At 46.3% G+C, this 72,089-nt stretch overlaps 1 protein-coding gene across 4 annotated transcripts; it reads right to left on the bottom strand.

The window, feature by feature from the left end:
- Nucleotides 1-2,820: 2,820 nt before the first annotated feature.
- On the bottom strand, nucleotides 2,821-34,564 carry stk16 (serine/threonine kinase 16). 4 transcript variants are annotated; one of them, XM_078227823.1, is made up of 8 exons: nucleotides 34,488-34,564; nucleotides 27,318-27,428; nucleotides 25,276-25,495; nucleotides 19,819-19,952; nucleotides 18,988-19,108; nucleotides 15,037-15,132; nucleotides 12,342-12,463; nucleotides 2,821-5,050 (listed from the first exon to the last, which is right to left on the bottom strand). In XM_078227823.1, the coding sequence occupies exons 2-8, from the start codon at nucleotides 27,401-27,403 to the stop codon at nucleotides 5,029-5,031; spliced, it is 801 nt and encodes a 266-aa protein (XP_078083949.1). In that variant the 5' UTR covers nucleotides 27,404-27,428; nucleotides 34,488-34,564; the 3' UTR covers nucleotides 2,821-5,028. The 4 variants fall into 4 exon arrangements, with proteins under 4 accessions (XP_078083949.1, XP_078083946.1, XP_078083948.1 ...); XM_078227820.1 differs by lacking the exon at nucleotides 2,821-5,050 and adding an exon at nucleotides 5,085-10,480; XM_078227822.1 differs by lacking the exons at nucleotides 2,821-5,050; nucleotides 34,488-34,564 and adding exons at nucleotides 5,085-10,480; nucleotides 34,155-34,449.
- Between the last annotated feature and the right edge of the window lie 37,525 nt (nucleotides 34,565-72,089).

A 72,089-nucleotide genomic window follows, 5' to 3' on the forward strand; every position in this document is an offset into this window, starting at 1 on the left:
GGCACTTGGGATTAGCTTAGTGGTTCAAAACTTGGCGGCATGGACAAGTTGGGCTGAAGGGCCTGTTTCCATGCTGTAAACCTCTCCGACTCTATGACCTAATGGCAAGAGTCTTTCCACTTTTTCCCCTTGGCACCTGAGAACTAAACAACCCTCAGGGAACTTCAGCCTCCTAGTGCCACCTGCTGCCTTCAATAGGCTCCACATTACAAATGTAGTTCCAGGCTGAAGGAAATGTCGAAACGCCATAAGAGAAGACAACAGGTGCATCCTACACATTTCTGACACATCATCACCAGTGTTCAACTGTACCCCAATGTACAATCAGATGCTCACAAAATGGAGATTATACTGCAGTGTGTAACCCAACCTTTGGCTTTGATGATCTCCAGTTTCACCCTCGCAGCTCAAGTACGAGTTAATTGGGGGAGTTTGTGGGAAGGCAAAGGGATGTCTGGTAAGTGGCAGTCTTTCAAAAGTGTGTTAACCAGGGTTCAGGGTAAACACATTCCTCTTAGAGTGAAGGGCAAGGCTGGCAGAAGTAGGGAACCCTGGATGACTCGGGATATTGAGACCCTGGTCAAGAAGAAGAAAGAGGCACCTGACATGCAGGGATCAAGTGAATCCCTTGAAGAGTATAGGGGGTATAGGAGTAGAGTTAAGAGAGAAATCAGGAGGGCAAAAAGGGGACATGAGATTGTTTTGGCAGATAAGGCAAAGGAGAATCCAAAGAGCTTCTACAAATACATAAAGGGCAAAAGAGTAACAAGGGAGAGCGTAGGGCCTCTTAAGGATCAACAGGGTCATCTACAAGATGGGTGAGATCCTAAATGAAGGAAAGCATGGATGTTAAGGAACTTGGGGAAATAAATAGTGATGTCTTGAGGAGTGTGCATATTACAGATAAGGAGGTGCTGGAAGTCTTAAAGCACATCAAGGTAGATAAATCCCGGGACCTGAAGAAGTTTATCCCAGGACATTGTGGGAGGCTAGGGAGGAAATTGCGTGTCCTCTCGCAGAGATATTTGAATCATTGATAGTCACGGGTGAAGTGCCTGAGGATTGGAGAGTGGCAAATGTTGTGCCTTTGTTTAAAAAGGGCTGCAGGGAAAAGCCTGGGAACTACAGGCCAGTGAGCCTCACATCGGTGGTGGGTAACTTGTTGGAAGGTATTTTGAGAGACAGGATCTACAGGCATTTAGAATCACAAGGACTGATTAGGGACAGTCAGCATGGCTTTGTGAGTGGAAAATCATGTCTCACAAATTTAATTGAGTTTTTTGAAGGGGTAACCAAGAAGGTAGATGAGGGCAGTGCAGTTGATGTTGTCTACATGGACTTTAGCAAGGCCTTTGACAAGGTACCGCATGGTAGGTTGTTGCAGAAGGTTAAATCTCACGGGATCCAGGGTGAGGTGGCTAAATGGATACAAAATTGGCTTCTTGATAGAAGCCAGAGGGTGGTTGTAGAGGGTTGTTTTTCAAACTGGAGGCCTGTGACCAGCGGTGTGCCTCAGGGATCAGTGCTGGGTCCACTGTTATTTGTCATTTATACTAATGATTTGGATGAGTATATAGGAGGCATGGTTAGTAAATTTGCACATGACACTAAGATTGGTGGCATAGTGGACAGTGAAGAAAGTTATCTCCAATTGCAACGGGATCTTGATCAATTGAGCCAGTGGGCTGACAAATGGCAGATGGAGTTTAATTTAGACAAATGCGAGGTGATGCATTTTGGTAGATTGAACCATGGCAGGACTTACTCAGTTAATGGTAGGACGTTGGGGAGAGTTACAGAACAAAGAGATCTAGGGGTACTTGTTCATAGCTCCTTGAAAGTGGTGTCGCAGGTGGACAGAGTGGTGAAGAAGGCATTCAGCATGCTTGGTTTCATCAGTCAGAACATTGAATACAGGAGTTGGAATGTCTTGTTGAAGTTGTACAAGACATTGGTAAGGCCACACTTGGAATACTGTGTGCAATTCTGGTCACCCTATTATAGAAAGGATATTATTAAACTAGAAAAAATGCAGAAAAAATTTACTAGATGCTACCAGGACTTGATGGATTGAGTTATAAGGAGAGGCTGGATAGACTGGGACTTTTTTCTCTGGAGCATAGGAGGCTGAGGGGTGATCTTATAGAGGTCTATAAAATAATGAGGGGCACAGATCAGCTATCTTTTCCCAAAGATAGGGGAGTCTAAAACTAGAGGGCACAGGTTTAAGGTGAGGGGAGAGATACAAATGTGTCCAGAGGGGCAATTTGTTCACACAGAGGGTGGTGAGTGTCTGGAACAAGCTGCCAGAGGTAGTAGTAGAGCGGGTACAATTTTGTATTTTAAAAAGCATTTAGATAGTTACATGGGTACGATGGTTATAGAGGGATATGGGCCAAATGTGGGCAATTGGGATTAGTTTAGGGGTTTTTAAAAAAAAGGGCAGCATGGACAAGTTGGGCCGAAGGGCCTGTTTCCATGCTGTAAACCTCTATGACATCAAGAAATTAGATTGCGGGCCCCTGTTGCATCTCCATCAGTTCCTTTTCCCCAAATTGCCCCGTTTCCTTCAGTTGCCTAGGCCCTAAAAGGTAGAATTCACTCCCTACATCACTATTTTGGTCTCCTTATTTGAGGAAAGATGTGGTGGCATTGAAGGCAGTTCAGAGGCGATTCACCAGATTGATTCCAGGGATGAAAGGGTTGACTTATGAGGAGAGATTAAACAGTTTGGGCTTGTACTGGCTGGAGTTTAGAAGAAGGATGAGAGGGGATCTGATCGAGGTATATAACATTTTAAAAGGGATTGATAAAGGAAATGGTTTGATTTGATTTATTGTCACATGTATTAGTATACAGTGAAAAGCATTGTTTCTTGTGCTGTACAAAGCATACCGTACATGGAGAAGGAGAGAGTGCAGAATGTAGTGTTACAGTCATAGCTGGGGTATAAAGATCAACTTAATATGATAGGTCCATTCAAAAGTCTGATGGCAGCAGGGAAGAAGCAGCTCTCGAGTCATTTGGTACGTGTCCTCAGGCTTTTGTATCTTTTTCCCGACGGAAGGAGAGAGTACGTCCGGGGTGCGTAAGGTCCTTAATTATGCTGGCTGCTTTTCCGAGGCAGCGGGAAGTGTAGACAGTGTCAATGGGTGGGAAGCTGGTTTGAGTGATGCACTGGGCTTCGTTCACAACCCTTTGTGGTTTCTTGTGGTCTTGGGCAGAGCAGGAGCCATACCAAGCTGTGATACAGCCAGAAAAAATATTTTCTGTGGTGCATCTGTAAAAGTTGGTGAGAGTCGTAGCGGACATGCACATCACAGTGTGGCATCGAGGAGCACTAGCAAAACTGGAGTTAATGGGAATCAGGGGAAAACCCTCTGCTGGTTGGAGTCATACCTGGCACAGAGGATAATGGTTGTAGCAGTTGGAGGTCAGTCATCGCAGTACCAGGACATCACTGCAGGAGTTTCTCAGGGTTCAACCATCTTCAGCTGCTTCATCAATGACCTTCCTACCATCATAAGGTCAGACGTGGGGATGTTCGCTGATGATTACACAATGTTCCACATCATTTGCAACTCCTCTGATACTGAAGCAGTCCATGTCCAAATGCAGCAAGACCTGGACAGTACCCAGTCTTGGGCTAACCAGTCAGTGACAAGTAACATTCATGCCACACAAATGCCAGAGAATGACTATTTCCAACAAGAGAGAATCTTACCACTACCCCGTGACACGCAGTTGCATTATCATAATTAAATCCCCCATTATTAATATCCTGCAGCCAGACTAGCCATAGAAATACTGTGGGGGCTGCAAGACCAGGTCAGAGGCTGGGAGTCCAGCGGCGAGTAACTCACCTCTGACTCCCCGAAGCCTGTCCACCATCCACAAAGCATAGGTCAGGAGTGTGATGGAATACTCTCCACTTGCTGAGTGCAGCTCCAACAACACTCAAGAAGCTTGACACCATCCAGGACAAAGCAGCCCCGCTTGATTGTTCGTGGAAAGGGTGCCATTCACTCTCTCCACCACCAAAGAACAGTAGCTCAGTGTGTACCATCTACAAGGTGCACTGCAGGAACTCACCAAGGCTCCTTCAGCAGCAGCTTCCAAATCCACGACCACTACAATCCAGAGGGACGAGAGCAGCAGGTACTTAGGAACACCACCACCTGGAATTTATCGTCCAAGTTACAAACCATCCTTCACTGCCTCTGGGTCAAAAACAGCACAGAGCGTACCGACAGCACAGAGCGTACCGACAGCACAGAGCGTACCGACAGCACAGAGCGTACCGACAGCACAGAGCGTACCGACAGCACAAGGACTGCAGCATTTCGGGACGATGGCTCACCACCACCTCCTCGAGGGCAATTAGGGACATCCCGTAAAAATGAATTTTTAAAAAGTGTAGGCCATTCAGCCCTTCAAGCTTGATCTGCAATTTAATTAGATCATGGCTGTTTTGCATCTCAACTCCATCTACTGCTTTACTTCTGTAACCCTTAAGTTACAAAATTTTCAATTGACTTTCTAGGTGGGGGGAAAAGTTCCAGATCTTTAGGACTGCGTGTGAAGAAGTTGCTTCCTGACATCACTCCTGGAAGGCTTGGTTTTAATTTTAAAGTTATGAACCTTGCTGTCCCGTCACCTGAAGTAATATTTTCTCTCTAGCTACCCTATTAATTTCCCTAATCATTATTTTTCTTTAGTCGCTTCTGGGATGTGGGTGTCACTGACAAGGCCGGCATTTGTTGCACATTGTTCTTGAACGGAGTGTCTTGCTCATCCATTACAGAGAGTAGTTTGGAGTCAACCACATTGCTGTGGCTCTGGAATCATATGTAGGTCAGATCAGGTAAGGACGGCAGGTTTCCTTCCCTAAAGGAACCAGCTGGGTTTCTGCAACAATTTAATCTTCAACATCTCGACAATGCCAGCTTACCGGGGCTTTCCGTATAGTTTCTCACTCTACAACAGGGAAGGTTAATCCAGAAGGACGTAAACAAGTGCTTTCTCTTCTTAGTAATGACATCTGCTTTCTCTGGATAAAAAAGACACATAGGACTGAATAAAGTGCAAAGTCAATACTTTATTTTAAATTCTCCATATCTCTAAAATAAAATACAGGAACTATGATTAAAATAAACTTTAAAGGACTAAAACAAGACTTGACCAAAAACAAAATCATATGTCTTTCAGGAATGCAATCCCCAACAGTCCTATGAGTTGAGTTAAATCCATACTAAACCCACTCCCATTGCTCACGAATGCAGTGTGGTTTCAGGGATGCAGAGAATTTCTCGAGTTATTGCACTAAACATACACACTGTCAAAAGGAAACAGAAGTTTAACCCGTCCTGCTCAACAGCAAGGATTACATAATTGGTCAACTGTGCAATGAGGGAAGGTAATGATATGGTTACCATAAAAGGAAGGGAGAGGATAAAGGGATTGGATTGGACGTCACAGTCACGTCCTTATTCCACGATCCGGTCACTTTCAAACTACCAAAAGACACAGAGCTCCGATTCAGCAAAGGCCCCTTTGTAGCATCAACCTATCACATGTGAGATTTGTAATCTCAGCTCCAGAAGATTGTGTGCTAAGTCACGATATATCCATTTAAGCTTCTGACACAGCAGGTTAAAAGAAAATCACTCTTTGTAACAGAAAGTACATCAATGAATTCAAAATCTACATGTTAAACCTTGGATTTTCCCAACAATGCAGCTTTAATTTCCTAAATTGAGGTAAAACATATATGCTTAGCAATTCACAAAAAAAAGCACAACAGCCGTCAACTAATGGGATGCCGATGTACAAATGTTTATCGCATTCTATTTCTCTTCTTTTTACATGAGTTGATACCTGAGAGGAATGTAATTCTGGAACTTCAGTGCCTCCGTTCAATAAACCACATGGCAATTCCAGCGAGCATGTAAAAGGAGAAGTGTTTTGGTCAGAATATTCCATAAACGCTTGACCAACTTGCTGCCTACGCCAATTGTAATCCTACTTTTCAGTGTGGATTCATTTTCAATATGTCACCTTGCTTCACCTGCAGTTATCGGACAACTCAGTTTGACACTTCAAAACATGATGAGGGTGGGGGAGAAAATAAACCAAATCTCAAATATGAGGGAAGAAGAGAGATCCCATACTAAGTTTGACGAAAGACACAGAGAAAACATCACGCTAATCAATTTAAAACTATTCTAGTTACATCTTAAAAACGTGCACATTAACCCAATACCTGGATTGCAGTGATTAAGTCACACATAACACAGATGGAACTGCGCAAAAAAGCACAAAGCATTTGTGGGTTGGATGGGAGCTTAAGCTACAGAATGAGACTGAAGCCCATACAGACAGACGTTCATCAATGTTGCATCAAGTTAATCAGTTTAAGGAAAGTCAAGGTCGTGACTATAGAGTGGAATTAGATGCAAACTAATATGGTTAACTTACGATGATCCACGCTGGGTATGCCTTAACGCCAGAGAATTTATCTTAAACCTCAAGTGTTTTCTACAATGAATTAGAGGCGATGTTACATAGGCAAATACGGTGGTCGTTTTGTGCAGAGCAAAATGCAGCAAACAAATGTGATAAGACTGTTGGGTTGTACTTTGCTAGATGTATGGCAGCATTTTAAAAAAATCTTGATAAATTACTTAAAGCTGTAATATTGGCTGGAAGGTCCAAATGGCCTCCTCCTGCTCCTATCTTCTCTATTGGACAGGCTATTTTTGAAAGGTCTGATTCTAATCTCAGAAGAGGAAAAACAGAAAGTGAAAATATAAAGCAACTTAACAATGGCTATACCCTTGCTCTCGCTGGATCTTTCACCGTACGATATTCTTTTACCCTATTCACGGGTGTTTTTGATTTATGAAAAGGGTTTCTAAAAATGTTCGATTGTAATGTTGCTAAATAAACCTTGAATGGTTTGAATAAACCTTCCTCATTCAACAGCACTTCACAGAGGAGGCCATTCGGCCCACTGCGCCTGAGAGCCATCTCTTTGGTAGACTTATCCAATTAATTCCACAGCCTGCTCCTGCCTCCTACCCAAACCTACAGGATAGACTGAGAGAAAGTCTAATAAAACGGCTGGGGCTCTTGGGTCAAATTGACCTGCTTTTCCATTTAGGCACTGACAGGTTTCACTGTGCGTCTGGGCATCCTCTTTTAACCTTAGCAATCAAGGCTTCCCTTTTCATATCTACACAATATTCTGGACTTCTTGTCCTTCTTAAGAGCAGGTGGTTGATAGAGATGTTCAATATTGTGAAGGGTTTAGGTGGCATAACTAAAGAAAAACTGTTTCTAATAATTGAAGGGTTGACTACCAGAAGGCAGAGATTTAAAGTGATTGGTGAACAGATTCAAATAGTAGCTTTCAAAACTAAACTGGATAGATACCTAAATTGAGAACTAAATTACAAGGTTATGGGTGAAGAGCAGGAATGTGAGACTAACTGGGCTGCTCTTTGAAAGGGCTAAGAGGGATTCAATGGGCTGAATGGTCTTCTTTTGTGCTGTACTATTTTATAATGTAAGTTACAAGTAATATCCACCACATCGCAGCTCTTTTAATAGAATCATAGAATCCCTACAGTGCAGAAGGAGGCCATTCGGCCCATCAAGTCTGCACCGACCACAATCCCACCTAGGCCCTATCCCCATAACCTGACTAGTCCTCCTGACACTAAGGGGCAATTTAGCATGGCCAATCCACCTAACCTGCACATCTTTGGACTGTAGGAGGAAACTGGAGCACCCGGAGGAAACCCACGCAGACACGGGGAGAATGTGCAAAATCCACACAGACAGTGACCCAAGCCAGGAATTGAACCCGGGTCCCTGGCGCTGTGAGGCAGCAGTGCTAACCACTGTGCCACCCCTTTTATTCTTGACCTGTCCCTCTACTGTCTGTCTCAATAGATGTTTAACTGCTGTTCATCTCTAATAGCTTTGAGTCCTGGTGAATGGTGATCAAACTGAAAAGCTAACTCTTGTTTCTAAATTCCAGCTTTTCCATCATTGTCGTACACTGTTTTGTGCTGTTGTTAATAATAGAGAATACAAGTCATCATTGTCTGAACAAAACTCTTATCTGACAAACACTGCTAATTCTGTTTTGTAGTACTGGGGATGACGACAAATTAATGATCCAATTCTAGCTTTACGAGTTAGAAAATAAAATAAAGCCCAGAAATCAATCCAGGCCTTTTGTCCCTTTTAAAATAATCTCTGATGCCATTTTCTATAGACTCACCACGAATGTTGTGGCTTAGAGTTGCTGCAGCTGCGAGGGTTAGAGATGTGGAAGGAAGACACTTGTGGTCTCACACTGGTCATGTGTAAGACCAGCATTCTGATCAGGAAGTGAGACATTCACCACGAAAAAATTGGAGAGATCTCACGGATTCATGTTTTCACTTGCGGAAGTGAGCAGGAAGCGAGCAGGAAGCGTCACGTGGCGAGCTGGTGTTTGGACAGTTTGATTTTACTTTTAAAAAAAAAAGATTGTCCATTTTGAGGAGGCACACTCAGGGGTTTGGAAAACAGTTGGTAAAAGGTCTATATATAAGCTGGCACAGAAAGGAATGACCACAGAGATGGAATGGGAATCGATAATTCCCTCAAGGGCAACAAGACACTGAGGAAAACATCAATGGTTTGTTTCTGATCTGGTGTTTTTACTGTGTTTGTCTGATTTGAGGGGTGGGTGAACAAGGAGGGAAACAGTCTGAGGCCATTTTAGCAGCTCGGGAAGCCTGGCTGATTTCAACTTGATCGGTTAACAAACATACTCACACTACTTTGGTCCCCAATGGAAGCAAGTTACTCTCTTTCCTTGGGGTAAAGAGGAAGGTAACCAGTCCCTATTTGGAACTGCCAGATGCTCCTTAGCAGGTGCCACTGCACAATTCCATAGGAATAACGGTGGGAAGGATGGGCAGGGCAAACCCATTTCCCTGATGATGCAAAGGAAGGACAGGTGAGTTACAAAGCTCTAATTACAAACAATCCACTGCCCAACATGGCAACGTTAGCTGCATGTTGTAGAATCATTGCAAACTGCGGTGGGGCAGGTTAAAAAGCTTTCCGCGCACACTGCTGGAATTTAAGATTATCAAGATAGTCCTTTCAGTTACACACAGCTGGCTGCATGTGATTTTTCCCTCAAGTCCAATGCCCTTTCTGTGATCAATGTGCAGGATTAGCAGTGCAAGGTCACCTCTTGAACCTGCACTTTCTTGTCAATTTGGCAACATGGCTGGAGTTGATGCAAATCAAAAGAACATGTAGAGTGAATATAGTACCACAGTGTCAATCAACGAATTGGAGTAGGAGGTGGGACTTCAGAGTCTGAGCTCCTGACTAACGCTCCAGAAAACTGAGTCATCCGAATATAATGGGATTATTTGTCCAGCAAAATGCAGAGAGTGGAGGATAGTTACACAAGATGAATTATTTGCGTAAAATCAATCTCAGCCACTTACAGCAGTGATTAATGGGGATGAAGGCAGCTCAACTACCTTCCCAGGGGCAGCTAAGGATGGGCAATAAATACTGGCTTAGCTAGCCAACGCCCACATCCTGTAATGGCTTTTTGAAAATTACTCAACAATCTCCATTCTTGCCGGTCACCACATGCAGTTAAGTTCATGCCATACAACGCTGGATGTCCAGCATAAACTAGAATAACATGAGTGGTGAATCATGGCTAGCCACTGCCACCTGGTTACCGAGATTTAAATTAGTCTTCCTCACAGCGGAGATAGATAGACCAGACATTTCCTATCGGACTGAAGGCAGAAGGTGAACACTGGTCACTTCAGGCACTAGCAATCACTACTCTCATTAAAATTCACTCAAGACATAGCCGAGGAACAGCAGACCCCCCACCTTCTTTGCCTCAAACTAGTAAAACTATCCAGGATTTTCCAAAGTTCTTCAAAGAGCACAAGATAAGAAAGAAGATACCTCTGGGTTTGGTGGGTGAACAGCGATTCAAATGAACAAACATGAGAAAGCACGGGAAGAGATAACGGAGTAAAATGAGCAGCTGATTGCCTTTGGAAAGAAGAAAAATGTGCAATTCTTTCTCCCCCTCCTCCAACTTAAAATCTTAAAAGTCAAGCAGATATGATTCAGGAAGGAAATAAACACGAGAGGTCCCATCCTGTCCCGTTGCCAGAGTTGCTGACGGTAGGATACTATTATATGTTTCTTTTTGTGCAGCAGTGTCAAAGGTCCGACAGCCGATAAACTTGAGGTGTTCCCGAGGATGGACGAGCTCTCCAATTCAGGTTGCTGAGATCAGGTTAATTTAGTCTCCTGGATGGCTCCTACAGGCAGCAGCTGTTCAGTCTGATTCAGCACCCAGGTAATATTTGGTCTCTCTTGGGGATTAGTAACCATTGTAGAGGTTAGCAGATGTTGCAGGGCCTGCGTGTACCTATAATATAAAGGAGCAGTGGAGCATTCAGTTCACAACAGCAATGACACACAATCACACCCGTGGGCCATAACTTCCTGGTTCCCCAGCTTCGCATTTGGGGGTTACCAGTAATTCTGTGGTATAAATAACTACGGCGGCATGGTGGCACAGTGGTTAGCACTGTTGCCTCATAGCTCCAGAGTCCCGGGTTCGATTCCTGGCTTGGGTCACTGTCTGTGCAGAGTTCTCCCCATGTGTTTCCTCCGGTTTCCTCCCACAGTCTGAAAGACGTGCTGGTTAGGTGCATTGACCCGAACAGGTGCTAGAGTGTGGCGACTAGGGGAATTTCACAGTAACTTCATTGCAGTGCTAATGTCAGCCTTACTTGTGACTAATAAATAAAACTTTAACTTGTCTGTGTGGAGTCTGCATGTTCTCCCCATGTCTGCGTGGGTTTCCTCCTGATGCTCCGGTTTCCTCCCACAGTCTGAAAGACGTGCAGGTTAGGTGGATTGGCCATGCTAAATTCTCCCTCAGTGTACCAGAATAGGTGCCGGAGTGTGGCGACTGGGGGATTTTCACAGTAACTTCACTGCAGTGTTAATGTAAGCCTACTTGTGACAAATAAATAAACTTAACGTACTTACATGTGGGTAACTATTCTCAACTGCAATTGGCTCACTTGCCTCTGGAAACCTGGGAGAGGTTTGCTAGAGCTTTGTTGAAATTTATTCCTCCACCATTTCAGTCTCCCCTCCAGGAGTTAGTATTACAGCTGAATGGGGAGGGCGAGTCTGCTCAGTTTATAGAAAGAAGTTGCATTTATGTTATGCCCTTTGTGGCTTCTCGATGTTCCAAAGGAAATGTGTGAGGCAAGTTGTTTCTTTGTTTTACACAGAGGATGGTGAATGTCTGGAACGCGCTGCCTGGGGGGCGGGTGCGATAGCAGCATCTAAGGGGCATCTAGATGAATACATGAATAGGATGGGAATGGAAGGATACGGACTCCGTAAGTGCGTACGGTTTTAGTTTAGTTCGGGCATCATGATCGGCGCAGGCTTGGAGGGCCGAAGGGCCTGTTCCTGTGCTGTACTGTTCTTCACAGCCAATTACCATTTACCAGTTACCATTGTAATGGAGGAAACATGGCTGCCAATTTGTGGACAGCAAGCTCCCATAAACATCAATAAGATCATCTCCTCTTTAAAGTTATGTCGTTGCTTCAAAATAGTGAGCATGGAATCTTTACCTGAGGGGGCAGATGGTGCCTTAGTTTAATACCTCTCCACTGACAGTGCTGCACTGGACAAGGTGAGAGCACTACCCACCGAGTCACAGATGGGATATTTTAACTGTGCAAGGTCAGTTCCCACCTTTCTTTTTGGCTGTTTGCTTGCGCTTTACTCTGGTGTTAATGCTCACTCTTGACACAACTCACATTTGGAAGCAGAAAATCTATTCACTATCTATGTTGTCAGTGCATGGATATCCCACAAGTTTATGGACATCCCACACTTTTTCCATAACATTTTTGCTGAAATCCAAGTGATCATACCGAAATGGCAGCTGCATAATGCAGTCAGGCTTTGATAATGTGCACTGGCACGTTAAGTTAGTACTACACGGTGATAAGACAGTAGGTGGGTGCATGTGTTGGTCCAATCTTCAACAGAAGATGCCCAAAACAACTATTGTACTAAGAATCTATGGTGCCCTTTACACAAGCTTCAGCAGAAATGTGGAAGAAAGCTGATGAGGGGGGGAATTCAAAGCAGTTAAGCGTTCAGCTTGCAAATCTCTACGAGTGGAACCATTTCTGTCACCATTCTCCCTACAAAAGTAAATGCTCACAACAAAATGATTTCCAAATGGTCCTTACCTGCAGTTTTCTGGAATGGTTATTGCATTCTGTACAGCCAAGGCAACACAGTCGCCCTTGTGAAAAATGCCATCGTACGGCCCTTCCAGGAACATCATAGCATACACCACGCAGCCTAGGGACTGAAAATAAATCAGTCACTGTAACACAGTGCAAGAGACCAGGAACTGAAACCGACATATAAACATCATGGCAGTCGCACAACTCAATGATTGAAAGCAAATCAGTCAATAGCAGTAACTCAGGACTGAATCCAGCCTAAAAGGAATCACAGAATAGGATAGCACAAGAGGCCGTTCAGCCCATCAAGTCTGCAGCAACTCTTTCGAAGAGTAATCCAGTTAGTCTCACTCCCCCATTCCTTCCTCATATCCCTGCAATATTTTTCTCCTTCAAGCATTTTTCCAATTCCTTTTGGAAGGGTAACAATTGAATCTGCTCCCACCACCCCATCAGGCAGCGTATTCAAAAACCTAATCACTCACTGCATTAAAAGGTTTCTCTTCATGTTATCGCTGGTTCCTTTGCCAATGATGTGGAGATGCCGGCGTTGGACTGGGGTAAGCACAGTAAGAAGACTCACAACAGCAGGTTAAACCTGTTGGACTTTAACCTGGTGTTGAGAGACTTCTTACTGTCCTTTGCCAATCACCTTAAATCTGTGCCCTCTGGTTATCAACCCTTATTCTGTAAATTCATTATTCTGTAAATTGAGTTTGTGTCTCTGTATGCCCTGTTTGTGAGCACATCTCCCACTCCACCTGACGAAAGAGCAGCACGCTCCGAAAGCTAGTGGCATTTGCTTCCAAATAAACCTGTTGGACTTTAACTTGTTAGACTTCTTACTGTGATTACCCCAGTCCAACGCCGGCATCTCCACATCATCAACCCTTCAGCCAGCGGAAACAGTTTCTCTTTATTTACTCTATCTAAACCCTTCCTAATTTTGAACACCTCTATAAAGTTTAATCTTAGCCTTTTCTGCTCTAAGGAGGACAACCACAACTTTTCCACTTAACTGTATTCCCTCATCCCTGGAGCAGTTCTATAGGCATTGTAAATATGGACCAGCAATCTCATATTTCCATATTGTGGTTTTAGAGAACTGTGGAATATGGGTCATGCATTCGCGGAGGCAAAATGTGCCATGGAGATGAAATGGAGATAATGGCATGAGATCAGTCACGTACTTCATATTAGCTACTTTTATCGTTCTCGCCACAGCATCTTTCACTTGCAGTGTGGAGAGGACGGTAAAAGTAGCCCAGTGCCTTCCTGATACCTTATGCAAACAAATATTAGCTTAGGTTGTTAACCAACTCTGACACCACCTGCACGTCAGTGGGAGTTGCATAGAACGATGAACATTTGGGACTGCATGCTCTGTCACCCTGTCTTCTACTCATTTCAGCTCAGATGTCACCAGTTCCTACATCATTGTGCATTAACATTACTGTGCCAGCCAATGGGTTTTGGGTCAGGGAAGGACATATGGCCTTACTCGCAGCAAAGAATCAACTTTACAAAACAATCTATACCGACAGATACTCGATCAACTGGAGCAAACGAGCAGATAATAGATTATCATCGTGTGTGCTCTGCCCAAAAGCAGGACCTTGTCACATAGTAGTCTCTCCATATTTATCGATCCTGTATTACATAATTCAAATTAGGTGCACAAACCCAACCCTCGTCACTTACAGCTATGCGGTCTCCAGCCATAGTTGCAGGAGGAGCCCATTTACAGCTAATCTGGAACCAAACTCCACATATCTACCTCTGCCCCCTTTGTACCTTTTAGTTAACAAAATCTACCATCATAGAATTGAAAAGTAGGGAAGTTATGCTAAATCTATAATCGGAACCCTTGGTTAGACAACACTTCCAGTACAGTGTGCATATTGCCATATTATAACCAAGGATACAAAGGCACTGGATGGAGGGTGGAAAGAAGATTTAGGATACCAGAAACGTGTGGGTATACGTGTGAGTATATATCAGGAAAGAATATCTTCACACTTCTTTTCCCTTTTTGGGAAATGGTGGAGAAGGATTCCCGAGTTGAGTATCAGCCCATCGAACTGCGTTATGAACGCTCCTTCCAGAGCCAACAAGTCCTGGTGTTAGACTTGTAACCAGAGCTGGGGTTGCTACCAGCAGACCTCCTCGGAAAGAATTGACAGATTGGACCTCTCTTCTCTTGAAAATAGGGGGCTGAAAGGTGACCTAATAGAGGCTTTTAAAATTATGAAAAATTTCTATAGAGTGGATAGAGAAAGTTTCCGTGTAATACCCGTGTAATCTCAGATTTAAATTTTACAATTGATCTAGCATCAATTGCCATTTGTGAAAGAGAGTTCCAAACTTCCATCACCATTTGTAGATAGAAATGGTTCCTAATTTCACTCCTGAAAGGTTGATGAAAAAATTACCCAATCCTCCCATTCTCAGTGGGGCTTGTATAATGACTATTTGCAAACATCTTATATAGGACAGACTTTCACATCACTAATTGATAACCAGTTTTCAATTGGTCTAGCAAAGAACCAGCACAACTGAGCAAACGGGGCCTTGTTTTGTGCTGTAAGCCTTACGGTTTGGATCCATCCAGAATGGAACACAGTGCTGATTGTGTTCTGGTATATCTGTTTCCAATCAAGTACTTGAACACAAGCGCGACACTTTTGCTACGTACCCAAATGTCCGTACGCTCGTCTATGATGCAGTGACTCGAAACGCTGAAGAGTTCAGGAGCTCGGTAAGATATGGTGCACCGCTGAGCGGCCCAGTCCTGGAAAGTGACAGAGCAGTGAGTCGCATGGAATATACAGCACAGAAATAGGCTATTCAGCCATACAGCACCATGCCAATGCTTTGCGCTCCACACCGATCTCCCCTCCCATCTTTCGTCATCTCGTTCCATCAGCATATCCTTCTACTCCTTTTTCCTACGTGTTTATCTAGTTTCCCTTTTATTCCTCTCTGCTACAACCACTCCTTTACTGAGGTCATTCATTAATAGTGCCACAGTGTGCACTATAAGCTCTAGAATAGCCTGCTCTCCAGTTGGCTACAGAACGTGCTGCTCCAAGAAATTGCCCAAAAAACACTGAACTTCCAGGATACTTTATACCGATCTAATTCATCCGATCTAAATGTGGATTCAAATCACCCTTGATTATTACAGTGCTTTGTTTACAAGCTCCATTAATTCTTCCTGCATGCCCCGTCCTACAGTGTCAGTACTACTGCTGGCTATTTCTAAACCTACCCAAACTGATTCTACACGGATTTGTGAAGGGCAAATCGTGCCTCACAAATTTGATAGAATTTTTTGAGGAGGTAACTAGGTGTGTTGATGAAGGTAGGGCGGTTGATGTCATATACATGGATTTTAGTAAGGCGTTTGATAAGGTCCCCCATGGTCGGCTTATGATGAAAGTAAGGAGGTGTGGGATAGAGGGAAAGTTGGCCGATTGGATAGGTAACTGGCTATCTGATCGAAGACAGAGGGTGGTGGTGGATGGAAAATTTTCGGACTGGAGGCAGGTTGCTAGCGGAGTGCCGCAGGGATCGGTGCTTGGTCCTCTGCTCTTTGTGATTTTTATTAATGACTTAGAGGAGGGGGCTGAAGGGTGGATCAGTAAATTTGCTGATGACACCAAGATTGGTGGAGTAGTGGATGAGGTGGAGGGGTGTTGTAGGCTGCAAAGAGACATAGATAGGATGCAAAGCTGGGCTGAAAAATGGCAAATGGAGTTTAACCCTGATAAATGTGAGGTGATTCATTTTGGTCGGACTAATTTAAATGTGGATTACAGGGTCAAAGGTAGGGTTCTGAAGACTGTGGAGGAACAGAGAGATCTTGGGGTCCATATCCACAGATCTCTAAAGGTTGCCACTCAAGTGGATAGAGCTGTGAAGAAGGCATATAGTGTGTTAGCTTTTATTAACAGGGGGTTGGAGTTTAAGAGCCGTGGGGTTATGCTGCAACTGTACAGGACCTTGGTGAGACCGCATTTGGAATATTGCGTGCAGTTCTGGTCACCTCACTATAAGAAGGATGTGGAAGCGCTGGAGAGAGTGCAGAGGAGATGTACCAGGATGCTGCCTGGTTTGGAGTGTCGGTCTTATGAGGAAAGGTTGAGGGAGCTGGGGCTGTTCTCTCTGGAGCGGAGGAGATTGAGGGGAGACTTAATAGAGGTTTATAAAATGATGAAGGGGATAGATCGAGTGAACGTTCAAAGACTATTTCCTCGGGTGGATGGAGCTATTACAAGGGGGCATAACTATAGGGTTCATGGTGGGAGATATAGGAAGGATATCAGAGGTAGGTTCTTCACGCAGAGAGTGATTGGGGTGTGGAATGGACTGCCTGCAGTGATAGTGGAGTCAGACACTTTAGGAACATTTAAGCGGTTATTGGATAGGCACATGGAGCACACCAGGATGGTAGGGAGTGGGATAGCTTGATCTTGGTTTCAGATGAAGGTCGGCACAACATCGTGGGCCGAAGGGCCTGTTCTGTGCTGTACTGTTCTATGTTCTACATCTTGATCTTTAGAACTAGGGTCATCCCTCACTCTTGTACGAATGTCATCCTTAATTAACAGAGCAGCCGTTTCTTAGCTTCCTTTCCTTCCGAAATGTCAAGTACCCTTCAATATTCAGGTCCCAGCATTGGTCACCTTGCAGCCATCTGGGTAATGCTATCAGGTCATACATTTTATTTCTATTTGAGCTGATGTGTTTTGTATGTTCAGGCATTCTCATACAGAGCCTTTAACTCTATTTTTACTAATTTTGTAAACGCTGGCCTTACATAGAAATCATTGAAGAAATCATAGAATCCCTACAGTGCAGAAGGAGGCCATTCGGCCCATCGAGTCTGCACCGACCACAATCCCACCCAGGCCCTACCCGCTAATCCCTTACCTGCTGACAGTTGCTACACTCTGTCCTTTCCTGCCAACTGATTATCATTTCCCTTATTGCTATCTTGCTCTCGCCTTGTCCATTCTCTCTAATTTAACACATCTTCCCTCATGTGATCCCTTGCCCCGCTCCTCCGATTTCTCACTTTCCCTCACTAATTAATGGCCCCACTCTCTGCTCCTCCGAATTATCGCTTTGTTTCCTTTTTAGGACCTTATTAATCTGCAGTGCTGTTTTTAGTGATTTGTCTACGTAACCCCAGCACTGTCTGCTATATCAAATTTAAACTTCTCTTTCCCAAGTAGTATATGACCTCCTTACTCTTCCTACCTCAATGCACCATCTCACACTTATTTATATTGAAAATAATTATCTAGTTACACACCGGGTCATGGTCTGTGCCGAATCTGCATGTTCTTCCTATGTTTGTGTGGGTTTCCTCCGGGTGCTCCGGTTTCCACCCACAGTCCGAAAGACGTGCATTGGCCGTGCTAAATTCTCCCTCAGTGGACCCGAACAGGTGCCGGAGTGTGGCGACCAGGGGATTTTCACAGTAACTTCATTGCAGTGTTAATGTAATTCTACTTGTAACACTAATAAATAAACGTTGAACCAGTTCTGCAAGTTTACTGTTTACTTGTGTTCTGTTGCAGTCATCTAATTTGAGAAGGTACAGTGGCTGTGTCAGCAAAGTGCCTAGTGCGAGAGATCGTCTAAATTCCTCAAAAGGTTCATTGATCTGTTTCTGCTCTGAGTAGCAAAGGTGAGACAGTGAGGTGGTTCAAATCCTCGCAATCGTTTATCCATCGTCAGCGACTAAAATTATTTCACCTGCGAGGATGCGTGGGGACCACAATGTCTTGTGCACAAATGCTTCTGCACTGTCAGTCTAGGCTTTGGCCATACAAAGATTCTGACAATGGAAAAGGGAGATCGGCAATGCCTCATGCTACTATTTAGTGGGGATGAGATTCCGCTCACATCTAATCAACTAGAATGCTAATGCTACACAACACACTTTAGAAATCTCACTGCATTTTGCTCTGAACTGCTTGACTTCAAAATTTGATCATTTTGGCTCCAAAGAATAAAGAAAATTACAGCACAGGAACAGGCCCTTCAGCCCTCCCAACCTGCACTGACGATGCTGCCCGTTTGAACTATCTGTCCCCGACCCTTCCGGGGACCATATCCCTCTATCCCCATCCTATTCATGTATTTGTCCAGATGCCCCTTAAAAGTCACTATCGTATCTGCTTCCACTACCTCCCCCGGCAGCAAGTTCCAGGCACCCACCACCCTCTGAGTAAAAAACTTGCCTCGTACATCTCCTTTAAACCTTGCCCCTCACACCTGTGCCCCCTAGTAATTGACTCTTCCACCCTGGGAAAAAGCTTCTTACTATCCACTCTGTCCATGCCCCTCACAATCTTATAAACTTCTATCAGGTCACCCCTCAACCTCCGTCGTTCCAGCTTAGAGAAATGGCACAATTTTCAGAGATTGGGAAAGAGTGAGTGTGAGAGAGAGAGAGAGAAAGAGCAGGGGAGTGGGACTAACCGCAAGAACCATGGCAGTGGCATAATGGTCCAAATGGCCTGTAAAACTGGATTACACCACAAGATGCAAAATAAACAATTAACATTGGGAGAGGCAGAAAAACAAATCAAATACATTTACAAAAAATTCCCTTCATCCCTAGAACTTTTACCTGGATTGTCATGGCTTCTCGTGATCCTTTCACTTCAATCCGTGCCTTGTTCATTGATCCCAGGTCCATCAGCACAGGTTGTTCATTGTCATCTAAAAGAACATTGGTGGGTTTCAAATCCCTGAAAGTAAATAATGGGATGAAAGAATGTGCGTTTCTGTGGTGCCTTTCACAACCCCAGGATGCCTGCAAGCAATTTACAGCCATTTGAAGTGCTTTATGTTTGAAGAGTTTTATGTTTGAAGAGTTTTCACTGCTGTACTGGAGGCAACGCGGTAGCTGATTTGCACGCAGCAAACTTCCACAAACAGAAATGTGATAATGACCAGAAATTATTTTTTGCGATGTTGGTTGAAGGATAATTATTGATCGGGACACCGGGCATAACTCCCCCACTCACTTCAAAACAATGCCACGAGATATTTACATCTACCACAAAGAAATGGACAGAGTCTTGGTTTAACATTTTGGATGAAGAATTTAACATGGCCAATGCATCTAACCAGCAAGTCTTCCGGATTGTGGGAGGAAACCGGAGCGCCCAGAGGAAACCCATGCAGGCATGGGGAGAATGTGCAGACTCTGCACAGACAGTGACCCAAGCCGGGAATCGCTGTGAGTCGGCAGTGCTAACCACTGTGCCTCTAAGTACAGAATGTATTTGTTACTGCACTGGATGTTTCAGACTGGATTGTGGGCTCTCTGCTCTGGAGTGGGACCAGAATCCATGATCTCGTGAAGCAAAAATGTGACTTGCTGTAAAATGTCTGAGACGTGCACACATATCCCCCAACGTATACAGGCCACAAACAAGAGGAGGAAGAGATTTACCTGTGAGCGTAGCCCTTGTCATGGATGGCTTTGAGTCCTCCACAAAGTCCATGGAAGATTTTCAGTATCTTTTCCTCAGGCATGAAACTGTTGGTATCCCTGAGCTTTTCCAGCTTTGCCCACAGTGAACCATTCTGTGAAGAGAAAACCAGAAATTGCGTTCCACTCGTTATAAACAACACTGATAATTAGGTGCACAAACCTGGCTGAATGTCTAAAGTTTATTTTATTAGTCACAAGTAAGGCTTACATTAACACTGCAATGAAGTTACTGTGAAATTCCCCTTATCGCCACATTTTAGCGCCTATTCGGGTCAATGCAGCTAACCAGCACACCTTTCATACTGTGGGAGGAAACCAGAGCACCCGGAGGAAACCCACGTAGACACGGAGAAAATGTGCAAACTCCACACAGACAGTGACCTAAGCCGGGAATCGAACCCGGGTCCCTGGAGCTGAGGGGCAGCAGTGCTAACCACTGTGCCGCCCAATGCAATGTTTCTTCAGCCACTGCTCAGTGGATTGCACACTTTCTTCCATGGCTGAAGATCAAGGGCGAAGTCCCACTCTAGAAAGCTGAGCACATTCTCATGGTTGACAGTCCCAATGCAGTTCTGAGGGAGTGCTGCAGCGTTGAGTGGCGTCGTCTTTCAGACGAGAAGTCAAACAGATGCCCTGTTTGGCCTTCCAAGTGTACTTAGAAGATTCCATGTCACCATTTTAAAGTAAAGTTTATCCATTAATCACAAGTCGGCTTACATTAACACTGCAATGAAGCAAATCCCCTCATTGCCATACTCCAGCGCCTGTTCGGGTACACTGAGGGAGAATTTAGCATGGCCAATGCACCTAACCAGCACATCTTTCGGACTGTGGGAGGAAACCGGAGCATCCGGAGGAATCCCACGCAGACACGGGGAGATTGTGCAGACTCTGCACAGACAGCGACCCAAGCTGGGAATTGAATCTGGGTCCCTGGCGCTGTGAGGCGACAGTGCTAACCACTGTGTCACCGTGCCACCCTTTGAGAAGAGTAGGGGAGCTGACAAATATTTACCATTCAATCAACATCACTAAAGATGATCAGGTGACCGTCGCATTGCCGTTGTTGGAGCGTGTTGTGCACAAACAGGACACAATACAATACTGGCTACACTTCGAAAAGTACTGAGCTGGTTGTAAAGCACATTGAAATGTCTGAGTTCATGAGAGGTGCTATATAAATGCAAGTTCTTTCTTTTGACAGGAAGCTATGCTTCAGATGAGACATTAAAGTAAGGCCGTGCCTGCATTTTTTGCTGGATAGAAAAGATCTAATTGCACTACCTTAACTAGAGGAGGGAGTTCTCCCTATTAGCCTTAACCAACACTAATCAATTAGATCCCCATTCAACCCCTGCTGGGATCTTGCAAATGGTGGCCCCATTTGCCTGCATGCAGTCAAGGTAAATCATTGATGTGAATCGCTTTGGGGTGCGCTGGGGGCATGATCAGGCATTGTAGAAATCCCAAGTCCTTTAGGTATTACATAGAAATTACAACACAAACAGACGCCTGTACATCAGGCTAACCAGTGCTGATGTTTATACTCCAAATGTGTCTTCTCTCATTCTAACTAATTTACCAGCCTTTCAGCATATCATTCCATTCCTCTCATGTACTTAGTTTCTTTAACAACTGTGCCAATGAGCTGCCAAGTCCCTAAGCTATTGCCTCTCTCAACCCCTTTCTTCCTTTCATAAGTTCATAATTAGGCCATTCGGCCCATCGAGTCCGCTCTGCCATTTGATCATGGTTGATACTCTCCTCATCCCCATTTTCCTGCCTTCTCCACATAACCCTTCAACCCATTACCAATTAAAAATCTGTCTAACTCCTCCTTAAATTTACTCACTGTCCCAGCATCCACTGCACTCTGGGGCAGCGAATTCCACAGATTCACAACCTTTTGGGAGAAGTAGTTTCTCCCCAACTCTGTTTTAAATTTGTTACCCCTTATCCTAAGACTATGATCTCTCGCCCAAGAATGCCCCACAAGAGGAAGCACCTGCTCCATATCTACTTTATCCATACCTTTCATCATCTTGAATTGGATTCCTCAATTTGATCTCCCCTCATTCTTCTAAATTCCAGAAAGTATAGGCCTAAACTGTTCAATCTCACTTCCTTTAAGACACTCCTAAAAACCTACCTTTTGACCAAGCTTTTGTCTTCTCTTAGTATCTCCTTAATTTCCTACTCTCTCTTTTGGCTGTGTTGAATTTTATTTTATAATGCTCCCGTGAAGTACCCCGTAATGTTCTATGACATTAATGGTGCTATTTAATTCAAGTTGCTGCTCTGGATTTGAAAGCATCTAAATTATCTGCCTCTTTGTATTTTTTCCCTTTTCAAGTGTTTATTTTTCAATCTCTTTCTATTTGTATTAATTTTCTTCAAATAAAAACCTCCATCTCTTAGTTAAAGCTGTTACAATTGCAAACACGTTTTACAGCAGTGCTGTTTTGGGTACTAGACGGCACTGTGTAAGGACAGCTGCACAGTAACATCAAGTGTTTGAAGCCAGACTCTTCCAAAGTGGAACGGATGGGATGATTCAAGGGAGAAACCTTTGGGTAACTGGAAATCTTAAATAAAGCTAAATAAAGGCTGGCAATAATATGCAGCGGGTCTGTAATAGAGTCATAGAGGTTTATAGCATGGAAACAGGCTCTTCAGCCCAACTTGTCCATGTCACCCAGTTTGTACCATTAGTGTCTGCCCAATTCTCAAGAAGATACTCGTTCGAGGCCAACTGAGATATTAACCTGTCTTTTCTTGGATTCCAATTGAGAAATCATTACTAAAGGAAAGAACGTGTCTCAGTGTTCAAAATACAGGGGCAGTGAATAAATTTTCCCTCAAAACCTCAGCCAAAAGCAAAGACAAGTGGCTAAAAGCTCAAGAAAGGTCACCTCCGTGCACATTAGCTGACATTATGGCTCCTCTGTAGTCAAAATGGGGCAAAATAATTTCAGGAGCAGGAAAACAATAGAGTTTGATTAGAGGAGCAGCAGGACAGAGCTCAGATTTTGGTCTCCCATGCTCGCTATTCCTACTCCTGCCCCGCTCCTCTCCTCCCCAACCCCCCTCCTCCTCCCCACCCTCTGGTTAGGCCCCAACTTGATTTGATTTATTATTGTCACATGTATTAACATACAGTGAAAGTATTGTGTCTTGCGCACAGACAAAGCATACCGTTCATAGAGGAGAGGAGAGGCTGCAGAATGTAATGTTACAGTCATAGCTAGGGTGTAGAGAAAGGTCAACTTAATGCAAGGTAGGTCTATTCAAAAGTCTGACGGCAGCAGGGAAGAAGCTGTTCTTGAGTCGGTTGGTACGTGACCTCAGACTTTTGTATCTTTTTCCCGACGGAAGAAGGTGGAAGAGAGAATGTCCGGGGTGCGTGGAGTCCTTAATTATGCTGGCTGCTTTGCTGAGGCAGCGGGAAGTGTAGACAGAGTCAATGGGTGGGAGGCTGGTTTGTGTGATGGATTGGGCTACAATTTCTTGCGGTCTTGGGCAGAGCAGGAGCCATACCAAGCTGTGATAAGGCGGCACGGTAGCACAGTGGTTAGCATTGCTGCTTCACAGCTCCAGGGACCTGGGTTCGATTCCCGGCTTGGGTCACTGTCTGTGTGGAGTTTGCACATTCTCCTCGTGTCTGCGTGGGTTTCCTCCGGGTGCTCCGGTTTCCTCCCACAGTCCAAAGATGTGCGGGTTAGGTTGATTGGCCAAGCTAGAAATTGCCCTTAGAGTCCTGGGATGCGTAGGTTAGAGGGATTAGTGGGTAAATATGTAGGGATATGGGGGTAGGGCCTGGGTGGGGATTGTGGTCGGTGCAGACTCGATGGGCCGAATGGCCTCTTTCTGTGCTGTAGGGATTCTAAGATAAAACCAGAAAGAATGCTTTCTATGGTGCATCTGTAAAAGTTAGTAAGAGTCGTAGCTAATATGCCAAATTTCCTTAGTCTTCTGAGAAAGTAGAGGTGTTGGTGGGCTTTCTTAGCTATAGTGTCGGCATGGGGGGGACCAGGACGGGTTGTTGGTGATCTGGACACCTAAAAAATTGAAGCTCTTGACCCTTTCTACTTCATCCCCATTGATGTAGACTGGGGCATGTTCTCCTCCACGCTTCCTGAAGTCGATGACTGTCTCCCTCGTTTTGTTGACACTGAGGGAGAGATTATTGTTGCCGCACCAGTTCACCAGATTCTCTATCTACCTATGTAAAGCTCTAGTTAGGCCCCAACTAGAGTACTGCATCCACATTTGCAAAGGAGAGTGGGGTGTACGAGATTATGACAGGAAAAAATTCTTCTCATTACCTGACAGTACAAGGACTAGGGGACACAGATTTAAGATGTTGGGCAAGAGATGCAAGGGGACTGGCATTGAGTGGTACTAACCTGGAACTTGCTGTCCTTGAGGGTGGTAAATGCAGAAACAATGACTGCAAAAGGAAATCTATTGGTCCTACTCTTCCCTTAATTATCCTCTTACTCACAACACACTGGTATGTTACAAAGCATCTTTATAAATTATCTTTGGGCTTTTAATGATTTTACTTGTCAATATTTTATTGTGCCCTCTTTTTGCTTTCTTAATTTCCTTTTTAATTTCACCCCTGCACTTTCTCTACTCCTCTAGGCTTTCTGCGGTATTGAGCTCTTGACATCTGACATAAGTTTGCATTTTTTTAACCTTGTACTATTCTGTATGCTTTTTGCCATCAAGGGTGGTTCTGGATATATGAGTCAGACCCTTTCTCTTTAAGGTAATGTATTTCTTCGTAACTTTCTTTAGCTGCATCCTATTACCTTCAAGTATCTGTTCCCAGTTCACGTATAGTAAAATTGCCCAGTGTAAAACTGTTACTCCTGGTCTGTCTGTATCCTTTTTACTAACTGCTCCAGATGTAACTAAATTATGATCACTACTACTACTATGCTCCCTCACTGACAGCCCATACACCTGCCCAGGTTAGTATTATATATCCAGTAATGTTGGATGAGGGACACGTGTTGATCAAGAAACCAAGGAGGATCTCCTTACTGTTCTTCATAGTCTTCTATGGATCTTTTACACACGGTTTGGGGTTAAACAAGGCATCAGTTTCAGGGCCTCATCTGAAAGATGGCACCTGTAACAGTGCAGCATTGAATTGTTAGTTGAGGTTATTTGCACAGGTGACTGATGTGGGAATCAAACTAATAAGCTTTGACTCAGAGGCAAGAGTTAGCAACTAAGCGGAGGCTGGCACATGTTAAGGGTTAATTCCATGATGTACTGAAAATCCATGCTTGTTGGCTGGAGAATTTAAGTCGATATTTTTGTAGCTTTTGCTCCCTGAGCCCCATGCTGGCGTGCAGAGTTTGTAAATAGAATACTTTCTTGAACAGAGACAGCCAGACCCACCTGAATGTAAGGCAGCAGCAGCCAGCCCTCACACTTTGGACCTTTGTCCATGATGCAGTACGCTTCCAAATGCAGGATGTTCGGGTGGTTGAACATCTGATGCATCTCCACCTCGTTCAGAGCATTCTTACGGTCTTCCTTGTCATGGCAGATGATCCGCTTCAGGGCATAGAAACGGCCACTTTGAACACTCTCCACTAGATCTACATAGCTGAAACCCCTGAAACAGAAAGGGAGAACGGAGCTCCGAGTGTGTTGACACATAATTCAAAATAACATTCTCCATTCTCCTGCACACCTCCCCAACAGAGCAAGCAGGTAGAAGGCGGAGATCTGGGCTAAACCTAGAGAGATAACCAATCAAGAGAACATCCTAGGATTAACACATCGCAAATAACTCTCACTATACTTTTTAAATCACTACTTAAACATAGCTAAATGTCCCAAGGCGTTTCACAGGAGCATAATCAGACAAACTTTTAAACAGAGTCATATAAAGTAGAATTAGACAAATGATGAGAAGAAGTTCCCTATCTCAGTGACCTCCTCCAGCCCTACCACCCTCAGATCTCTGTGTGCCTCCCAATTCTGCCTTCTTGCGCATTGCCGGCCATGCCTTCAGTTGCCTGGGCCCTAATTTCTGGAATTCCCTCCCTAAACCTCTCCACCCTCTCAGTGCAGCTAAAATGCTCCTTAAAATCTAGATCTTTGACAAGGTTTTGGGTCACCCGTTGTCCTACGTCATTATGTGGCTTGGGGGTCAAATGTTGTTTCCTGTAAAACCTGTTGGGATGTTTCACCACACTAAAAGGTGCCGTTTAAATGCAAATTGTTGTTTTAAGGATTTGATTCTCATCAGCAGCATCAGAGGGCTCTGACTGCCCAATCCACTGTGCTATTTACTGCACCACGTGTATTTCACACAGTACTGCCAAAGGCTTCTGCAAGTCTTGACCATTTCTTTCATTCATCATGTTTGAGATCTGGAGGTGGGGTGTCTCACAGCGGAACTGATCCTAGCCTGACCAGATACTGTCCAATAGGCGCCACCAGACGGAGGGCAGAACTGCAACCACGACACATGTAATGCTCCAAATGCTGCTCTACGCGATTCGTTGCAGCCTGGAAATAAACCTCACAACCCACTGATCTGTATGGCTGAATTATGCCAAGTTTCAAGCAACACTGGAGGGAGGGAGTACAACAACTGAGAGGCAATTTGAAAAAAGGTTAGGATGACATATGGAATCTGTGATTTTGTGAATGGCACATAATTTTTAAAAGTCATGATAAACTTTTACAAATCACTAGTGAGGCCTCAGCTGGAGTACTGTTTACTTATTAGTCACAAGTAGGCTTACGTTAACACTGCAATTAAGTTACTGTGAAAATCCCCGAGTCGCCTCACTCCGGCACCTGTTCGGGTACACTGAGGGAGAATTTAGCACGGCCAATCCACCTAACCAGCACGTCTTTCAGACTGTGGGAGGAAACTGCATTCACAGACACGGGGAGAATATACAAACTCCACACAGACAGTGACCCAAGCCGGGTATCAAACCCGAGTCCCTGGCGCAGTGAGGCAGCAGTGCTAAGCCAGAGGGAGGTATTGGTAAAGGCCGAAGAAAGGTATTGAAAATTACGAGGGGATTTCATACAGCAATTAGGAAGAAACTGCTTCTTCTGGTCATGGATTTAAAATAATTGGCTGGAGGGGATGGAGGAAACATTTCTTCATGCAGGGGGCTGTAAAGGTCTGGAACTCACTAGCTGAAAGTGTGATAGAATCAGGCTTCATTTGGAACTTTGAAAAGGCTATCGGACGTGTACTTGAAGAGGACTAATTTGCAACGTTATTGTTGAGAGGCTCAGGTGTGAGACTAAACCGGACAGCTTTTTCAAAGAACCAGCACAGGCAGAAGGATTTGCATATAGCCCACTTTAGTACAGTAAGAGGGCATTCTATAATTCTAATATTTTTGCACAGTGAGCTATAAGCCATACACACGAAGCAAGATCTAACAGTGGTTGTGATTACGTACCCCTCGTCGAGCTTCTGGATAAAGAAATAGCGCTTATTATCGATGGTGATTGTCCCACGAGAGCAGATGCAAGCAGTTTGGCCCATGGTCCAAGGGACATCCTTTAGGCCGCTGAAGAAATAAAACAAAATAATCAATTTCAAGATATACTGAAATCTAAAAGTTTGCAGATTTGCTTTCCATCCGCCCAACCCTAAAACAACTCTCAGTCATCTCAGTGAGCTCCAAGTGTCACAGAAAACCTGACTGAGGATGAGGAGCACTGCTGGTATTAGCATCGGGAATTGGTACAGAGGCGGGGATGGATCCAGATCTTCCTGGATAGATCAGGTATGAAACAGGGAAGCGGAGGCCCCTTGAGCCTGTTACACCATTCAGGTGGATTAAAGCAGCCTGAATTCTAACTCCACTTACCTGTCGATGCTCCATATCCCTTGATAGCTTTGATATGATTGAGTCAGGAACAACAACTTTTTGTTTCAAGTGGACAAAATTTAAAATCCCAGATACTTATTAGGAAAATAAAGCATAAAGTTCCACTACTTTGAACAAGCAAGATAAACTTTACAGATGCATAATTGTACAGTACTTGTTTTTTTTCTATATTATCCGCTAATATTCATGAGGTAAGTATTAATGAACAAACTGTGGTTGAACACAGTACACTGCACATTCAATGGCAGACGTGACTAAGACATATCCAATGGATAGTTTCAGCAACCCATCCAAAGGTCAGTGGCCACAGAGTCACAAACTTATGTTTTACTCAGTCCTCCTCCCGAGGGATTTCAACTCTTCATTTTTGAAGATCTAGCCTCCGAATTCCCTTGACAGCTGCTCGGACTGGGACTGTCTCAATGGCTGCCCACCGTCTGATGGTTCAGTCTCTTCTCGAGATTGCATTCCATGGGATTCATAAAGTCGTACTCCCAGCACACTTCTCACAGGCCACTAGCTTTACTAAACTGGCAACCTCTTCCCCCGGGTTTCTTTGAACTTTAGTCTCCAGGCTGCACTGAGCTATAAATGGCTGCCAGGACTTCGTGCAGCCCTCGCCCTCTTCAGCATGGACCCAGCAAGCTTCTGACATTATCTCAGCTTCCCAGAGATTTTCCTCAGCCCTAACTGCACTGAATAGCTGCTAGGTTTTCTCTCGAGTCTTAAATGCCTGGAGCTTGCCAACAGCAGCATTTTTTCACCATTGGGCCACTTTTCTTACTGCAGAGTACTCAGATAAGCTGAAAGCAGAGAACCTTAAGTTCCAGTTCCAAAGATGTGTAGGTCAGGTGGATTGGCCATGGTAAATGCCAGATTACAGGGGCCTGGGTAAGATGCTCTTTCGGAGAGTCAATGCAGACTCGATGGGTCTCCTTCTGCACTGTAGGTATTCTATGGATTCGTTCTCCATGATGTGGGGCGACACGGTGGCACAGTGGTTAGCATTGTTGCATCAAAGCGCCAGGGACCCGGGTTCAATTGCAGCCTTGGGTCACTGTCTGTGTGGAGTTTGCACATTCTCCCCATGTCTGCCTGAGTTTCCTCCGGGTGCTCCGGTTTCCTCGCACAGTCCAAAGAATGTGGGTTAGGTTGATTGGCCATGCTAAATCGACCCTAGTGTCAGGTGTGGTGTTCCCATGTGTCTGATGCCCTTGTCCTTTGAGATGGTAGTAGGTTGAGAAGGTGCTGTCGAAGGAGCCATGATGCGTTCTAACATTGCGGTGGAGCCTGATTGCAGATCAGCATAGCTTTTCACAGTGTGGGCAAGGTGCTTCCACATCTCCTTGTGATGATTCAATTACATTCTCATTTGCAAAGTTGAACACCAATGTGCGACCTTGTTAAATAGAATCATAGATGAACTTCAATGCAATTGAAATTATTCATTAGTCAGTTAAAATAAACAATCCAAAAGGAAAACAACATGATCAGAGTATAGTTAATAACTCTGGGTGTGTCACAAAGTACTGACAAGAATACAAGACCTAGCAAGCCATAGAATCCAACAGTGCAGAAGGCAGCCATTCGGCCCATCGAGTCTGCAGCAACCACAATCCCACCCAAGCCCTATCCCATAACCCCATGCATTTACCCTAGCTAGTCCTCCTGACACTAAGGGGCAATTTAGCATGGCCAATCGACTTAACCTGCGCATCTCTGGACTGTGGAAGGAAACCCATGCAGACACGGGGAGAACACGTACACTCCACACAGACAGTGACCCAAGTCGGGAATCGAACCCGGGTCCCTGACGCTGTGAAGCAGCACTGCTAACCACTGTGTCACCATGCCGCCCAAACCATGGTAATGGTCAGTATGGTTTGTGTCCTAGCGTGTAACAAGACTCATGTTATCAGAATCGGCTAGAAGTAAAGGGTCATCCAGACTCGAAACCTCGGGCTGGGTTTTACGATCTCGCTCAGGCGAGACCAGAAATTCCCGCCCAAGGTCGACAGAGATTTCCGTTGTCGGATTCTCACCCACGCCGATTCCGTGGTAGAGTTCCGGCCGTTGGCTCTATTCTCTCTCCACAGATGCTGTCAGACCTGCTGAAATTTTCCAGCATTTTCTGTTTTTGTCCCAAATGCACCCATTTCTTTTGAGGTGATCCTTTTGATAGGATTTCCACCCAGGTGATTACAATGGAATATAATTAAAGTTTCATTCATTTCATAGTTTTGCATGGCACCCTGAAAGTCACAAACATTTCTGCTTTCGCTGACAAATATCACAGAAGGTGCATTTAATGCTGTTTATATAAACTTGCCTTCCTGTTAGAACAAAGAACAATACAGCACAGGAACAGGCCCTTCGGCCCTCCAAGCTCGCGCCGCTCCCTGGTCCAAACTAGACCATTCTTTTGTATCCTTCCATTCCCACTCCGTTCATGTGGCTATCTAGATAAGTCTTAAACGTTCCCAGTGTGTCCGCCTCCACCACCTTGCCCGCCTCCACCACCTTGCCTGGCAGCGCATTCCAGGCCCCCACCACCCTCTATTATGAGGTTGCTGGAGGATTAAATAAAGCTTGTCTGTTTTAAGGAATTTGAATTTTGATCTTCCTTTTCACGTTATTTTATGCCAGTGTTGTGAAAGTACTCGTACAGATGATGCAGATCAACTTCTCAGTCACAAAAAATACATGAAATAGATGAAAGAAATTGTATTTATAAAGCACCTGTCCCAGTGGCAGGATGGCCCAAAGTGCTTTACGACCAATTAAATACTTCTGAAATGTAGTAATAGTTGTGATTCAAGAAATGCAGCAACCAGTTTGCACACAGCAAGCTCCCATAATGAGCAAAGTCATAAGGACCAGATAATCAGCTTTAGTGATGTTGATGGGGGACCAATATTGGCGCACGACACCAGGGAGAACTCCCTTACAGTTTTCAAAAATTGTACTATAGGATCTTGAAAATCCAGCTGAGATAGTAGATGGGGGCCTATGTTTAATGTCTGATCAGACAATGCAGCACTCAAAACAAGATAAGGGAGAGCGCTGGACAGGTGGATATTTTCAAACATCTTCCTCTTCTAAAGCAAAGTCAACATCCTGGGGAAATAGCTGGACAAATCACCCCCATACAAGTCATTACAATTTCTGTAAACCACTATGGGAAGCAGCAAAGCACAAAATAAATTATATTAGTACAAACCCAATAAGATCTTGCGCAAATGATTCCGTGACATAGAATGATACAAATTCATGGTACTGTGAGGGGTCATTCGCATAACCATGTCCATGCCTGTCGAAAAAGCTCTCTCAAAGAACTTCCCTGTCTTGGTCCATAGCCCTGTAGTTACAGTGCTTCAAGAGCAGATCCCAGTAATTTTTTTACACAGTGAGGATTTCTGCCTCTACCAACCAGTCATACAGCGAGTTCCAAACTCCAACCACCCTGTGGGTGAGCTGTTCCCTCAACTCTATCTAATCCTTCCATCACTTACTTTAAATCTCTGACCCCTCTGCTTCGGGAAATAGGTCCTTCCTATCCACTCTATTTCAGCCCCTTATCATTTTATATACTTCAATTAAATCCCCCACTCAGCCACCTCTGTTCCAAAGACAAACAAACTCAGCTTATCCAGTCTTTCCTCATGGTTAAAAACTCTCCAGTCATGGCAACATTCCTGTAAATCTCCTCTACACCCTCACTACCACTCACATCCTCCCTATAATGCAGTGACAAGAATTGTAAGCAGTACTCTACTGTGGCCTAACTATATTTGACATATCTAATGTAGAAAAATGTCCCTACAGCACTTCACAAGTATGTAACCAGGAAAGAAAATAGGGCACTATGCCAAAGATAGAAATGCAAGAAAAGATGATGGTTATTCAGCTCCTCAAGCTTGTTTCAGTAATTCAACGAGGTCACAGTTGATCTGTGACTTAACTCCGTACCCACCTTTCCCTTAATACCTTCTTCACTTTGAATAATAAAACCTTTCTTAGTTTTAAAATGAACAATTTTGGAAGAGTGGTTCCAACTTTTGAAATTCTTTCACAGGTCACGGGTAATATTGGCTAGGTCAGCATTTGTTATCCATCTCTAATTGCCCTTGTAAGAAGTCTCACAACATCAGGTTAAAGTCCAACAGGTTTATTTAGTAGCACGAGCTTTTGGAGCGTTGCCCCTTCATCAGATGCCTCACCAGATGAAGAAGCAGCGCTCTGAAAGTCCATGCTACCAAATAAACCTGCTGGACTTTAACCTGGTGTTGCGAGACTACTTACAGTGCCCACCCCAGTCCAACGCCGGCAACTCCACATCATAATTGGCCTTGAGAAGGGCTGATAGGTCTGGGGCAAATCCCATAGACTTAGCAGATGGGCTAAAAAGGTGTGTTTTTAAATGCAGATAAAGACTTGTATCGGTATTTCATTACATAAGGAACACATGAGTAGGCCACTTGGCCCCTCAAACTTGCTCCACCATTCAATAAGATTAAAAGATAAAGTTGCCATAGTCCCGGATGACCATAGGCTGCACTCTCTTTGAAGGGTAGAGCTGACTGGTGGTGATTTAACCTGTGGGTCACCACACCTCCGGCAAGGGGCAAGGTTGAGAAGGCAGGGCCTTCATGAATAACCTCAGCCAGTACAGGTCATCTGCCTTAAATTTACTTTCCTCCCTGTGCCCCATACCTCTTGTGGAATTTTAAAAATTCATTCGTGGAACTTGGGAGTTGCTGGCTGGCCAGAATTTATTGCCCATCCCTATTTGCCCTTATTGAGAAGGTAGTTGACAGTCAACCACGTTGCTGCGGCTCTGGAGTCACATGTAGACCAGCCCAGGTAAGAACGACTGATTTCCTTCTCTAAAGGACATTAGTGAACCAGATGGGCTTTTCCAACAATGGTTTCATGGTCATCAGTAGATTCTTAATTCCAGATTTTTTTATTGAATTCAAATTCCACCACCTGCTGTGGCGGGATTCGAACTCGGTCCCCAGAACACTAATGACCCTCAGAAGAAACTGTTCCTCATCTGCATCTTAATTTCAGCCTCCATTTATGTCATAAGAACATAAGAACTAGGAGAAGGAGTAGGCCATTTGGCCCCTCGAGCTTCTCCACCATTCAATAAGATCGTGGCTGTCTTATTATCATTCAGTGAGGTAGTCTCAACTGCTTCACTGGGCAGGGAATTCCAGATTCACAACCCTTTGGGTAAAGAAGTTCCTCCTCAACTTAGTCCTAAATCTGCTCCGTAGTTCAGGTTTCACCCACCAGTGGAAATAACCTCCCTGCTTCTATCTTACCTATCCCTTCATAATTTTATATGTTTCTATAAGGTTCGCCCCTCATTCTTCTAAATTTCAATGAGTATAGTCCCAGTCTACTCAGTCTCTCCTCATAGGCTAACCCTCTCAACTCCAGAATCAACCTAGTGAATCTCCTCTGCACCCCCTCCAGTGCCAGTATATCCTTTCTCAAGCAAGGAGACCAAAACTGTACACAGTACTCCAGGTGAGGCCTCACCAGCACTTTATACAGCTGCAACATAATATTGCTGTTTTTAAACTCCATCCCTCTAGCAATGAAGGACAAAATTCCATTTGCCTTCTTAATTACCTTCTGCACCTTCAAACCAACTCCTTGTGATTCCTGCACAAGGACACCCAGGTCCCTCTGCACAGCAGCATGCTGCAATTTTTTACCATTTAAATAGTCCATTTTGCGGTTATTCTGACCAAAATGGATGACCTCATGTTTACCAACAGCGTACTCCATCAGCCAGAACCTTGCCCTCTCACTTAGACTATCTATATCCCTTTGCAGACTTTCAGCGTCCTCTGCACACTTTGCTCTACCACTCAACCTAGTGTCATCTGTGAATTTTGACACACACTTGATCCTTAACTCCATAAAAGCAAATTACTGCAGATGCTGGAATCTGAAACTCTTCTGGGTCCTTAACTCCAAATCATCTATGTAAATTATAGACAATTGCAGTCACTTGTAAACAATTGCTGTTATCGAATCCCTACAATGCAGAATGAGGCTATTCGGCCCATCAAGCCTGCACCGACAACAATCCCACCCAGGCACTATTCCCGTAACTCCACATATTTACCCTGCTAAACCCCCTGACACTAAGGGGCAATTTACCTAACCTGCACATCTTTGGAGTGGTTCCAGGTTTCTCCATGAGAGGAAACATTGTCTCAGCGTCTACCCTGTCAAGGCCCCCTTGGAATCTGACATGCTGTAATAATTGTGTGAATGTAGAACTGAGCCCCATTACCTCTGAGCCTGAATGAGAATCAAAGGCAGTCAACACTTCCCTCCCCTGGTGAGGGGCACTAAGCTGAGCTCACCGCAGCACTTAACTGAGCATGCGCGACCGGGGTCCCTCGCCTGCGTGGCGGAGGAATAGCTAATTACGCATGCGCGGGCCAGTTCCACGAACGCATGCGCACTTCAGATTTGTCCTCCGGGTACGTCCACGCATGCGCGTCGGGCCCAGTGTCTCCTGGGAGTTGGAGTTCCCTCCGCCTCCCGGCTGCCGCCACAGCTGTTGTCAGGCGACGCATCACTGGATCAGACATGTCCCAGAGGATCGCTGTGCTTTTAAAGAAAGCCCACGCTTTCTCTTTTTCCATTCTCAATGGTTTGTTTTCCTCTCCGGCCGCTTCAGGTTAGCGGGCGGCAGGTTTCGCCTACCTTAGGTACCCCCCCCGCCGCCGGCTTCCTGCCCGCTCTCCGGCTGATAGCCGCCCGCTTGATCTCGCGAGAGCTCGCGCTCCGGGCGAAGGTCTCGCGAGAGTTGGGACCGGGTGGGCGGGGCTTAGCTCTGCGCATGCTAGTTACAATCCAAATTTCTTTCTCGCGGGTTTAGACAACTATCTGCCACCTGCTGTTTACTCAGCAGTGGTTCAGTTTGTGACAGGGGAGGAAATAATAACAAATGGGATTACTATCTCAATGGAAACAAATTAAAACATGCTACCGTGCAAAGGGACCTGGGGGTCCTTGTGCATGAGATGCAAAAGCCCAGTCTGCAGGTACAACAGGTGATCAAGAAGGCAAATGGGATGTTGGCCTATATTGCGAAGGGGATAGAATATAAAAGCAGGGATGTCTTGATGCACCTGTACAGGGCATTGGTGAGGCCGCAGCTGGAATACTGTGTGCAGTATTGGTCCCCTTATATGAGGAAGGATATATTGGCATTGGAGGGAGTGCAGAGAAGGTTCACCAGGTTGATACCGGAGATGAGGGGTTTGGATTATGAGGAGAGGCTGAGGAGATTGGGTTTGTACTCGTTGGAGTTTAGAAGGATGAGGGGGGATCTTATGGAGACTTATAAGACAATGCGGGGGCTGGATAGGGTGGAGGCGGAGAGATTCTTTCCACTTAGTAAGGAAGTTAAAACTAGAGGACACAGCCTCAAAATAAAGGGGGGTCGGTTTAAGACAGAGTTGAGGAGGAACTTCTTCTCCCAGATGGTGGTGAATCTCTGGAATTCTCTGCCCACTGAGGTGGTGGAGGCTACCTCGCTGAATATGTTTAAAGCGCGGATGGATGGATTCCTGATCGGTAAGGGAATTAAGGGTTATGGGGATCAGGCGGGTAAGTGGTACTGATCCACGTCAGATCAGCCATGATCTTATTGAATGGCGGGGCAGGCTCGAGGGGCTAGATGGCCTACTCCTGCTCCTATTTCTTATGTTCTTATGAAAGAAGTAACAGGCCAGCGTGAAACCTCACAAACTGCTTCAATCCTGCAGAGGCCAGTAACACAGCTTGCACATTTCCCTGTCCCAGACACAACCTGTGGAGATGCCAGTGTTGGACTGGGGTAAACTCAGTAAGAGTTTTAACAACACCAGGTTAAAGTCCAACAGGTTTATCTGGTAGCAAATACCATAAGCTTTCGGAGCACAGCTCCTTCGTCAGATGGAGTGGTCTCTGTTCTCAAACAGGGCACAGACACAGAAATCAAATTACAGAATACTGATTAGAATGCAAATCTCTACAGCCAGCCAGGTCTTAAATGCACAGACAATGTGGGTGGAGGGAGCATTCAACACAGGTTAAAGAGATGTGTATTGTCTCCAGACAGTACAGCTTGTGAAATTCTGCAAGTCCAGGAGGCAAGCTGTGGGGGTTACTGATAATGTGACATAAATCCAACATCCCTAACCTCTTTCATCAGGTGAGTCCCCTAGTCGCCACACTCTGGCGCCTGTTCGGGTACACTGAGGGAGAATTTAGCATGGCCAATGCATCGAACCAGCACGTTTTTCAGACAGAGAGAGGAAACCGGAGCACCCAAAGGAAACTCACGCAGACACGGGGAGAACGTGCAAATTCCGCACAGTGACCCAAGTCGGGAATTGAACCTGGGTCCCTGGCGCTGTGAGGCACAGTAAGAAGTTTAACAACACCAGGTTAAAGTCCAACAGGTTTATTTGGTAGCAAAAGCCACACAAGCTTTCGGAGCTCTAAGCCCCTTCTTCAGGTGAGTGGGAATTCTGTTCACAAACAGAGCTTATAAAGACACAGACTCAATTTACATGAATAATGGTTGGAATGCGAATACTTACAACTAATCAAGTCTTTAAGAAACGAAACAATGTGAGTGGAGAGAGCATCAAGACAGGCTAAAAAGATGTGTATTGTCTCCAGACAAGACAGCCAGTGAAACTCTGCAGGTCCACGCAACTGTGGGAGTTACAAATAGTGTGACATGAACCCAATATCCCGGTTGAGGCCGTCCTCGTGTGTGCGGAACTTGGCTATCAGTTTCTGCTCAGCGACTCTGCGCTGTCGTGTGTCGCGAAGGCCGCCTTGGAGAACGCTTACCCGAATATCAGAGGCCGAATGCCCGTGACCGCTGAAGTGCTCCCCAACAGGAAGAGAACAGTCTTGCCTGGTGATTGTCGAGCGGTGTTCATTCATCCGTTGTCGCAGCGTCTGCATAGTTTCCCCAATGTACCATGCCTCGGGACATCCTTTCTTGCAGCGAATCAGGTAGACAACGTTGGCCGAGTTGCAAGAGTATGTACCGTGTACCTTGTGGATGGTGTTCTCACGTGAGATGATGGCATCTGTGTCGATGATCCGGCACGTCTTGGAGAGGTTGCTGTGGCAGGGTTGTGTGGTGTCATGGTCACTGTTCTCCTGAAGGCTGGGTAGTTTGCTGCGGACAATGGTCTGTTTGAGGTTGTGCGGTTGTTTGAAGGCAAGAAGTGGGGGTGTGGGGATGGCCTTGGCGAGATGTTCGTCTTCATCAATGACATGTTGAAGGCTCCGGAGGAGATGCCGTAGCTTCTCCGCTCCGGGGAAGTATTGGACAACGAAGGGTACTCTGTCCACTGTGTCCCGTGTTTGTCTTCTGAGGAGGTCGGTGCGGTTTTTCGCTGTGGCGCGTTGGAACTGTTGATCAATGAGTCTAGCGCCATATCCTGTTCTTATGAGGGCATCTTTCAGCGTCTGGAGGTGTCTGTTGCGATCCTCCTCATCCGAGCAGATCCTGCTGTGAGGCAGCAGTGCTAACCACTGTGCAAGTTGTGAAAATTATATATTTTTAACTTACTCGTTTATATAATTCATACATTTATAGTTATATACTTTTATGTACTCTACACCTATGTATACTTGCCTACATATATACTTAAAATTTTAACTTTATATATACATGCTTTTATATAACTGATACATTTATATATATGTATATAACTTTTAAGTTAAACATTTATATAACTTACACATTTATATATAAGTACAAACACCTTGCTGACTTGGAAATATATCGGCCGTTCCTTCACTCTCGCCAGGTCAAAATCCTGGAACTCCTTCCCTAACAGCACTGTGGGTGTGTCTATACCACATAAGACATAGGAGCAGAATTAGGCCACCGGGCCCATCGAGTCTGCTCTACCATTCAATCATGGCTGATATTTTTCTCATCTCCATTCTCCTGCCTTTTCCCCATAACCCCTGATCCCCTTATTAATCAAGAACCTATCTATCTCTGTCTTAAAGACACTCAATGACCCGGCCTCCACAGCCTTCTGCGGCAAAGAGTTCCATAGATTCACCACTGTCTGGCTGAAGAAATTCGTCCTCATCTCTGTTCTAAAGGATCGGTCCTTTAGCCTGAGGCTGTGCCCTCTGGTTCTAGTTTTTCCTACTAGTGGAAACATCCTCTCCACGTCCACTCTATCCAGGCCTCGCAGTATTCTGTAAGTTTCAATAAGATTCCCCCCTCATCCTTCTAAACTCCAAGTACAGACCCAGAGTCCTCAACCGTTCCTCATACGACAAGCTCTTCATTCCAGGGATCATTCTTGTGAACCTTCTCTGGACCCTTTCCAAGGCCAGCACATCCTTCCTTAGAAATGGGGCCCAAAACTCCTCACAATACTCCAGACTCCATGGTTTGCAGCAGTTCAAGAATGTGCCTCACCACCACCTTTCCAAGGACAAAAAGGGACTGGCAGTAAATGCTGGCCTTGCCAGCGATGTCCACATCCCATCAAATGAATTTTTAAAAATAGGTTCTAAAAGCGCATTTCACAACTTTAGGATGTTCCAAAATGCTTTACAGCTGAGGATGTACTTTTGAAATTCAGTCAGTGTTTTAGTGTAGGAAACCAGTTCACAAAGTCTCCCAGACAGCAATGAGATAAAACACTGGACGGTTTGTTTTAATGAAGTCGCAAAATGTGCACTTGTTCTGCATTTGGAATCCATTTCCATCCAAACCCCAATTAGGTGGAGCAGTCAAACTGCCCTGCAGAGATTGACCACAAGATGGAGCAATCGCTCTGATTTCTGACCACCTTTGAAATTGTTTAATGAAACAGGTTTTTATAGATGGGGGACAGTGAAGATAACAATTTTCATTTAGATATTGCCTTTAACGTAGTTAAGTGTCCCATAAAGCCTCATAGGAGCATTAACTAACCAAATTTAACACTAAGCCACATGGTGGTTGGCACTGCTGCCTCACAGCGCTCGGGACCCGGGTTCAATTCCAGCCTTGGGTCACTGTCTGTGTGGAGTTTGCACGTTCTCCCCATGTCTGCGTGGGTTTCCTCCGGGTGCTCCAGTTTCCTCCCACAGTCCATGCTAAATTGCCCCTTCGTGTTGCGGGATTAGCAGGGTAAATAGCAGAGTGTTTCCTTCCACACTCCAAAGATGTGCGGGTTAGGTGTATTGGCCATGCTAAATTGCTCCCTAGTGTCCCGGGAGGGATTAGCGGGCTAAATATGTGCAGTTACAGGGATAGGGTTTGGTGGGATTGTTGTCAGTGCAGACTCGATGGGCCGAATGGCCTCTCTCTGCACTGTAGGGTTTCTAGGATATGTGTGTATATATATATATATCTATATACATATCTATAGCAACTACTATCATCACACTATGATGAGAATTTTAAAATCAAGGTGTAGTCTGAACTGGTGTCAATGTAGATCAGTGAACACAGGGGGTAACGGCAACTTAGCTGGTCCCACTCACCAGCCTTTTCCCCATTATCCTGTCGTTTTGTTTCCCATCAGGCTCTTCACCAATTCCCTTCTGAAAGCCTCGATTAAATCACAGGATCATAGATTTGTTGCAGCACAGAAGAAGGCCATTTAGCCCATCGTGACTGTGCTAACCCCCCCCCCCCTCCCCCTGCACTCTCAGGCAATGCATTCCCGATGTTAACCACTTGCTGCGTATAAGAGGTTTTTTTCATGATGTCGTTAGTTCTTTTGCCTCTTGAGTGTTGTTGGAGCTGCACTCATCCAGGCGAGTGGGGGGTATTCCATCACACTCCTGACATGTGCCTTGTAGATGGTGGACAGGCTGTGGAGAGCCAGGAGGTGAGTTACTCACTGCAGGATTCCCAGCCTCTGTAGCCCCAGTATTTATATGGCTGGTCCAGTTCAGTTTCTGATCAGTGGTGACCCCCAGGATGCTGATAGCAAAGGAAGCTGGACATCATCCAAGACAAAGCAACCCTTCTTGACCGGGACCCAGTCACCACCTTAAACATTCACTCCCTCCACCACCGATGCACAGTGGCAGCAGCGTGTATCTTCTACAAGATGCACTGCAGAAACTCAAAGGCTGCTTCAACAACACCTTCCGAAGCCGTGACCTCTACCACCTGGAATGATAAGGGCAGCAATACATGGAAACGCCACCACTTTCAAGTCCCTGTCCAAGTCGCACGCCATTCCTTCACTGTCGCTGGTGAAAATCCTGGAACTCCCTCCCTAACAGCACTATGGGTGTACCTACACTTCAGGGACTGCATTGATTCAAGAAGGCAGCTCACCACCACCTTCCCAAGGGCAATTAGGGATGGGCAAATAGCCTTGGGAACCACGTAACCTCAAGCAGATCATTGTTCTCAGCAAACTACCCAGCCTTCAGGAGAACGGTGACCACGACACCACACAACCCTGCCACAGCAACCTCTGCAAGACGTGCCGGATCATCGACACAGATGCCATCATCTCACGTGAGAACACCATCCACCAGGTACACGGTACCTACTCATGTGACTCGGCCAACGTTGTCTACCTGCTGCACTGCAGGAAAGGATGTCCCGAGGCATGGTACATTAGCGAGACTTGACTACCTGTAAAGACTCGCATTCCAACCATTATCTTGTAATTGAGTCTGTGTCTATCTATGCCCTGTTTGTGAACTCAACTCTCCACTCACCTGAGGAAGGGGCAACGCTCCGAAAGCTCGTGCCAGCAAATAAACCAGCTGAACTTTAACCTGAGATTTCTTACTGTGCCTTCCCCAGTCCATCACCAGCATCTCTACATCACAGTTGGAGATGGTCGTTACCTGGCATTTATGTGAATGTTGCTTTTCACTTGTAAACCCAGGACAGGTACACCACAGATTAAATAACGAGTCAATTGCTATCTCGACTGTTCCCATATAAACCCAGACTTAAATATTGTCCAGGTCTTGCTGCTTACAGGCACAGACTGCTTCAGCGAACGTCCCCAATACTGACCCGAATATTGGACACCACAGGAGGAATTTTCCCGTCCCGCCTGCCACGGGAATCGCAGCAGGCGGGGAGGGGGGGGGGGGGAACGGACCATGCAAAGTTCTGTTGACCTCGGGTGGGATTTTCTGGTTTTGGAACAAGCGCGGCTGGAAAATCCTGCCCAATATTGCAGCAGATGCTGGATAAAAGCAAATTACTGCGGGTGCTGGAATCTGAAACTAAAAGAAAACATGCTGGAAAATCTCAGCAGGTCTGGCAGCATCTGTAAGGAGAGGAAAGAGCTGACGTTTCGAGTCCAGGTGACCCTTTGTCAAACGTTGCTGAACCAGTATTTTATGATGGTTTATCTGTGTTGTGTCTTCCATTCAACCCATTGGCTGAAGTTGTACAGCTGTTCACGCTGACGAGGTCTTCTGGTCCTGCCAACAGTGACCCCCCCCCCACCGAACAATACCCACCCGCTGCTGGTTCCCCAGTGGTAGAGGGTCCGAACATGGGGGAAACCTGTCGACAGTGGCAGCACCGTGAAATCCCACCACTGGCCAATGGAGGGCTGCTTCCGCAACCACAAGATACACCATGGTGGGGGCGGGTGGGGGCGGGGGGGTAGCACAGAAAATGCCATGCACTGTTGGTAAGTTGAACCGCGGAGGGCATCACCTCTGATTTGAAATCAGAGGAAGAGGAAATTCTGGCCAATTTTCTGTAACCCCCCCCTTAAACCTTGTGGGTGTTCACATAGAAACATAGAAGACAGGAGCAGGAAGAGGCCATTCGGCCCTTCGATCCTGCTCCGCCATTCATCACGATCATGGCTGATCGTCCAACTCAATAGCCTAATCCCGCTTTCTCCCCACAACCTTTCATCCCACTCGCCCCTAGTGCTATATCCAGCTGCCTCTTGAATACATTCAATGTTTTAAGCATCAACTACTTCCTGTGGTAATGAATTCCACGGGCTCCATCTCACCCATCATCACCCTGGCACCCTCCTGACATGACAGCCTGGTGATTAACCTTCCCCCTCCCTTACCATATAAACTCACCTGGGGTATTGGACAGATTGAGAGTTGACTCCAGTAACTGGCAGCATTCCTAATTAATGCCATCAGTAATTAAAGAGAGTGCATTCTTACACGGTAACAGATGAATTAAACAGCCACCAGGTGTCATAAACATTATTCAGTGATTGGATAACCGATTCACACTGTTCAAAAGAGCTTAGGTAGACTTAAAAAACCCACTTCCACGCAATTAGGCTGGTGTTTGTGCTCCTATAACTCGTGGAAAAAACTCCCAACTTTTCATCGATGTTAACATGGGAAGATCACCTGGTGGGTTCCCAGTTTCACATCCTTCATAAACAGGAACCTGCCCTAAATTCTGCCACCCTGCATCGTAACTCGCAGAAATCTCGTTCACCCATTGCGGCCCCCATGTGCTTGCCGATCTACATTGGCTCCCGGTGTTTGATTTTTAAAATTTGCTCGTGTTTTCAAATCCCTCTCTGGTCTCCCCTCGCCGCCCGATCTCTGTAATTCACCCCCACGATCCTCTGCTATCTCCGCAAGCCTCCCATTCTGGCCACTTGCCCATCCCAGATTTTAATCACTCCACCATTGGCTGCTGGGCCTTCAGCTGCCTGGGCCCCGAGCTCTGAAATCCTCCTCCACTATGGCTTTCATATCCAGCTCTGCTGTGACGGGCAGGTATCCTGTGCTATCTGGAACTTCCTCGGTGACAGTGAGCTCTCCAGAGGGCTGTTGGGAACCAGATTAGAAACTCCAAGGGGAGGTGATGGCCTCGTGGTATTAAAGATTTTTAAAAGTTTATTTACTAGTGTCACAAGTAGGCTTACATGTCAAAGGTTGTATCCTCACCCTGTTGCATACCAGGTAGTGATCTGAATCACAGTTAGCGCTGGGGTAGCTGTGTGTGTTGGTGCAAGTTGCCACTTGCCTGGATGGGTGTAGCTCCAACAGCACTCAAGAAGCTTGACACCATCAGGACAAAGCAGCCCCGCTTGATTGGCACCCCATCAAGAAACATCCACTCCCTCCACCACCGACGCTCAGTAGCAGCAGTGTGTACTATCTACAAGATGCACTGCAGCAATTCACCAAAGATCCTTAGACAGCACCTTCCAAACCCATGACCACTTCCAATCAGAAGGACAAGGGCAGCAGATACATGGGAACACCACCACCTGCAAGTTCTCCTCCAAGTCACTCACCATCCTGATTTGGAAATATATCGCCGTTCCTTCACTGGCACTGGATCAAAATCCTGGAATTCCCTCTCTAACGGCATTGTGGGTCGACCCACAGCACGTGGACTGCAGCGATTCAAGAACACAGAAAGAAGTCTAACAACACCAGGTGAAAGTCCAACAGGTTTATTTGGTAGCAAAAGCCACTAGCTTTCGGAGCGCTGCTCCTTCATCAGGTGAGCGGGAGTTCTGTTCACAAACAGGGCATATAAAGACACAAACTCAATTTACAAAATAATGGTTGGAATGCGAGTCTTTGCAGGTGATCAAGTCTTAAAGGTACAGACAATGTGAGTGGAGAGAGCATTAAGCACAGGTTAAAGAGATGTGTATTGTCTCCAGCCAGGACAGTTAGTGAGATTTTGCAAAAGTGTTCTCTTCCTGTTGGGGAACACTTCAGCGGTCACGGGCATTCGGCCTCTGATCTTCGGGTAAGCGTTCTCCAAGGCGGCCTTCACGACACATGACAACACAGAGTCTCTGAGCAGAGACTGATAGCCAAGTTCTGCACACATGAGGACGGCCTCAACCGGGATCTTGGGTTCATGTCACACTATCTGTAACCCCCACAACTTGCCTGGGCTTGCAAAATCTCACTAACTGTCCTGGCTGGAGACAATACACACCTCTTTAACCTGTGCTTAACCCTCTCTCCACTCACATTGTCTGTACCTTTAAGATTTGATTACCTGTAAAGACTCGCATTCCAACCATTATTTTGTAAATTGAGTTTGTGTCTTTATATGCCCTGTTTGTGAACAGAACTCCCACTTACCTGACGAAGGAGCAGTGCTCCGAAAGCTTGTGGCTTTTGCTACCAAATAAATCTGTTGGACTTTAACCTGGTGTTGTCAGACTTCTTACTGTGTTTACCCCAGTCCAACGCCGGCATTTCCACATCGCGATTCAAGAAGGCAGCTCACCAGCACCTTCTCAAGGGCAACTAGGGATGGGCAATAAATGCTGGACTACCAGCGACACCAATGTCCCCCGAATGAATAAACAAAAACACCAGGTTGTGAGCAGAATCACAGTTAGTGCCGGAGTGGCTGTGTGTGTTAAGATTGCTGTTCAGAGATTCACATTTGGTGATGATCAACTTGTGGCATGGTTTGTTTTGAAAGAAGGTGTTAGTTATATAAAGCCTTGTTCTCATTTATGAGATGAGATATCCAGAGATGAGGGGGTTAGCTTATGAGGAGAGATTGAGTAGACTGGGCCTGTACTCATTGGAGTTTAGAAGTTTGAGGGGAGATCTTATAGAGACATATAAGATAATGAAGGGGCTAGACAGGGTAGAAGCAGCGAGGTTATTTCCATTTACAATGGAAACAAGAACTAGGGGTCATAGCCTCAAAATACGGGGGAGTCAATTTAGAACAGAGTTGAGGAGGAACTTCTCCCAGAGGGTAGTGAATCTTTGGAATTCTCTGCCCAATGAAGCAGTAGAGGCGACCTTGTTAAATGTGTTTAAGTCACAGATAGATAGATTTTTAACCATTAAGGGATATGGGGAGCGGGCGGGTAAGTGGAACCAAACCCACTATCAGATCAGCCATGATCTTATTGAATGGCGGAGCAGGCTCGAGGGGCTAGATGGCCTACTCCTGCTCCTATTTCTTATGTTCTTATTATGTTCTTATCTTTGTCAGGCCCCATTGTCCAAGGACCATACTTAATGATGTGTGTCCACCCTGGTGCAGAAAACCCCCTCCTCCGCCCAGTAGGTGAAGATATTCCGACTAAGGAATTCTGCTGATGCCAGTGTCAACCTGCTCAGAGAACCAGGGTGCGATTTTACCAGCTGTTCACGGCCCACTTCCGCCGCAGCGAGGTTGGAGAATCTGGTGCCCAGCCAAATTTCTGTTCATTGCAGTGGGATGGGAAACTCCACCGTGTAAACCTGTTGTCATATTCCAGCCCTAGTCTTTCACCTCTGTAGTGGAGCACAATGTTAGAGCATAGATGTTCATGGAGGCTAACCGGCCCTGTTTGAGTTAGGAATCAGATGGTGGGGTTTGGAGGGGGTGCATCATTGAGCGTAGGGAGTTCCTTACAGTGAAGCCTACACCATGTTCATGACTTTCCCCGAATTCATTCTCTCCTGGATGAATGTGGAATAATTTTTTCTCAAGGAACTGCTCTTGGCCAGTCTGGTCTCTGGTCAGGATGACATACCAATGGTCAGTGTATCAGTCTCCATGTCAGTCACAGCCATCCTGCGCACTTTACCGACCAACTGCCCATCGTCTGTTGATCCCATGAACAGGGTCTCAAACTTGTTAGCTTGTCTGGTGCAGTGGACAATGTTCATGTGTGTTGAATAGATGTCTCTAAGCTCAGAGCACCCATTGAAACAGATGGATCATGGCAGCAGGGTGACCAACTCTCCCAGAGAAAGTTCAGGGACAGCCTGGCATGGAGGTGTGTGTGAGTTGGAGGTGGGTGACAGAGATGTGACAGCGGGATGGAGTAGGGAGGGGAGAGTGGGGCATGGATGGGCAACCAGGATTGTGGGAGCATGGAAACAGGAGGAAAGCTGTGTGTGCACAATATCTAAAGGCCCAATATCCAAAGGATAAACAGTGTCCCAGCACCAGGACAGGGACAGTGGACTCAGGCACAGAATGATCCCATAAAATAAGGAACAGTTGGACTGCCAGTGTGGGGGTCTGCCCTGGGCAGTGACTGACTAGTGGGATGGTGGCACAGTGGTTAGCACTGCTGCCTCACAGCGCCAGGGACCCGCGTTCAATACCAGCCTCGGGTCACTGTCTGTGTGGAGTTTGCACATTACCTCCGTGTCTGCGAGGGTTTCCTCGGGTGCTCCAGTTTCATCCCACAGTCCAAAGATGTGTGGGTTAGGTGATTGGTCGTGCTAAATTGCCCTTCAGTGTCAGGGGATTAGCAGGATAAGTGTATGGGGTTATGGGAATAGGGCCTGTGTAGGTTTGTGATCATAGAGTCATAGTCATAGAGGTTAACAGCATGGAAACAGGTCCTTCAGCCCAACTTGTCTATGCCACCCTTTTTTTTTAAACCCCTAAACTAATCCCAATTGCCCGCATTTGGCCCATAATCCTCTGTACCCATGTAACTATCTAAATGCTTTTTAAATGCTTTTTTGGTCCGTACAGACTTGATGGGCCGAATGGCCTGTACTGTATGGGATTCTATGATTCCATGACATGATGGTCCCTCCACTGTTGGAGACAGCTCGGAGCACCCTCTCTGTGCCTGTCCAGGACAGAAGACTGGGAAAAATCTATGGAGACGCCGGAACTTTCCAAACATCACGTTCCCCCTCTCAGCCTCCCTGGTTGAGTCCAAAGGAATGCAAAGCACTACGTTTGGTACTGGTTTGGTTGCAGGAGTTGACGGAATGATGACTATCTAGATTCTCTGACCTCACCGATGGCTGGGATTCTCCGGTCCCACGGCTATGAGCGGAGATTTTTGCTGTGCGCCAAATTCTCCATCTTCGCTGGCAGTGGCAGGGCGGACGAGAGTGGAGAATTCCAGCCGACATCAGCCTGCCTTGGGATTCACTCCGGGTTTTCAGTCAGGGTTTACTCAACTCTTAACCTTCAAATCTCCCGAGGTTCAGACAAAGCAGTGGAGCCGTTCGCCGGGACTTCGGCTGATGAGTGCCGGGGCGGGGCGTGTCCATATGCCGGTGAGCCGGCAAATTGCTGGTCTGGAGGGGGTAGGGTGCCAAACCCCATCTGACTTCCTCTGAAGCTTTAGCACGGGACGGTGAGCGACGGAGTTACAGTGTGTCACCCCCAGGGGGCACTGCTGAGTGTTTGCCAGTGGAGAGGTTGTGCCCTGCCGGGGAGAGGCTTACACATTTAGTCCAGTGTGGGATGAAAGTGAGAGACAAACTAGCACGCAAACGCAGAAAGCACACTAACTCTCCTCACCCACACATCAGGAACATCACATTGGACAAAACACTATTCCAGTCTCTGCCTAAACAGGGGGTCGGTTAGCTCAGTTGGCTGGAAAGTTGGTTTGCGATGTGGGGCGATGCCAACAGCACGGGTTCCGGAAGGCCCCGCCTTCTCAACCTTGGCTGCACCTTCCCCCACCCCCCCTCCCCGCCTGAGGTGTGGTGATCCTCAGGTTAAAATCACCACCAGTCAGCTCTCCCCCTCGAAGCGGAGAACAGCCTATAATCTGGGACTATGGCGACTTTACCTTCAGTTGAATAGGTTGGGAATGGAGGGATATGGTCCCCGGAAGGGTGGGGAGCTTTAGTTCAGTTGGGCAGCATGGTCGGTGCAGGCTTGGAGGGCCGAAGGGACTGTTCCTGTGCTGTAATTTTCTTTGTTCCATTGTTCTTTATTCATTAGTTGTGGGGAACCTTCCCGGTTTCTAAAAATCCGCTGTATGAGTAAGAGGGCGGCACAGTGGCACAGTGATTAGCACTGCTGCCTCACATTGCCAGGGAGCCGGGTTCAATTCCAGCCTCGGGTCACTGTCTGTGTGGAGTCTGCACTTTCTCCCCGTGTCTGCGTGGGTTTCCTCCAGGTGCTCTGCTCTTCTCCCACAGTCCGGAAGACGTGCTGGTTAGGGTGCATTGGCCATGCTAAATTCTCCCTCAGTGTACCCGAACAGGCGCCGGAGTGTGGTGACGAGAGGACTTTCACAGTAACTTCATTGCAATGTTAATGGAAGCCTTACTTGTGACACTAATAAATAAGCTTTAACTTTTTAAAAATAGGCAAAGGGAGGTAAGGATTGCCACATTTTCTCAGTTACTTGTCGGGATTACGTTGGAACTCCCTCCTTGCACAGACAAGTGAGAATGGTGACGACTGCCTGAGCTTGTGGGGGAGGCTAATTTAACAGTGACTTTCAGAAAAGAATTGGATAAGTGGCTGAAAGGAAAGAGTTGAAGGGCTGCAGTGTGAAATACAAGGAGTGGGATTAGCTAAATTGCTTCGGCAGAAAGCTAGCATGGACTGGAGGGGCCAAATAGCCTCGTTCCATGCTGTTCCACGCTGGGTGGCACGGTAACACAGTGATTAGCACTGCTGCCTCACAGCGCCAGGAACCGGGGTTTGATTCCCGGCTTGGGTCTCTGTCTGTGTGGAGGTTGCACGTTCTCCCCGTGTCGGCATAGGTTTTCCCCGGGTGCTCCTATTTTCTCCCACACTCCAAAGATGTGTGGGTTCGGTTAATTGGCCATGCTAAATTGCCACTTAGTGTCAGGGGGACTAGCTCGGGTAAATATGTGGGGTTACGGGGATAGTGGCTGGGAGGGATTGTGGCCGGAGCAGACTCAATGGGCTGAATGGCCTCCTTCTGCACTGTAGGGATTCTATGTAACCATTATGTGATTCTACTGACCATTCCCTTGCAGCTGATATCAAACGAGATTCCCACCATTCGCGGTTCTTGTCCAATCTGAACCCGGCTCATGGAACGCTTGAACATCATTCTGGTTATTTGCGGGGCTATTTGTTTGTTCTTTTTGTCCTCTGATATGTCAGCGACTCCCACCCTCGTCCCTCTCACAGAGCCCGCTGTGCAGGCTGCTGCCTGGTCTGTGATACAGGTCAGTCTGTGTAATAACATTGCTGGGTTCTGCGGGGACAGGCATCTCCAGATTAATTCAATCTGCCAAGATTTGTTGTTAATTGAAACCTGTTTGGGAAGTGACTGGGTATAAATTATCCCAGCCTCTCACCTCGCCAGTCAGGATGAAGAATTAGTTTCAATTCCTGAGCTCAGTTTAATTTGCGAAGCGTCTCCCAGCTAATTTGGGTGCCCAGGAGACTGGGAGCAGCAATAACCCTTGTATTAAACCTGACACAACGTCACTCCTTATAAATTTCACTTTAATTAACAGTTTACAAATCAAACCTGCCAGTGATTAAAGCATGGAAATCAGTAACCACCCCCTCTCTCCATCCACTGGCTGGATAGAGGCTGAACTTAAACACTCCGTCTGTTTAACATCGGAAATCTGCTGTCCATGCCCTCACTCACACCAAACCCCTTTCAACTATCACCCGCCAACTCAGATTAAGTTTTAAGTTTATTTATTAGTGTCACAAGTAGCCTTACATTAACGCTGCAATGAAGTTACTGTGAAAATCCCCAAGTTGCCACACTCCGGTGCCTGTTCGGGTAACACTGAGGGGGAATTTAGCACAGCTCATGCACCCTAACCAGCACGTCTTTCGGACTGTTGGAGGAAACCAGAGCACCCGGAGGAAACCCACGCAGACACAGGGAGAATGTGCAAACTCCACACAGACAGTGACCCAAGCCGGGAATCGAACCCGGGTCCCTGGCTCTGTGAGGTGGCAGTGCTGACCACTGTGCCACCGTGCCGCCCAGGTGGGCGAGATTGGCTCCAGATCTGGCATCACCTGAGTTTAAAATTCTCATCCATGTTTTCAAACCCCTCCACGGCCTTGCCACTCCCTATCTTTGTGACCTTTGCCTCCCCACCCCTCCCCACCCTTCCCCACCTTCCAGCCTCTGGACCCTCAGATCTCTGCGTCTCTCCGGTTGTGACCTCCCGCCCATGCCTGATTTCTATCGCCCGATCATTGATGGCTGCGCCCTTTCAGCTGCCTGGGCTCTAAGCTCCGCAATTTCCTCTCTCAACTTCTCCACCCCTCTCTCTACCTTTCCTCAGATCAATTCTTTGACCTGTTGGTCACCTGCACAGCACCTGTGGGCACAGTGGCACAGTGGTTGGCACTGCTGCCTCACAGCACTGGGGATCTGGGTTTGATCCCCGGCTTGGGTCACTGTCTGTGTGGAGCCTGCACGTTCTCCCCATGTCTGCGGGTGCTCCAGTTTCCTCCCACAGTCCAAAGATGTGCAGGTTAGATGGATTGGCTGTGCTAAATTGCCCCTTAGTGTCAGGGGGACTGGCTAGGGTAAATGCATGGGGTTACAGGGATAGGGTCTGGGTGGAATTGTGGTTGGTGTAGACTCGATTGTCCGAATGGCCTCCTTCTGCACTAGGATTCTATTATATCAATCTCTTTTGATAAAACTCCTGTGAAGCACCCTCGGCACGGTTTATCATGTTAAAGGCACTATGTAAATGCAAGTTGTTATTGCACAGTTTCAAAAACGTTCCTTCAGTCCACACCCTTTCATTCTTATTCTTCTGAATGTATCCCTTCCCTCCCACCCTTCCCTGAGTCCACTGTGTCGTGCGGTGTTGAGGAGTGATCAGTTTGCTCACACATCATGTCTGGGCCTCACGGTGGCACAGTGGTTAGCACTGCTGCCCCACAGTGCCAGGGACCCGGGTTCGATTCCTGGCTTGGGTCAATGTCTGTGTGGAGTTTGCACATTCTCCCCGTGACTGTGTGGGTTTCCTCCAGGTGCTCCGGTTTCCTCCCACAGTCTGAAAAACGTGCTGGTTAGGTGCACTGGCCATGCTAAATTCTCCCTCAGTGTACCGGAACAGGCACCAGAGTGTGGCGACTAGGGGATTTTCACAGTAACTTCATTGCAGCGTTAATATAAGCCTATTTGTGACACTAATAAATAAACTTTAAACTTTAAAACAGTGCCCGAGCCGAGGGAGTGCTGCACTGTCAGAGGCACAATCTTGAGGATGAGATATCAAGCGGTGGCTACGAATGCCCACTCAGGTGGAAGTAACAGATTCCATGGCCGCTATTTCAAAGAAGGGCAGTGGAGATCGCCTCATTGTTGTGGCCTCAGAACCACATCAGATATTAACTCCTCACATAGCTGTACGTGGGAGCTTGCTGCGTGCAAATTGGCTGCATGACAACAATGGCCACACCTGGAAAGTCCTTCATTTGTTGTCAAATACAATGGGGTATTTATTTGATTTGAGTTGATTTGTTATTGTCACGTGTTGCAGGTTAGAGCAATTTATTATTGACCAAGTGTTTTAAAATAAGTCTTGCAAGTGTTAAGTTAATTACACTTAAGAAAAACCTCAATAGACACTTGAAGAGAAAACATAGAAGGAAATGGGCTTAGGAGTAGGGGAATAGTCATCGAGTCATAGAGGTTTACAGCATGGAAACAGGCCCTTCGGCCCAACTTGTCCATGCCGCCCTTTTTTTAAAAACCCCTAAACTAATCCCAATTGCCCACATTTGGCCCATATCCCTCTATACCCATCGTACCCATGTAACTATCTAAATGCTTTTTAAAATATAAAATTGTACCCGCCTCTACTACTACCTCTGGCAGCTTGTTCCAGACACTCACCACCCTCTGTGTGAAAAAATTGCCCCTCTGGACACTTTTGTATCTCTCCCCTCTCACCTTAAACCTATGCCCTCTAGTTTTAGACTCCCCTCCCTTTGGGAAAAGATATTGACTATCTACTTTGTCTATGCCCCTCATTATTTTATAGACCTCTATAAGGTCACCCCTCAGCCTCCGACGCTCCAGAGAGAAAAGTCCCAGTCTATTCAGCCTTTCCTCATAACTCAATCCATCAAGTCCCGGTAGCATCCGAGTAAATCTTTTCTGCACTCTTTCTAGTTTAATAATATTCTTTCTATAATGGGGTGGCCAGAATTGCACACAGTATTCCAAGTGTGGCCTTACCAATGTCTTGTACAACTTCAACAAGACGTCCCAACTCCTGTATTCAATGTTCTGACCGATGAAACCAAGCATGCTGAATGCCTTCTTCACCACTCTGTCCACCTGTGACTCCACTTTCAAGTCAACTCCAATGTGAAGTTTTTGATTTGATTTATTATTGTCACATGTATTAGCATATAGTGAAAAATATTGTTTCTTACGCGCTATACGGACAGAGCATACCGTTCATAGAGAAGGAAAGGAGAGAGTGCAGAATGTAGTGTTACAATCATAGCTAGGGTGTAGAGAAAGATCAACTTAGGGTGGCACGGTAGCACAGTGGTTAGCACTGCTGCTTCACAGCTCCAGGGACCTGGGTTCGATTCCCAGCTTGGGTCACTGTCTGTGTGGAGTTTGCACATTCTCCTCGTGTCTGCGTGGGTTTCCTCCGGGTGCTCCGGTTTCCTCCCACAGTCCAAAGATATGCGAGTTAGGTTGATTGGCCATGTTAAAATTGCCCTTAGTGTCCTGAGATGCGTAGGTTAGAGGGATTAGTGGGTAAAATATGTAGGGATATGGGAGTAGGGTCTGGGTGGGATTGTGGTCGGTGCAGACTCGATGGGCCGAATGGCCTCTTTCTGTACTGTAGGATTTCTATGATTTCTTAATGCAAGGTAGGTCCATTCAAAAGTCTGATGGCAGCAGGGAAGAAGCTGTTCTTGAGTCGGTTGGTACATGACCTCAGACTTTTGTATCTTTTTCCCGAAGGAAGAAGGTGGAAGAGAGAATGTCCGGAGTGCGTAAGGTTGCGACAGGTTCTTCGCTGGATTTCTTCCTTTCTCTGCTATTTTGAACGAGCTTCGGGGAACCGTTTTCACATCTGGATGAGGGGTGAAAATAGGAGGACTGAGGATGAGTGAGTGAGGAGGGTGGAGAAGGCTGATTGGAAGGCCGTCCTGCAATCGACAGGGTGACCTCACGCTGCACGAGGATTCAATCATCAGCAACCCATACCCAGCAACTGGGCTGCGGCAAGACGTGATTTATGGGCAGATTTTTCAATCAGGTGTCTCTCGAAACTCTCCAGTTCCTGCCTTTCCTCATTAAGCGGTGATGGGTTAACAGATTTCTGTAATGAAGTGGTGATGTTACTGGCTCTCCCCAGGGGTATGACCCCGCGGAGGAGAGAGATCTGACTGATTCCGACTCCCCAACTACCATCACCCCCCCCGCCTCGCCATTTTATTTAGGCAGGCAGCTCTAACCCTATCAATAAAAACCCTGTTTTGAGTGTACCGAATGCGGTAAAAGGTAAACACACATCGTACGTTCAGAGAGAAAGCGAGCACAAAGAAGAACAGAGGCCATTGGCACGGTAGCACAGTGGTTAGCACTGCTGCCTCACAGCGCCAGGGACCCGGGTTCAATTCCCAGCTTACGTCACTGTGTGTGTGTGGAGTTTGCACATTCTCCCCGTGTCTGCGTGGGTTTCCTCCGGGTGCTCCGGTTTCCTCCCACATTCCAAAGGTGTGCGGGTTAGGTGCATTGGCCATGCTAAATTGCCCTTAGTGTCAGGGGGATTAGCTGGGTAAATATGTGGGGCTACAGGGATTGGGGCTTGGTTGGGATTGTGGTCGGTGCAGACTCGATGGGCTGAATGGCCTCCTTCTGCACTGTAGGGATTCTATGATTCTATGAGTCTATGAAATAAAATACTTAAAAAGGGTGAGATTGAACCTGGGTGCATTGGTCAGTGTGTTTCTGTCTGTGTATTGGTTAATGCTTCTCCCTGTGTACATTTGCGCGCTGGCTAACTTATTTGGCTGTTTGCAGCCCTAGTGTTTCTCCAACATGTTCCCTCTTTTGGAGCAGGTCTGGATTGGAGGAAACAGCAGTGTAAAGAATTTAATGGGAATTTACCCCATTCCAACCTCATCCCAGACAGGACAAAGTTCCCGCGAGTTGGGCGGTGGCAGGAATGGAGTGGCGGGGACCTATAAGCATTTAAATGGGGACCTGTCTCCCACTGGATTTACACATTCTGCAATATAGGATGTTAATATTTGTGTCGTGTTTCTTCTTTTCAGATTTCTGTCAGGTTATGAACTCAGTCTGTCCTCATTACTCAGTGCTGAACATCTTAACACCCACCATCTTGTTTGCCTGGACCATATTGGGCGGCAAGGTGGCATGGTGGTTAGCAGTGCTTCCTCTCAGCACCAGGGACCCGGGTTCAATTCCTGGCAGGGGTCACTGTGCGGATTCTGCATGTTCTTCCCGTGTCTGTGTGGGTTTCCTCCGGGTACTCCGGTTTCCTCCCACAGTCCAAAGATGTGCAGGTTAGGTGCATTGGCCATGCTAAATTCTCCCACAGTGTACTCAAACAGGCGCCGAAGTGTGGTGACTCGGGGCTTTTCACAGTAACTTCATTGCAGTGTTAATGTATGCCTTACTTGTGACTAATAAATAAACTTTTAACTTTACTTTTAAAACTTTAAAGGGATTCTATGATTCTATGATATTGCAACAGGATTATATCCTGTGGTCGGAATGTTATCACAGAAACCCTACAGTGCAGGAAGAGGCCATTCGGCCCATCGAGTCTGCACCGACCACAATCCCACCCAGGCCCTACCCCTACATATTTTTACTCGCTGATCCCTCTAACCTACACATCTCAGGACACTAAGGGGCAATTTTAGCATGGCCAATCAACCTAACCCGCACATCTTTGGACTGTGGGAGGAAACCGGAGCACCCGGAGGAAACCCACGCAGACACGAGGAGAATGTGCAAACTCCACACAGACAGTGACCCGAGCCGGGAATCGAACCCAGGTCCCTGGAGCTGTGAAGCAGCAGTGCTAACCACTGTGCCACCGTACCCGCCCCTTATGGCCATTACGCTGGTGGGATTTTCCATCCCGCTGCAGTGAACGGAGGTTTGGCTCGGCTCAAAATTCTCTGACCTTGCTGCAGCCGGAACGTGGCTGAACGGCGATAAGATCGCGCTGTGTGTGTTACGCAGGGCATTAATTGCTTTCCAGCTGGGCAGAGTGACTGGGCGGCACAGTGGCACAGTGGTTAGCACTGCTGCCTCACAGCGTTAGAGACCTGGGTTTGATTCCCGGCTTGGGTCACTGTCTGTGCAGAGTTTGCATGTTCTCCCCATGTCTGCGTGGGTTTCCTCCGGGTGCTCCAGTTTCCTCCCACAGTCTGAAAGACGTGCTGGTTAGGTACATTGACCCGAACAGGCACCGGAGTGTTAATGTGAGCCTTACTTGTGACTAATAAATAAACTTTACTTCGATATCTCCGCTGACCATTTGCAGGACACATACTGTATTTATTTACGTGTACCTGTCTGTGCACCGGTTAATGTCTTCCCCTACACCACATGGACTGCAATGGTTCAAGAATCCAGCCCACCACCATCTCGCTTGACGTCTATGGATGGGCCATGAATGCTGACCTTGCCGACATCCTGACAATGAATAAAATATAAATAATCACAGTTTCCATTTATGCCTCTGTAAGGCGTCTTGTGGCAATTTGTATCTCATAAGCACTATGTAAATGCAAATGTTGTTGCAAACAGACCCTCATATTGTACTGAAATTGGTGGTCGTTGGATAACACTGAGGGAGTGCCGCACTGTCAGAAACACTGAGGGAGTGCCGCACTGTCGGAGACACTGAGGGAATGCCGCACTGTCAGAGACACTGAGGGAGTGCCGCACTGTCAGAGACACTGAGGGAGTGCCTCACTGTCGGAGACACTGAGGGAGTGCCGCACTGTCAGAGACACTGAGGGAGTGCCACACTGTCAGAGACACTGAGGGAGTGCCACACTGTCAGAGACACTGAAGGAGTGCCACACTGTCGGAAACACTGAGGGAGTGCCGCACTGTCGGAGACACTGAGGAAGTGCCGCACTGTCAGAGACACTGAGGGAGTGCCGCACTGTCGCAGACACTGAAGGAGTGCCGCACTGTCAGAGACACTGAGGGAGTGCCACACTGTCAGAGACACTGAGGGAGTGCCACACTGTCGGAGACACTGAGGGAGTGCCGCACTGTCGGAGACACTGAGGGAGTGCCGCACTGTTGCAGACACTGAGGGAGTGCCGCACTGTCGGAGACACTGAGGGAGTGCCGCACTGTCAGAGACACTGAGGGAGTGCCGCACTGTCGCAGACACTGAAGGAGTGCCGCACTGTCAGAGACACTGAGGGAGTGCCACACTGTCAGAGACACTGAGGGAGTGCCACACTGTCGGAGACACTGAGGGAGTGCCGCACTGTCGGAGACACTGAGGGAGTGCCGCACTGTCGGAGACAATGAGGGAGTGCCGCACTGTCAGAGACACTGAGGGAGTGCCGCACTGTCGGAGACACTGAGGGAGTGCCACACTGTCGGAGACATTGAGGGAGTGCCGCACTGTCAGGGACACTGAGGGAATGCCGCACTGTCAGAGACACTGAGGGAGTGCCGCACTGTCAGAGACACTGAGGGAGTGCCGCACTGTCAGAGACACTGAGGGAGTGCCGCACTGTCAGAGACACTGAAGGAGTGCCACACTGTCAGAGACACTGAGGGAGTGCCGCACTGTCAGAGACACTGAGGGAGTGCCGCACTGTCAGGGACACTGAGGGTGTGCCACACTGTCGCAGACACTGTCCTTCAAGCAAGATGATAAACCAAGGCCCCGGTTATACAAAAACATTGCCGTATACGCGACCAATATTATTTTAAAAAATAAGAAATAATGATCTCCTCACTTAGCTAATTGCTGCTTGTGGGATCTTGCTGTGCACGGAAATGACTGCCGCATTTCCGCCGTTACACTAGTGAGTGGCACAGAGCTGCTTCATGGGCTGTAAAGCACTTGGAGCTGTCCTGAAGTTGTGAAAGGTGGTTATATAATTGCAAAGTCTCTCCTCTTCCATATTAGTAAATTACATTTCATATCATTTGTCTGCAGCTATCCAAGAGGGATTGACTACACTGACGGCTGCTGGAATAATGCTTTTCTCTCCTACACTTAGACGGACAACACCAGGAATACTTTGGTCACATTGATCCTCCGAGGTTAGTTGGTGAAGGCTCGGCTAATGAGAGCACTCAGGAGCCTTGTTTGTTAAATTAGGTTTATTTTTATTTCGCAGTGATGCTAATGGGATAGATTGAGACACGACAGGTCCCAGGTGCCTCCCTGGCTCTCCCGGGGATCACAGACTGACAGATGCAATGGATTTGGGATGATCAGTCCAGCCCAGCTCTTAATGAATCCATTGTGATGTGCTGTCTGGCAGTAGAGGGTGCAGTCAGTCACGAGAGAGGCTACAGCACAGAGACTGATGCATTGTAAAAAGCAACCTGCATTTGACAATCCCTCCCTGCAATAAAAAAACACTTACTTTCCTTTATTAATATTTTTGGCTTTCTTTCCAAACTCTCACCCCATGCCATCGAACAACCACTCAGCCCATCTTGCTGTGCCAGCGCTTTGAAAGAGTTATCCAATTAGTCTCCTTCCTTGCTCTTTCCCCAAAGACTTGCAAAATTTTACTTTCCATGATTTATCCAATTCTCTTTCAAAAATTAAGATTAAATGTGCTTCTGCCTCCCTTTCAGACAGGACATTCCAGTAAAAAAAAACCCCTCTCATCTCCTCACCTTCCTCCAATATGTTAAATCTGTGTCCGCAGGTTATCAAAATTTCTGTCAGCGGAACCAACTTTTTATTTTTATTTATTTATTAGTGTCACAAGTTGGCTTACCACTGTGCTAACCGGCATGGTAGCACAGTGGTCAGCACTGCTGCTTTACAGCGCCAGGGATCTGGGTTCGATTCCCGGCTTGGGTCACTGTCTGTGTGGAGTTTGCACGTTCTCCCCGTGTCTGCGTGGGTTTCCTCCGGGTGCTCCGGTTTCCTCCCACATTCTGAAAGATGTGCCGGTTAGGGGTGCATTGACCTGAACAGGTGCCGGACTGTGGCGACTCGGTTAATTTCACAGTAACTTTGTTGCAGCCTTACTTGTGGCTAATAAATAAATTTTACTTACATTAACACTGCAACAAAGTTACTGTGAAAATCCCCCAGTCGCCAGACTCTGGTGCCTGTTCGGGTAACACTGAGGGAGAATTTAGCACGGCCAATGCACCCTAACCGGCACGTCTTTCAGACTGTGGGAGGAAACCGGAGCACCCGGGGGAAACCCACGCAGATACGGGGAGAACTTGCAGACTCCGCACAGGTAGTGGGCCAAGCCAGGAATTGAACCCGGGTCCCTGACGCACTGAGGCAGCAGGGCTAACCATTGTGCTACTGTGCCACCCTTGTCAGGGTGAAATAAAGGGAGCGAGAGAGATAGAGAATGAAAAACACATCTAGGCTAATTGCTTCAAACACTCCCGGTGGGAACGAGTTCCACATTCTCATCACTCTCTGGGTAAAGAAGTTGTTTCTGAATTTCCAGTTGGATTTCTTGGGGTCTATCTTATGCTGATGGCTTCTAGTTATGGTCTTCCCCACAAGAGGAAACATCCTCTCAGTATCCACTCTGCTTCCATCATTTTTAAGATCTCTTTTACCCCTCAGCTGTTTTTTTTGGCACACAGCAATGTGATAAAGGCCAGAACGATTGTTATGAGGATGGTTGAGGGATATTTATTGGTCAGGGCATCAGGAAGAACTCCCCTGCTCTTCAAACTGGGGCCATGGGATCTTTAACAATGACCTGAGAATGTAGACGGGGCCTCGGTTTAATGTCTCATCTGGAAGATGGTCTCAGCCGAGGTTTTGTACTCAATTGGCTACACCAATCATCAATAGCCATTTCCCCAAGTACAACAAATTACACAGAATCTACATCTCAGAACCAAGTTGTTGAGCCCACAATGTCTATTCCTATAATGACATTGTCTACATTATCCAATTTTTAAAATTCTTTCATCGGGTATGAGTGTCGGTGACGAGGCCAACATTTATTTACCATCCCTAGTTGCCCTTGAGAAGGTGTTGACAAATCATTCTCCTGTTCCTTCCCATAACCCTTCAAATTAGTCCCCTTCCATTCTCTTTAGATCAAATTTGCTTCCAGCGCTCTTTTAGGTAGTGCTCCCCAGGTCACAAGTGTGACAATATGCTTCAACCACACTACGTGACATTCACCCCACTCCCTGTGTAAGGGAATTCCCCCTAAATTCTTTTTTTGGCCTATTAGTAGCCATCTTATATTTATGACCCCTTGGACATGGTCAGACCAGTGACCAGCATCCCAAACATCCAAGTGCCCAGTTTCCAAGGGTAGTTTGAGGTACAGGTTGAGTATCCTTTATCCAAACCCATCGGAGCTGTTTACATTTCGGATTTCAGATCATTCAGGTTTTTGGATACTGCAGTATAAACTTACATTACCATAGCTGAAGCCTAGGCTAGCTCTTGGTGAAGCAATCTGCGGCTGGGGGGCCACATCAGGGTTCTGAGTGCGGCCCATGAGACATTTTCTTCACTATTGCCCATGCGCAGTGTTGCCACATTCTGCCGTCCACATCATTTTTTTTCCTACCGGTGTGTCTAAAGAGATTCGCAGGTAAAGCAAGGCAAGTGAAGTGAGGTGCGTGCTGATTGCTCACAACATTGACTGTAAGAAGGCTCACAACACCAGGTTAAAGTCGAAAATTGGAATCACGAGCTTTCGGAGCGCTGCTTCTTCATCAGGTGAGTGAAGGAGCAGCGCTCCGAAAGCTCGTGATTCCAAATAAACCTGTTGGCCTTTAACCTGGTGTTGTGAGACTTCTTACTGTGTCCACCCCAGTCCAACGCCTCTCCACATCATAACATTGACTGTGAGAGCCGTGAGCTCCCTCTGGGTCCAAAGTGTCAATATTTCTGTTTTTACCATTTGGAGTTGATGATAGTTCATAGAATCCCTACAGGGCAGGAGGAAGCCATTGGGCCCATCAAGCCTGCACCGACCACAATCCCACCCAGGCCCCACCCCCATAACCCCACTTATTTACCCTAGCTAATCCCCCCTGACACTAAGAGGCAATTTAGCATGGCCAATCTATCTAACTTGCACATCTTTGGACTGTGAGAGGAAACCGGAGCACTCGGAGGAAACCTACCTCGTACTAAGTTGATCTTTTTGTACACTCTAGCTATGACTGTAACACTACATTCTGCACTCTCTCCTTTCCTTCTCTATGAACGGTATGCTTTGTCTGTATAGTGCGCAAGAAACAATACTTTTCACTGTAAAGTGATACATGTGACAATAATAAATCAAATCAAACAATGCAGACACAGGGAGAACGTGCAAACTCTACACAGTCACCCAAGGCCGGAATTGAACCTGGGTCCCTGGCACTGTGAGGCAGCAGCACTAACCACTGTGCCACCCAAGTTCTATTAACATACAAATGATTAAGCATTTTATGAAATATTCGGCGTGTATTAAATGTTATTCATGGGGTAATGGTTAGTGAACAAGTCCGATTTCAATCTTGTGGCCCATTGAGATGAAGGGGGTCACTCATGCAGCCCACTCACTAGCCTAGGTTGCCCATCACTGGGCTAAAGTAAATAAAATGGCTGGAAAAGTGAGCTGTGTCACTGAATAATTAATGGAGGATACCGGTAATATAGTATTGGACACCACAAAAATCACAAGGTAAGCAGTGCAGACAAACAAGTAGACTTATCGCGCTTAAGGTCGAGGTTCAAAAAAGGTACGGTTTTTGGATTGGTTGGGATTTTCAGATTTATTGATAAAGGGCTGTATTTTTTATTTAAACTGTTTCTTTTGCCTTTGCTTTGACACAGATCTCTGCAACACCATTAAACCACTTGTACTCCACAAAACCGGACATTTATTTTTCATCTGTATTTCAATCTGCTCTTAAATATCCTTTAATAAACAGAGCTGCCTCTTTGACAGTTGAGTCCGCTTGCACTCCTGTAATAAAAAAAAATCCCAAGCTGTAAAGTGGACATAATGAATCAATTAGTTAATTGATTAAATGAACGAATAGCTGTACAGTTGATGGATGGGCCAGTTCCTGGGTGGCTGGCATTGGCTTGTCGCGTTCTGTGTGTGACACACCAGAAGTCTTCATCAATTTGTTCCGATTTGCATCTCAATGAAGCTGAACAAAGGGAACATCTGTACCGACACGACTGGCCGCCTCAGCGCATGCCCCCCTCCCCACACTCCCTCAACGACCCCTCCCACCTCCCCCCCCCCCCCCCCCCCACCCCCACCCCCAGCATCTCATCCCTTCTGTCTTAGTCCATGGTTCACATTTGCAGCCTATCTGGGACGAGTTAGAACAAAGAAAATTACAGCACAGAAACAGGCCCTTCGGCCCTCCAAGCCTGCACCGACCATGCTGCCCGTCTTAACTAAAACCCCCTACCCTTCCGGGGACCATATCCCTCTATTCCCATCCTATTCATGTATTTGTCCAGATGCCCCTTAAAAGTCACTATCGTATCTGCTTCCACTCCCTCCCCCAGTAAGTAGTCTCACAACACAATGTTAAAGTGCAACAGGTTTATCTGATAGCACGAGCTTTCGGAGCGTTGCTCCTTCATCAGGTGAGCGCTCCCCCGGCAGTGAGTTTCAGGCACCCACCACCCTCTGTGTAAAAAACTTGCCTCGTACATCTCCTTTAAACCTTGCCCCTTGTACCTTAAACCTATGTCCCCCTAGTAATTGACTCTTCCACCCTGGGAAAAAGCTTCTGACTATCCGTTCTGTCCATGCCCCTCATAATCTTGTAGACTTCTATCAGGTCACCCCCTCAACCTCCGTCGTTCCAGTGAGACCAAACCAAGTTTCTTTAACCTCCCCTCATAGCTAATGCCCTCCATACCAGGCAATATCCTGGTAAATCTTTTCTGTAACCTCTCCAAAGCCTCCACAGGGTTGCAGACTCCCTGCTGCTGTACAGTTATGTTTCCATCAGAGTTTGAATCGCTGTCCCCTCCTAGGCAAGAAAATAAAGCAGTCGGAATATTCCAGGACAGTGACCCAAGGCCGGAATCGAACTGGCGCAGTGCTGACCACTGTACCATCGTGCTGCCCGGTGACACAATGGAGGCAGGGGTCACTGAATATTTTTAAGGCTGAGATTTTTTGACAACAAGCAAGTCAGGGGGAGGAGTAGGAAAGTGGTGTTGAGGCCTGGATCAGGTCAGTCATGACTTTATCAAGTGGGGGAGAAAGTGTGAGGGGCCGAATGGTCTACTGCTGCTCCGAATTAATATATTGGTAAATGCAAGTACCAGAGGTAGACCATTCGGCCCCTCAGCACTGCTGCCCCACAGTCCAAAGATGTGCGGGTTAGGTGGATTGGCCATGCTAAATTGCCCCTTAGTGTCAGTGGGATTAGCAGGGTAAATGCATGGGATTACGGGGATAGGATCTGGGTGGGATTGTGGTCGGTGCAGATTCGATGAGCTGAATGGCCTCCTTCTGCACTGTAGGATTCTATGATTCTAAATAACAAGAAAGTGTGTGTAAATGTTGTAAATCTGCTCTGAATTTCCTTTGTAGGTTAATTTACCCACAGATACTTAAGACAGTCCTCTTGCTGTTAATACACTTTCACGTACTCAGATTGTAGCAGGAAGGGTCATCTCCATCCATTAACCAGGCAATAATTGTGATTGGGAAGATTCTTAAATATTTGTACGTGTTAATTGGCAGTGTAAATCATGTTGTCACTAATGGGGTGAATGAATGAAAGGGTTTTATCTCCAGCAGGCTAATTACTCTCTGCATTGTTCGCATGTACAGCTGTTGGATCAGGTGCAGTTTGACGAAACGAGGGGGCAATGTGCTTGGCGGAGGAGGGTGGGGGTAATTTGCTGGGGTGCAGATACAGCGGGGGGGCGGGGGGGGCGGTGTTGGAGAGCGGTCACAGACAGGTCAGAGTAGTGTGTACTTGGCCGGGGTAGAATCCAGAGTCAGGAACAAAGGGAGGAAAGTTTCCAGTTTCAGAGTTTCTACATCCAGTCTCTTACACTGTTCGACGGGGGAAATGCCCTGATGTCTATTTTGGAGAGGGAGACAGTGGGCGAGATTTTCCAGCCACGATCGCCCCCAGTGTTGGAAATTCCCGCCCAAGGTCAACGGACCTGTGCGTGGTCCGTTCCCGCCCGCTACGATTCCCGTGGTGGGCGAGACGGAAAAACTCCGTCCAGTGAGTCCAACTGGGATTTGATAAAGTCAACCCATGGATTTTTCACCTCTAGTTCAATAACAGAATCTGAGCTTCTTGTAGTGGGAGGCATCACGCGGGAAGCCTTAAATCACAACAGTAATTTAAATGAAGAAAATATAAAATTATACCCAAACAAGCTCAATACACATATAGGTCTAGTCCCACTGACTCCTGGGCTCACACTAACGGTTCCCTCCTCCCAGGACTTGCACCCTAACACCCGATAGGTGACAGTTTGCGTGGTTCCTCCTGATAGGCCCCAGGACTTTGATTTGATTTGATTTATTATTGTCACATTTATTGGTAGCATAGCGGTTAGCACTGCTGCTTCACAGCTCCAGGGACCTGGGTTCGATTCCCGGCTTGGGTCACTGTCTGTGCGGAGTTTGCACATTCTCCCCGTGTCTGCGTGGGTTTTCTCCAGGTGCTCCGGTTTCCTCGCACAGTCCAAAGATGTGCAGGTTAGGTTGATTGGCCAAGCTAAATTGCCCCTTAGTGTCCCGGGATGTGTAGATTAGATGGATCAGTGGGTAAATATGAGGGTTAGAGGGATTAGCAGGTAAATATGTAGGGATACGGGGATAGGGCCTGGGTGGGATTGTTGTCGGTGCAGACTCGATGGGCCGAATGGCCTCTTTCTGCACTGCAGGGTTTCTATGGTTTCTATATAGTGAAAAGTATTGTTTCTTGCATGCTACACAGACAAAACATACCATTCATAGAGAAGGAAGTGAGAAAGTGGAGAATGTCGTGTTACCATCATAGCTAGGGTGTAGAGAAAGATCAACTTAATGCAAGGTAGGTTCATTCAAAAGTCTGACGGCAGCAGGGAAGAAGCTGTTCTTGAGTCGATTGGTACGTGACCTCAGATTTTTGTATCTTTTTCCCAACGGAAGAAGGTGGAAGAGAGAATGCCCGGGGTCCGTGCGGTCCTTGATTATGCTGGCTGCTTTTCCGAGGCAGTGGGAAGTTTAGACAGAATCAATGGATGAGAGGCTGGACTGGGCTTCATTCATGACTGTTTGTAGTTTCTTGCAGTCTTGGGCAGAGCAGGAGCCATACCAAGCTGTGATGCAACCAGAAAGAATGCTTTCTATGGTGCATCTGTAAAATCCCATGACGATCCCATGACCCAGAAACACCCGCACCTTAAAGGGGCGATGCGGTTACAGAACTAAAAATTAGAATTATTCTGCTCAGAATGAGGCTATTTGGCCCATCGTGCCTGTGCTGACTCTGAAAAATCTATCCAATTATCCCACTCCTCCAGCTCTCCCCTCGCAGCCTGGAAAACGTTTTCTTCTCAATAATACATTCTAATTCCCTTTTGAAAGTTAATGTTGTAGTTTACACCACCCTGTCTGGCAGTCCAGACCATCACAGCACGCTGCCTGAAGACAATGTCTTCTCCTCTTCCCCGGGTCTTTTGGCAATTAACTTAAATCCTTCCCCCGGTTACCAACCCTCCAGTAAGTGGAAACAGATTGTCCTGTTCTGTTCTTTCAAAACCCTTCACTGTTTTGAACGCCTCTATTAAATCTCCCCTTGACCTTCTCTGCTCTAAGGAGAGCAATCCCAGCTGCTCTGCTGTCTCCCTCTAACCCAAGTCCTTTCTTTCCACAGGTCCTTGATCATGGGAAAGGCCGGCCACTGTCCAGATAATTTGGCAACCTCTGTAAAAGAGGTGACACTTGGCTCTGGTGAGATCTCCAGCGCCTCCATTAAATACCACCCACTGAGCCATAATGGCACAGAAAGAGGCCATTCAGCCTATTCTAGAATCCCCATGCAGTGGGGGAGTGCAGAGGAAGGCCATTCAGCCCGTTGAGTCTGCACCAACTCCAAAAGATCATCTTACCCAGGGCCCACACTACCCAGGGCCCACCATCCCACCTTATCCCCATAACCGTGCCTATTTGCCACGGCCAATCCTCCTAACCTACATGCCCTGGGACACTAAGGGGCAATTTAGCATGGCCAATCCACCTAACCTGCACATCTTTGGACTGTAGGAGGAAACCGGAGCACCTGGAGGAAACCCATGCAGACACGGGGACAATGTGCAAACTCCACACAGACAGTGACCCAAGGCTGGAATCGAACTTGGGTCCCTGGCGCTGTGAGGCTGCAGTGCTAACCACTGGCAACCGTGCCGCCCTGCTTTTTTTTGGAACCAAAGTGCCAAAATTTGAGAGTTATTACAGTAAAATCCCACCATTCACAGGGGTTTGCATTCTCGCCAAACCTGCAAACAACAAGGTCGCAAACGATGAACAGGCTTTTTTCAATGGGAGCCAATCAGATGGGCAGCGTGGTGGCACAGTGGTTAGCACTGCTGCCCACAGCGCCAGGGATCCAGGTTCGATTCCCGGCTTGGGTCACTGTCTGTGTGGAGTTTGTCCCCGTGCCTGCGTGGGTTTCCTCTGGGTGCTCCAGTTTCCTCCCACAGTCTAAAAGACGTGCTGGTTAGGTGCATTGGCCATGCTAATTTCTCCCACAGTGTATCATAGAATCATAGAAACCCTACAGTGCAGAAAGAGGCCATTTGGCCCATCAAGTCTGCACCGATCACATCCCGCCCAAGCCCTACAACCATATCCCTACATATTTACCCACTAATCCCTCTAACCTATGCATCTCAGGACTCTAAGGGGCAATTTTTAGCATGGCCAATCAACCTAACCCGCACATCTTTGGACTGTGGGAGGAAACCGGAGCACCCGGAGGAAACCCATGCAGACACGAGGAGAATGTGCAAACTCGACACAGACAGTGACCCAAGCCGGGAATCGAACCCAGGCCTCTGGAGCTGTGAAGCAGCAGTGCTAACCACTGTCCTACCGTGCTAGCTGAGGTTATTCAGGAAGGCCCCGCCTTCTCAACCTTGTATCTGAACAGGTGCCAGAGTGTGGCGACTAGGGGATTTTCACAGTAACTTCATTGCAGTGTTAATATAAGCCTGCTTGTGACGCTAATAGATAAACTAAAAAATAAGTTCCAGCAATGTAAGGGCAGGATTAGGTTTGTGCAGTTACTGTACAGTGAATCATGATGCAGTACCTGTACATGACACAGAGGGGGAGCCTCTGAGCAATACAAGCAGTGGGAATTTCAAAGAAGTCAGTGCAAACTGGCAGAGGAAACCAGGGAACATTTCAACATTAAACAGCCATTATTGCAGCTCTGGACCGAGAGATTTGGACATTCCAGATTAATCTCTCCATTCGGGATACACTTCAGCTGCAGCCATTCCTGGCACAGCTTCTTTCCCATGTTGGAAAAGTGCTTAAAATAAAGAGGAACCAGCTTCCAGAAACCTCAACATCATCTCCCTGTTAAAACGTGTTGAGGTCTCTGCCCCATCATGGCTGTCATCCCCGCAAGGACAGAAAAGTCGCCATAGTCCCAGATGACCATAGGCTGCTCTCCCCATCAAGGGGGAGAGCTGACTGGTGGTGATTTAACCTGAGGATCACCACACCTCAGGCGAGGGACAAGGTTGAGAAGGCGGGGCCTTCCTGAATAACCTCAGCCGGTACGGGAATTGATCCTGCGCTGTAGGCGTCGGTTTGCATCACGAACCAGCCGTCCAGCCAACTGAGCTAAACCAGACCCCTCAAGGAAAGAAAAGTAAGTAAGCAGATAATCACTCACATGATGGGGCATACCAAGGCTTTATCAAACAAGGAAGTCGTGTAAGGTAGGAACTTACTATTATTGAATTTAAATTCCACCAACTGCCGAGGTGGGATTTGAACCCGCGACCCCAGAGCATTAGCCTGAGCCTCATGGTTAGTACTTCAGTGATGTTGCCACAACACTTCCCGCATCTGAAGCTGGCACCTTGGACAGTGCAGCAGTCCCTCTGTACTGCATTGTAAGTGTCAGCCGGGATTTTGTAGTCAAAGTTTCTGAAGTGGTTTGAGGGTCCGGAAAAGAGTCAAGAGACTGACTCACTGATTCCCTGCTGACGCTGGTCTCCAGTTCAATCGAGCTGTGAGGATAATGTCATTAACAGGCAGAGAAAATAATTTAAAAACCGAATGGAATTTTGGCCTTTATATCTGGAAGTCTGAAATAGAAAAGGATAAAAGTCATGCACCAGCAATTGTGACAATGTTATTATTATGGGGTTTATTGTGTTATTCTGTGAAGCAGGCGTGTGTGTGTGTGTGTGTGTGTGTGTTGCATGTATTCATATGTGTGTGTGAAACTAACTTAATTAAACGGGGGACTGATTGTCCTCTTGATATCTATGACGTTTTGTGCGGCTTGCCCGCTCCACCACCAGGAATCTGTGTGGAACAGGGGGTTGCCTTCAGTGGAACTGGAAGATCCTACAGGCTGGAAGGGCTGGAAAATCCTGTCCCCGGTTTGCACTTCAAGTAAACATGGCCAAGTTGAAACTTGCATAACTAGATCAGATGTAAGTATAAATTTGCATTAGGAGATAAGTGAGGGTTTGGACATTTCAAAGAAAGGGTAAATAGAGTTTACAATTTGGAAAAGGTCACAATTAAATAAGACAATTTCCTGAATTTTATTTAACCCATAAGTTGGGGCAATAGGGAGAACAGGAAAGATTTTATATTCTGGGAACACTAAGTTTCAAAGAGGTATTAAAGACAATGGAATCAAACATGAAGGGGGAAAATAATACTTAAGAAGAGTGTTGGGAGTGGCAAAGTAAGCGCACATGAGGTGCTGTTCTGTCTTTGGAAAATAATTTTGAAGAGGCAAAATGAGGAAAATTTCCAGCCAAGCCAGAGAAGCAGTTTTAAATCTACCCAGTTAAGCCAGAAAAGTCTTAAGGCTGCAAATAGCAATCTGGTGTCTAAAGTGTGAAGTTCCACAGCAGAGAGGAAGTGAGGACTGAGATATTGGGCGTCCTGCCGCGATGGGATTTGTGGCAGGCAGGATCAGACCATGCAAAGATCTGTTGACCTCAGATGGGATTTTCCGGTTTTGGGGTGAGCGTGGCTGGAAAATCCCACCCATTGTGTGTTACGCCTCACTCAAGTGACAATAACTTCACCCTGGGGGTAAATTACTGGATTTTCGCAGTTAAACATCTCTAAGAGATTCTGTCTAAAGAATATGACATTTAAGGGATGTCTTGACAAATACATGAATAGGATGGGATTAGAGGGATATAGTCCCCGGAATGTTAAGGGGTTTTGTCCAGTCGGGCAGCATGGTTGGTGCAGGCTTGGAGGGCTGAAGGGCCTGTTCCTGAGCTGTAATTTTCTTTGTTCTTTGTTCTTTGATGTTAATTTGTGAGTCTGACCTAGTGGGTAGTCTTTTGGGGTAATGTTTTGTAAGACTGATAATCACTGTATAAATATAATCTTGAATGTTTAAGTTTTCTTTTCTTAATTGGTATTTTAATTTTATTTTAATATTTAAAATTCCCAAAGGGTTATTGGCATTTGTGTCTTCTGAATACAGTAAACCTATCTTCTTATGGTCAAAATACAAAAAAAGAGTTGTGGTACATTGGTCAAGTTTCCCTTTGGGATTTGGTTTTTGTGGCAATTACCATCTGCCAGATCATAACCCTATACAAAGCCCTGGTTTTGGTATTGTGAGTTAAATGTGTTTAATAGAATACATCCCGAATGAAAAGAAAATGTTCCACTGATATTGGATGTGTTTTTCTTGCAAAGATGTAGAGCTAATGTCAATCACGCCTGGAGCTCTGTGAGCAGTTCTGGGCACTACACCTATGAAGGGATATATTTACCATGGATGAAGTGCAATGGAAATTATGATAGCTGGGCTCCAAGGGTTAAATGTTGAGGAAATATATAAAGGTGAACGGACAGAGTAGACATTGAAAAATTATTTCTGCAGATTGAGATGAGGACCAGGAAAGATTGTCTAAATATTTAAACCAGACCTTTCAGGAATGAAGTTAGGAGACACTCAGGTTGCCAACTGTGATTGAATTTATTCCTGGAGGTTTCAACGCATGATTTGCCCCCCACACCTCAGCCATTAGTCGCCAACACATCTATCCTTGTGACGTACACAAGAACACAAGAACTAAAAGCAGGAGTATGCCGTCAGACCCTTTAAGCCAGCCCTGCCATTCTATAGGATTATGGCTGATCTGATTGTAACCTTAACCCCACATTCCCACCAACCCCCTTCACCCCCTTGTTAATCAGGAATCTATCTCACTCTGCCTTAGAAATATTCAAAGACTCTGCTTCCACTGTCTTTTGAGGAGGAGAGTTCCAGAGCCTCAACACCCTCTTAGAAAAAACAATTTCCATCTCAAATGAGTGACCTTTTATTTTTAATCAGATAAACTACCAGGTAATTGGTAACATAGCAGGGACACAGAATTGAAGGAGTTTTGGTTCGATGGATTGGGAGCTCTCTCCAGTGCCTCTTAGTTAACCTCTCAATTTCTACACTTTGAATTTAAAATCCTCCTCATCTATGAGTGCTCCACAGCCTCCCTCCAGTCTAGCTCTGCAATCTTATGTGCATGTTCCAGTTCTCTGAACCTGCAGCTCCCATTACTGCACCTTTAAGGGCCAAACCTACAGGTGCGGGTGATTCTACACTTTGGAACATTTTCTCCAAACACCTCCTACACTCTTTTGTCAACTCCACCTTTTGAAGCTTTCTCAAGATCCCTCATTATAACTCTGGTTGCAGTCATCTCTCCTTATTGTAACACAATCATTTTGACATTATTCTATACTTCTCCTTGGACAGTTATTCCAAGTTTAAGACATTAGGTAAAATGCATGTTGTTGATAATGGGGCAAATGGGCTTTTCTGATGTTTTACTTCTGTCTTTCAGCTCATCCTCAGGGATTTGCTGACAAGCTGGTATTTACTGACCGTCCCTAATTACCCTTGAAAAGGTGGTGGTGACCTGTCTTCCTGAACCACGAGAGTCCCTGTGGCGTCGGTACACACATAGTGCTGTGAAAGAGGGCGTTCATTGAATCCGTACAGTGCAGAAGAGGCCATTCGGCCCATCAGGACTCTCTGACAGAGTATCTTACCCAGGCTCTCTCCCTTGCCCTTATTCCTTGTAATCCCAGACATTTATCATGGCCAATCCACCTAACCCGCACATCTTTGGACTGTGGGGGGAAACCGGAGTACCTGGAGGAAACCCACACAGACGCAGGGAGAAAGTGCAAACTCCACGCAGATAGTGACCCAAGCCGGGAATCGAACCCGGGTGCCTGGAGCTGTGAAGCAGTAGTGCTAACCACTGCGCCACCGTGCCGCCCCAATTCCAGGATCTTGACCTAGCGACAATGCAGAAATGGCAATGCAGTTCCAAGTCAGGATGGCACGTGACCTGGAGGGAAAGCTTTAAGGGATTTCCCCTGCTGACCTTGCCCATCTGAGCAGTGGAAGTCACAGGTTTGAAAGGTGCTGTCCAAGGAGCCTTGGTGAGTTGCTGCAGTGCATCTTGTAGATGGTACACACTGCTGCTACTGTGGGTCAGTGGTGGCTAGGGGGTGAATGTTTAAAGTGGTGAATTTTGGGGGGGGGTGGGGTTAAACAATCTGCCGTTCCATTGATTCCTGAAAGGTTTTATCCATTTGATTAACTCCGCATTAATTTTCATAGTTTAAATGTTATTGACATCCCTGATGACAGGTATGACAAATGTACTTTAATGGCATCCTTATCCCTGGTGATGGAGTCATTCATTATGAAACATTAAGGATTGGATATTCTGAGGCTGAGGAATTTGCTCATTCTTGTTATCATTTGGCATTTTGTAATTCAGCTTCCTGCAGATCATGAGATGTGGCGTTCCAGTGACAATCAATACCGGAGCGATGCAAACATACTTTGTGTTATTAGTTTAATGCGATTGGACTTTCACTCAAAAGATGTGAAAATGTAAACCATCAGAGTTCAGAGGATTTTGAATTCTGTTGAAATTGACACTGACATTGCTGTTTTTATTCACAGAAGCCAGATCATCACAGAAATTTAGCACAGAAATGTTACCCCATTTTCTGTGCTGGCGACATTCTTTCTGGTTGTATCACAGCTTGGTATGGCTCCTGCTCTGCCCAAGATCGCAAGGAACTACAAAAGGTCATGAATGTAGCCCAATCCATCACGCAAACCAGCCTCCCATCCATTGACTCTGTCTACACTTCCTGCTGCCTCAGCAAAGCAGCCAGCATAATTAAGGACCCCACGCACCCCGGACATTCTCCCTTCCTCCATCTTCTGTCGGGAAAATGATACAAAAGTCTGAGGTCACATACCTATGGGGCGGCACGGTAGCACGGTAGCACAGTGGTTAGCACTGCGGCTTCACAGCTCCAGGGACCTGGGTTCGATTCCCACTCGGGTCACTGTCTGTGTGGAGTTTGCACATTCTCCTCGTGTCTGCGTGGGTTTCCTCCGGGTGCTCCGGTTTCCTCCCACAGTCCAAAGATGTGCGGGTTAGGTTGATTGGCTGTGCTAAAATTGCCCCTTAGTGTCCTGAGATGAGTAGGTTAGAGGGATTAGTGGGTAAAATATGTAGGGATATGGGGGTAGGGCCTGGGTGGGATTGTGGTTGGTGCAGACTCGATGGGCCGAATGGCCTCTTTCTGCACTGTAGGGTTCTATGATCTTCTATGACCAATCGACTCAAGAACAGCTTCTTCCCTGCTGCTGTCAGACTTTTGAATGGACTTATCTTGCATTAAGTTGATCTTTCTCTACACCCTAGCTATGACTGTAATATTACATTCTGCACTCTCTTGTTTCCTTCTCTATGAATGGTATGCTTTGTCTGTATAGCACGCAAGAAATAATACATTTCACTGTATACCAATACATGTGACTATAATAAATTAAATCAAATCAAAAACTTCACATTGGAGTTGACTATTCCCCTACTCTTAGCCCATTTCTTTCTATGTCTTCTCTTCAAATGTCTATCTAAGTTTTTCCTGAGTGTAACTAACTCAACGCTTGCAAGATTTGCTTCAAAACACTTGATCAATAACAAATTGCTCTCACCTGCTGCCATAGGCATTCTCTTCCCACAATGCAGTCTTCTTTACACTGGAAGGGATCGTACACAGATTGTGTGATTGCTTTATGAAACGTTATACTCCATCGAGCCCACACCTTGACCCGGAGCTTCCAGTCACCTACCTTTTTAGTCCTCCACTCCACTCCCACTTTCTATCCTCGGGCTCCTATGCTGCTCCAATGAAGCTCAAGAGAAGCTTCAGAATTGGAATCTCAT

This window comes from Mustelus asterias, chromosome 14, assembly GCF_964213995.1.
Source record: "Mustelus asterias chromosome 14, sMusAst1.hap1.1, whole genome shotgun sequence".
NCBI classification, from domain to species: Eukaryota; Metazoa; Chordata; class Chondrichthyes; order Carcharhiniformes; family Triakidae; genus Mustelus; species Mustelus asterias.

Excerpts from the sequence above, each read along its gene's own strand:
- stk16 (XM_078227820.1), bottom strand. The coding sequence starts at position 27,403 with ATGGGCCAAACTGCTTGCATCTGCTCTCGTGGGACAATCACCATCGAT. Across the intron at positions 25,496-27,317 it reads ATCCAGAAGCTCGACGAGGG|GGGTTTCAGCTATGTAGATC; the intron begins GTACGTAATCAC and ends TTTCTGTTTCAG. Across the intron at positions 10,481-12,341 it reads ACCATTCCAGAAAACTGCAG|GTACACGCAGGCCCTGCAAC; the intron begins GTAAGGACCATT and ends TTTATATTATAG.